At 32.8% G+C, this 71,499-nt stretch overlaps 7 protein-coding genes across 9 annotated transcripts; 1 reads left to right on the top strand and 6 right to left on the bottom strand.

Moving 5' to 3' along the window:
• Positions 1–1,639: 1,639 nt before the first annotated feature.
• On the bottom strand, positions 1,640–4,907 carry LOC114736205 (phosphatidylinositol 4-kinase gamma 4-like). Its single transcript, XM_028923979.1, has 2 exons — positions 2,856–4,907; positions 1,640–2,317 (listed from the first exon to the last, which is right to left on the bottom strand). Exons 1-2 carry the CDS (start codon positions 4,230–4,232, stop codon positions 1,931–1,933), a joined length of 1,764 nt encoding a protein of 587 aa, XP_028779812.1. The 5' UTR covers positions 4,233–4,907; the 3' UTR covers positions 1,640–1,930.
• Positions 4,908–6,457: 1,550 nt separating this feature from the next.
• LOC114736206 (calcineurin B-like protein 7) lies at positions 6,458–11,043 on the bottom strand. Of its 2 annotated transcripts, none has more exons than XM_028923981.1 (9): positions 10,903–11,043; positions 10,246–10,394; positions 9,699–9,781; positions 9,458–9,517; positions 8,557–8,665; positions 8,316–8,368; positions 7,410–7,490; positions 7,204–7,316; positions 6,458–6,887 (listed from the first exon to the last, which is right to left on the bottom strand). In XM_028923981.1, exons 2-9 carry the CDS (start codon positions 10,328–10,330, stop codon positions 6,824–6,826), a joined length of 648 nt encoding a protein of 215 aa, XP_028779814.1. In that variant the 5' UTR covers positions 10,331–10,394; positions 10,903–11,043; the 3' UTR covers positions 6,458–6,823. The 2 variants fall into 2 exon arrangements, with proteins under 2 accessions (XP_028779814.1, XP_028779813.1); XM_028923980.1 differs by having other exon boundaries at positions 10,928–11,043.
• A 15,144-nt stretch (positions 11,044–26,187) lies between these two features.
• On the top strand, positions 26,188–31,882 carry LOC114736204 (uncharacterized). The gene is made up of 7 exons (XM_028923978.1): positions 26,188–26,914; positions 27,359–27,573; positions 27,951–28,018; positions 28,161–29,772; positions 29,943–30,019; positions 30,297–30,477; positions 30,863–31,882. Exons 2-7 carry the CDS (start codon positions 27,414–27,416, stop codon positions 31,489–31,491), a joined length of 2,727 nt encoding a protein of 908 aa, XP_028779811.1. The 5' UTR covers positions 26,188–26,914; positions 27,359–27,413; the 3' UTR covers positions 31,492–31,882.
• Positions 31,883–32,443: 561 nt separating this feature from the next.
• Positions 32,444–34,181, bottom strand: LOC114736215 (uncharacterized). 2 transcript variants are annotated; one of them, XM_028923996.1, is made up of 4 exons: positions 34,146–34,181; positions 33,774–33,894; positions 33,013–33,092; positions 32,444–32,902 (listed from the first exon to the last, which is right to left on the bottom strand). In XM_028923996.1, exons 2-4 carry the CDS (start codon positions 33,846–33,848, stop codon positions 32,653–32,655), a joined length of 405 nt encoding a protein of 134 aa, XP_028779829.1. In that variant the 5' UTR covers positions 33,849–33,894; positions 34,146–34,181; the 3' UTR covers positions 32,444–32,652. The 2 variants fall into 2 exon arrangements, with proteins under 2 accessions (XP_028779829.1, XP_028779828.1); XM_028923995.1 differs by lacking the exon at positions 34,146–34,181 and having other exon boundaries at positions 33,774–33,962.
• Positions 34,182–36,387: 2,206 nt separating this feature from the next.
• Positions 36,388–41,720, bottom strand: LOC114736214 (lysine-specific demethylase JMJ25-like). Its single transcript, XM_028923994.1, has 10 exons — positions 41,603–41,720; positions 41,465–41,528; positions 40,266–41,034; positions 39,854–40,183; positions 38,135–38,929; positions 37,984–38,056; positions 37,802–37,887; positions 37,072–37,191; positions 36,804–36,874; positions 36,388–36,706 (listed from the first exon to the last, which is right to left on the bottom strand). Exons 1-10 carry the CDS (start codon positions 41,718–41,720, stop codon positions 36,703–36,705), a joined length of 2,430 nt encoding a protein of 809 aa, XP_028779827.1. The 3' UTR covers positions 36,388–36,702.
• A 40-nt stretch (positions 41,721–41,760) lies between these two features.
• LOC114736234 (uncharacterized) lies at positions 41,761–44,191 on the bottom strand. Its single transcript, XM_028924025.1, has 3 exons — positions 43,775–44,191; positions 42,117–42,247; positions 41,761–41,953 (listed from the first exon to the last, which is right to left on the bottom strand). The coding sequence occupies exons 1-3, from the start codon at positions 44,189–44,191 to the stop codon at positions 41,761–41,763; spliced, it is 741 nt and encodes a 246-aa protein (XP_028779858.1).
• A 9,782-nt stretch (positions 44,192–53,973) lies between these two features.
• Positions 53,974–56,716, bottom strand: LOC114736213 (transcription factor bHLH13-like). Its single transcript, XM_028923993.1, has 2 exons — positions 56,317–56,716; positions 53,974–56,242 (listed from the first exon to the last, which is right to left on the bottom strand). The coding sequence occupies exon 2, from the start codon at positions 56,240–56,242 to the stop codon at positions 54,386–54,388; it is 1,857 nt and encodes a 618-aa protein (XP_028779826.1). The 5' UTR covers positions 56,317–56,716; the 3' UTR covers positions 53,974–54,385.
• Positions 56,717–71,499: the final 14,783 nt, after the last annotated feature.

Genomic DNA, 71,499 nt, shown 5'->3' with positions numbered 1-71,499 from the left:
TCTTGAGGCTGTTTCCAGCACATACGTTGACCTGACAAATTGTCCCCGAATAATAAGTTTAATAATATTATAGTCTCAGTTTTGTTCAGAGTCCCAGGTGCATGCATGGTTTCTGGAAGGCGGAGAAGTCAAAACTGCAAAGGGGCTGGCAGCCAAGCAAGTTGCCTCGTTCTCCAGTCTCATTTAATGAAAAATAACAGTTAAAAGACCCATGGTTTATGTTAATTACAGTTAAAATTTTCAAAGATTGTAACTCTTTAAAAAAAAATTATAAAAATCAATTATAATAATGTCTTCAATTACTACTCATACTTTTCAAAATTTTTTGTTTTTTCTGGATGTTACAAAGATTTTTATTTAGAGGCAGCAATAAATTTAAAACACCTTTACGACATTGAAAAGATTATATGGTAACTTTTCAGAGCATGGAAGGTTACTCCGTAAAAATATTAGTCCTTAAAAAGTCTTGATTTTAGAGATTGACTTTTCTTATTTCGCCATAAGGGGTTGATTTCTTAGTAATAAGAGCTATGGGTCTTTTAACTTCCATTCTACCCATCGTTAGTAGCCTCTTGCCAATAGTGACATGTTACAAGCAATAGTCCTGCTTCTTGCACCCCCTTCTTTTTTTTTTAATAAGAAAGCAAAATGGTATCTATTAAAAGCAGTGAACAAAAAATCGATTCGGACCACCTAGTTCAACTGGTAAATTGGTGAACCAGTGAGTGGATCGGTTCGGTTTGGATACTAAACCAGGAGGAAGTTGAACTGGTAAAAAAACCGGTCAAACCGGTGTGAATCGGTAATAAACCGATTTGTATGATTAGGTTGTTATTAGTCCTATTTTTTCTTATGCATCTTCTAATATATCAACCCCTATAGATTTAAATGAATTTTAATGATAATTTTAGTATCAATGATTATTAATTTTAATTAATGATGAATCATAAAGATCAAAATTCTCAATGTTGTTATACTTTGTGATTGTTACAATCAAATTATTATTATATTTTTTTTATATTTTGTTATTAGTGATTGTTAATGTTGTTATACTTTATTATTTTTAAATTAAATTATATTATTTTAATATGATCAGTTGGACTGCGGATTGATACCGGTCCGACCAACTGACCCTTGAACCACTATTTCAGCTAGTTTAGTATCCAATCCGATTTTTGTTCCTTGATTAGAAGGAAAGAGTCTTACATTTTGCCAACCTTGTTCCCGCACTCTGAAAGAGCATTTTTGCATAAAAAATTTGTGCAGCCTTCGGCATTTGTTGTCGCTATGTTCTCAATTAAAAAACATTTCGTAAGAATTTGGTTAGAGTAAAATATTGCAATAGTAAACTACAAAAAAAATGTTCAGGGCTCGAGCAAAATTAAAAAGCTATAGAAAATGTTTACTTCCATATTTTCTTCAGAAAAACAATAACTTGGTGGTGAATGTATAATTAAAAACTCACTATTGTTACTTCTTTACTATTTTTTTAAGTTGCTACAGTGCATCCGTGGGCATTTTGGTACACAACAGAAAGAAATTTGCCGATTTTGTGATGTAATTGCCTCATCCATCTGTCAACACAACACTGCAACTTTTCTCCCAACCTTGGAGTTTCAAGTCCTAACACGAAGAGTCGCACGGGAATTTTTTTAACATAATCATATTGAACTACAAATATCAAACGTAAAGGATTCCTCAGGCATCTCTGGAATTCAAGGTTGGGAAAGAAATAAAAAACACACAAACTTGAAGATATATGTGAAATGTGGGAAATAAAAGATTCCAGACCTAGAAAGTCATTGCGATGAAAGAATGTTGTCATGACCTAAAAAAAATCAAATCATATGAGTAATACGTATGTACTAAACCACATGTACAGAATAAACTTGTGTACGAACCCTGTGCCTGATACATGATTTAACTACAATCAAGAGAGTGAACTGGAAATCTCATCAAGGCGCTGATCCATGATATGGGAAACAGTATCAAGCAGCGTTGCTTCGCTCATTCCAGGTAGAACCGAATCGTGCGCGGCTTGCACGATCTCCTCGATCACTGATTCCTTGTTCAAGGATTTTCTGCACATCAGACTTCCAATTTCAAAGGGTGTCAGCCCTCTCTCCACCCCTTTTTTCAGGAGCATGGTCGAGATTCGAAGAGTTCGAGCACATTCAATGGGGAGGTCCCATCCGTGAAACTTCAAAAGAGCGATATCTTCTTCAGCATCCAGTGACTTTATGTAGTCAATAGTCTCTGGGGAGTATGGCTGGCGAGCTTGGGGCCAATAAAGCCATTCAAAGGTGCAATCTTCAAACTGTAGAAATGGTAAACATGTCATATATGTTAGTTCAAACAGGACTTGGAAAAGCCAATGAATCATATGGGTTTGGTGGACCTTTCCAAAGTTCCAACTTTTGTCTAAAGAACATGGGAATATTAATGAAAAGGTTTAGAACATGCAAATGGGAATCTGGCTGTCATAAATGTTTTAGGAAAATAACAATAGAAATCAGACTAAGGTATCTATTTCTTGAGCAGAAAATGAAGTTTACATCGATCTAACCACCCCTCGTGTCCCCTCCAAGTTACGATAGAAATTGAACTAACATGTCATGTAAGGCTGGAAACAATAGGATTCTGGATTCTGGATTCTGGATTCTGGAAAGTAAAACTAGTCCATAATCCAGCATTTGGCCATAAAAACAAAGTCCATGACCCAGAATGGAAGAATGAAGAAGTTTCCACCTTACAGTGTTTTTTTTTTTTTGGCCCCCCGGGGGGGGGGTGGTTTCAGATAAATAAACACCACATGCATTAAAACCCAAAAATAAAGCATGAAATAATGTACTTACACTTGTAGGCAAGCAGTATCCGTGATCAATTGGAATCAATTCAGCCCCGTCATTTTCTCCTTCAGCACCAATCAAAATATTCCCAGCATGCCTGTCTGCATTTGCCAGCCTTATATCCAGCACGGAAATTTTGTGCACTTCTTTAACTGGGAAAGCACCCGGGCCCATATCCTCGCAACTTCCATTATTCTCCATGAACATCTGCAAGGAGCCAATCTTAGCAGTCAGGTCCCCATGATTGTTAAATCCATCATGGAGGCACTTAACTAGAACTGTGGGGGGAACCCCAGCAAAGCCCTTCTTATCACCAAAAAACAAGCGACGCCCACTAATTGGATGATCCAGGATGTAAGCTGCAACTTCCCGGAATGCTCCTTGACCAACCCTTGTACCCTTTTTTAAGCCTTCCCCATCCAATGACACAGGCAAACCCCGAGGGTTATTCACAGCCATAGGCTCTTCATCCCTAGGCTTAAAAACAGATACGTACTTCTGCCCCGTTGAATCCATCATAAAGTAAGCCCCTCCGGTACCCTCAGCAGATCTGACTGGATAATTTCCTTTTTCTATGCCATCATATGTTGAGTTTATCATATCACAAACCACTGAAGCTAATTCAACCTTAGGGTTAAGGATAACTGGATCCAAAAGAACATGTTTATCAGGAGTTTTTCTTAGCACAATATCCCTGGAAGCTTCTTCATCAACATCATATCTGTTACTGCTTCTAACAGTGTCATAATTTTTCCTATCACTCAACCCTGTTGCCACAACAGACAACTCAATATTCTTCTCAAGGGGCTTTGCCTGAAATTTGGCAGATTTTTTTATCACCAGGCGCAACACTGCATCATTATGTTTGAGAAAGATATCGTCAATAAGCCTCTCGTCCTCAAGCTGCTCCCCATTACACAGAACTTCTTGCTGTTCAGGATCAGAGAACTGTTTCTCCCTCTTGGCAATCAGTTGCTTCACATACCCGACATCCCTACCTCGTTCCACATGAAATGTAAATTCCTTGCCGCAAGAAGTTTTCACACTGATCGCCCGAAGATCCGACAAGTTGACGACCAAATGCAGAAAATTTCCATCTGTTACCCCATAGTCCCGGAGTAAAGAATCACTCCGGGCCAGTTCCCGGCCACCACAGACCAATTTTTGCTTCCTTTTTAAAAAGCCATTACAATTTTGGATTTTGAGTTTTACAGACTCAATAGTATCACACTCCAGAACACGCATGGGAGTCACTGATCCCGAGAAACAGAGAAAAATATAAATGGAATCATCCAGGGACAAGTGTGATGGGCAACGGAATACATTTGGAGCCAACAGCTCAATGCGAACCGGACTAAGAGCAGCCACACCAGTGGACGACATTTTCACAGGTGATGAACAAGAGGATTGAACAAACGAAGTTGAGGCTGTGATTTAAGCCTGAACCTCAAATTCACAATAAGTTACACAATAATACAGCCATGTTTGTAAGATTAGGGACGCTGGGTGATAATCACCACGACCCAGAAGAAACTTCCAACGATATAAATGAATTTTTTTTTTTTGGGGGGCCGGGGGGAATAGATATTCAGACTCCCAAGACCTAATTCCTCATTTCTTCCCCAAAAGAAACCCCAAAATAACTAGAGGGACTTCTTGCGCAATTAGATCAGGAATCGAACAACACACGGAAACGCAGAGAGGAGAAGAGAGCAGACTCTTACCCTCCACGGCCGAAGAAAGAAGAAATTTACCAGACGAAATTGATGCCAAGAAAATGGAAAGCTTCAGGCTAGGCTGATCACCAATTATAGCAAAACAAACAGAAATGGGTTTTGTATATTTGGTACAGATTGGAACGAAGCCAAAGGTTTTGAAGGTAGAATTCTCATTCAAAGATCGTGAAAGAAGGAAAAAAATCCCATTTGACTCTGACTGAGAAGCACAAATACGGAAGACGGTATAGACGCGTGTAGCCGCCTAGCTCTATATGCATACGTAGAACGCCAATCCCAAAACCGCTTCCCGAAAAATCAAATCTTTACAATTAAATTAATGGGTCACCTAATCCCGTTTTTGCGTTTGTGGCAATGACGAAGCAAGCAGCAACTTGTTCACAGAGGCGCGTCTTACAAGGAAGAAGTAACCCTTTCGAGGGTCGATATTCTTATTTTTTATTTTTTTTAAAAAAAAGGAAGCTTCGTGACATCTTCATTTCGTACGAAGATGCCGTTATGACTCACGAGCCGGAGTGGCCTCCAAGCTTCAGTTCACAGAGAGAAGTGGAAAATCTTATTAAAAAAAAGACTTGAAAATATCGGAAGTGATGGTCCAGTCAGCGAGTGACACGCAAATGGACCGTTGTCATCCAATCAATTTGCGTGGCCACCTCTCAGGGGGCCACCGAGGCACCGACGTTGTTACCTTGTCTCCTTTTTTTTTTTTTTTTGAAAAAGGATCACATAATATTAAGGGAAAATTACAAAAAAAGACCTTGGAATTGCAAAAACGCAGATAGAGACCTTGACAACTTCACTTTGGGTTTTGACAACTTCAGGGCATATTATTCTTGTCAAAACCCAAAGTGAAGTTGTCAAGGGTCCCTATCTACGTTTTTACAATTCCAATGTCTTTTTTTGCAATTTCCCCTAATATTAATAAGGGCGGGTGGGGGAAGCAACATTGTGAGGGGAGAAAACGTTGTTTGCCTCGTCATATGAAAAGGGCTTTTGTAAAAATTCGACTTTTAATTATTAGGTGGATTTAAGAAACTTCTAAAGTTTTTTGTCTTGCACATTATGAAATGGATCCAGATATTGACAATTCGTAGAATCTTTCAGCTTCCGTTGGGTTTGGTTCACAGAAAATATTTTGATAAAATAAAACAAAATATGGGAAGATGATGTTTAGTATTTATGCCAGAAAATATTTTACCGTACGATACCTGATATGATAGAAATTAGAAAATAGAGACAAAAAAAAAAACATAAATGCCTGTTCAGAGAGGATGAAAAATGATTTTTAGGAATTGGAACCAGTGAAACAATGAAATAACTCATCCCACCAAAATTCTGGTAAACACAACCCACCCCCAAAAAAAAAGGAAAAAAACCAAAATGGCTCCCCTTCTTTTCTTTTTCCTCTCTTTTCATTCCCCGCTACCAAATGAGCTTTAAACCTTTTATCGTTACATGAAAAGATGAAAATGCTGCCTGGTTGACATATGGCTATTGATCAAAATAAGGCTCATAATTTCAATGAACATTATTTTGAAAGGGTTTAAGATATCAACAGGTTTTGAATCTAATGGAAGAGGTTAACCCTTCACACCATAGCAAATCAAGATTCAAATACACATCAAAAGAGATGTTTATATTTCGCATCCAACAGTGGATTGTTTCTAATACATAACCAAAAAAATTAAACAATACTGTTTTAGGATGAAAAAAAACAATATTGTTAGGGCCCATTACTTTGTCCAAAAATAGGTTAAGGCCCATTACTCATACAACTAAGTTCTTTCCTCTACCATAATATAAATATATATATATATTTATATAGCCCATTTGTCATGGGGAACTGACCTTTCTTTTCTTTGCCTTCATCTCTTCCTCCAATTGATCAGCCCTAATGCTGACTTTTGATTATTATTTATTTATTATTGTATATTCTGTGAAACATAAGGACAATACAGAGTCCATCTAAGGATTGGGCCAACTTTTCACTTGAATTTGTCAATCCTTTTTAGCTCTCATGCTTCATATCATCTTTCAGAAATATTACATTCAAATACACTTTTTTGACCAGCAAATTACATTCAAATACACTAACACAGAGATTAAAAAGAGTCAAATATTTGCGAGCTGTCTACTTTTCTTGCCTCTGAGAAAGTTGCTGCGTTTTTGCCACCTTTTCATATCTCAGCAACTGAAGCCACAAGGAATGCCAATTCTGGTAAGCATTACATGTCGGAGCTACAACTGTGATTCTTCAGTTTCTGAGTTCATCAAAAAACTGGGAAATGCAACAGTCACGTCCCTGAAATTAACTAGTTAGTTAGATCAGTGCTATATCGGATCAAAATGGACATAAAATTTTTCCATCATAAAGAGCAACAAATAATTTGCTAATTAAGTTTTCACTTTCTCTGTATCATTATTGACCATATCTATGTTGTGTGATGAAGTTTTCGCATTCTCTTTATCATTAATAATAAAGTCTAACTCATGCCTATGTTAATAATACTGGCAACTCGTAGATATTGCAGGAAAACACTTTCACCGAAAGCAATTCAGAGCCGTATACAACAAAAGGGCAAAAAGGCATGTCTCTTCCCATAGATTCTCGAACATACATCAGATAAGGTAGAGTCATGTTCTTCAGTAATGATGGGTTGTCTTCCACATATTGTTTCCATTCTTCTGGATCAATTTTCCCATCGCCTTTTGTGTCTGCTGCTTCAAATGTCTGTCAATGACTCAAGTACCAGTACAACTGATGTGAGTACCTTATGCCAAGGATTTTTAGTCTAATAATTTGAGTTTGAAGGACAACACAAACCTTGTCCACGATTGTTTCAACCGCATCATTAGAGAGTTTCAGATCAGACTCAGTCAAGATTGCCAGCACCATCTCCTTCAACTGTAAGAGTATTCATGAGAACAAGTTTTCAAAGTTTATCAAATAAGACCAAATTGGTGTGTTCAGAGTATCACAAAATTTCACAACAAAATAAAACCAAAAAATTATATAGAAACAAGACATCTCTTCGATGTAGTTCTCCTAATGTTTTCCTTCACAACTGTGATAACAATCAGCCAAAAAAAAACAAACCCTAGATAATAATTTTGTCCATGTAAACCATTTTGTGGACACTATGTCCAAATGACATCAAAATCCAGAACATAAGCAACAGAACTACGGGGTTTAGCTAGCTTCCTACTCGTAAGTCACATATTCAACCTTATTAAGAGTTGGCTACCAGTTCTACTCATATCTCGCCAAGAAATCAGAACGAGCTAACATATCACCGGATTTTTAAGAAACAGAATCTAGACATGGGAAGGATCTTGTAAGAACCAACATATAAAACCTCTTTAGATGTTGGTAATCTGGCATAAGGCCGGAATAGTCATTTTTTATTTTGGCCAACAGAAGTAAAGCCATTTTGCCCTACACAACAATACAGAGACAAATTTTCAGGCAAGAAAAGCACGATGACCAACGCGTGTCTCATGAGATTTGTGCAAAAATAAAGCATATCTATCTACAAAGAAGCAAATGTGTAGGTCGCTTGGCTTATGGAGCAATCTGCCAAATGGTCAAGTTGCAATTTAATGTTATAACTATGTTCCTAGTTCTGTCCCCAGTATGTTTATCAGTACTTTCTTATATTTCATATAAGATTCCATATGCAAGACCTACATCAATTTGCAGTCAAACGGTAACTCCAAAAAAGAAAGGTACCTCTTCACGCTCAATGTAGCCAGTGCGCCTCAGATCATATAATTTAAATGCATCTGTGAAAAAAATTTTGCAAACTTGAGTAATGACATAGTCATAAATGTGGTTGGAACACCAATATGAATATGAATGATGCCTTCTGTCGTATTTTTCACTGAAATATGATTAAACATGGCACGGTCAATACCGCCCCAGCATCATGACTTTCTAGACACTTTACACCTTTTTTGTATTAACTACTTACAATTTATCTTGACTGCTGCCGGAGTTTTTGGGTGAAAGACACTCAAGGATCGAACAAATTCTGAAAATTCAATTTGACCATTGCGATCAACATCAAAAAGATCAAACATCTGCACAAAGTCAATATCTCATAAGAAAGAGTGAAGCTAATCATCGTACCAGCTGAGTTAGCGTTGCAATTGCACAACTTTGATTTATTGCTTCAACCTAAAAAAAGATTCTTCAATGAACATGCATGGCTTTTATCAAGATGGTTTTGCGGTTAGCCCAACCATATGGCTTCTGGCAGGGATATACGCTTATAAAGTCAATCCAATGTCCAGTGCAATGATGAGAGCACAGCACTATACTCAAGTTATATTTGTTGAAAATACAACCACAAACTTTGATGCATAACTGGTAGAAATAAAACGTGGAAAGTGACAAAATCTGAAAATCTAAACCTAAAGGTCAATTCAATATTTCAATAATCAACATATAACAACTTCCACTGACTTGATGCATATTAAGAGAAAATACATAAGCTGACCGAATTAAAGAATTAGACAGAGAATATGTGGACAAAAAAGTAAGGCAAGCACATTATCCCAGGGCCCACTAAGCAAACATAAGGTGAAGTCTAAAATGCTGTATTAAATCTGAAGTTACCTCCAATTTCCTCACGTTACAAACCTTAATTCCCAAATAACATTTATGCTGTTGCATTATAAAAGAAATAATAATTACATATTCTCATAAAGCATTTACTTCTCCTAGCAAGACAGAGAACACTTTATTTGTAACTTTTAACCTTATTTAAGTATTAGCAATGACTTTTGGAAACAAGATTGGCAATGCAGATTAACATCTATTTCTTCCAGGAGCCTATTTAAATATAACATGGTGGAAGTAAATTCACATACTCTGTCCACAAAAAGATTTCGCTTGTCGCTGCTTCTGAAAAGGGCGAAGTGAAGATCTTCCTGTATGCCCCCATAATGGAAATATGTCATTATTTTGAACTGTAAATCTAGTTGCTCAGGTCATTGTTATTTGCAACATTAACAGATAAGAAGCACGGATATATTGGCACTGCCCTGTTCCTGTCCAATGAAAAGTCAAAAGTCAAAATGAACATTGATGAGACTGAAATTCAAAAATTACCTTCCGAATATAACCGTCTTTGACAACAGAAGCGCTTAATTTTCTGTATAACTCATACAAGGATTCCACGTCACTTATAGTAACTGTCAAACATAAAATAATTTCAAATCAGCCTTTGTTTTACAGAGATGATTATCAGTTTTGATATGATATCACATATTAAGATTCTTGAACACCATAAACTATTTCCCATTATACCAAAACACTAATATGTGGGGGGAGGGGGAACACTAGCTAATACATAAAGGTGCTGGCATTTGTATCAATAAGCCATGAATCACTAACACTCTAAAGAAAGAGGACAACATTACGTGACATCATCAATTACACATGGACACTTCAAATATATCAGAGGGCTACAGTCCAAACAATCTAAGTGTTGCTCATGTTATTCCTCCTGAATTGTCGAACACAAACTACTGGTCCACAACATCAAGATCAGCCAACATACCAAAATATTTCCAATCATCATAAAGAATCATATTAATCCATAGAATGGTACAAGCAAAAATTAACAGTATAAAATATTAAAGTTTTCTTGACCCACATGGTGTTTCTGAAGCAAGGCGAGAAAATTCTTCTTGGCTAGGTCTAAGATTGTTTTTCGCTTCCTTCGAGGGTCTGCAACCCATTTTATCCCTAAGCCAATTCCGTCAACGTGAAATTTGAACTTCCCTTTAAGTGAATTTCTTCAATCTGCCATCACCCACCATAACAACGAAAAGTTAATCATTCATTGCATTATAAACTACTACAGGTTCTAGAATATATGACCAAGTTGGTCATGATCAGCCATCTCAACATGCTTATTGAAAAAAAGAAGAAGGTCAGACGTTTTCTCTTCAGTAAATTCTAAGATCTGAACAAGTGAAATGCAGAAAACTCATGAAAGGAAAGCAGTAGAAAGGAAATCCAAGAGAAAGACGGTGCTTGAATCTCCTCCAACAACGAAACCCGAAAAAAAGAAAAGGCCAACTTTACGATCACTCTTAGTTAATCTTTTTTCTTTTTAAAAAAAAAAAATCTCCATTTCCTGCATCTGTTTTGGTACTTAAGGTGGTTAAAGCACCGTCCTTATTTCTACTGCTTTGATTGTCTGCATTTCACAAGTGGGTTTACTGAAGAGAAAACACCAAACTTTATCCAAACCTCAGAACTCAGATTACGTGTCATCCATAAACTTGGTCAAGAGAAGATCAATTACCAATATTTGGGGTCACTGAATCTACCTGGACACGTTGAGCTCGAGTTCGGGAAGTCTGATTGAGCAACTTTTGCCACAGAAACAAAACCCGTGAAATGCAGAGATCAAAGACAGACATCAAAGCTCATCGGGACAAAGGCCTTCGAGTTTCAAAGAAGAAAAGCGAGGTTGAACATCCTTATATACAAGGGGAAGAGTTAATTAATAATTAAAAAAAGGGCAGAAAACGTTGACTGTGCGATCTGGCCTTTCTGGCCTCATCTTAATGTTTTTTTATTCTTCCTCGGGTGATTGGGAAGTATCAAAAATATTTCTAAAAAATAATTTTTTATAAATTGAGATAAATTTTTTACATATTTATTTTGTATACCGTAAAAATATTTTTAAAATCATAATTTTAATTTCATCCAAATACTCTCTTCATCATGCAGCAAAGACTAAATAAAATAAAATTTAGAGCGCATACACCAACCATTTTTGTGTTTTATTTACGTTACATAAACTCCCTCTATTTTAAAAATGTCTATAGATGTCGTTTGAAATCAAAATAGATATTTTACAAATATTTTTTTTATATATTTGAGGTTCTCTTTTTTTTGGTGAAATTATATATTTGAGGTTATACTTCTATTTATTGGTTTGGTGGCTGAGTTTTCCTCTGAAATTATTATTTTGAAAAAGATACTCCTACTTAATATAAGAATTATTTAAATATTTATATATTTAAAAAAATAATTTTTTATATAATCATAAATGGATAAAATCTTTATTTTTTGGGCAAAGATAAAATCATATTTCAAACTCATATTTCTACTGACCAACGATGTGAGATTTAGGGATTATGTAAATAATCTAAATTTAAAATCTAAAATTTTTTAACATATGTTTTTACCACAAACATTTATAAACAATTTAATCAAATACTTTACTAAAAACTAATTAAATTTTTAATCAAAAATTTTTATGTCTATATTAACCAAATTATTTGAGTTTCTGTCCTAAGATGATAAAAATGTTAAGATGAATTGTATATTAGCAAGTAAAATTTATCTAACATGGATCTTAATTTTTTAAAATATATTTTTTTAGAACCTTTTAACAGAATAAAATTTAGATTTGGATATATATATTTCAAATAAAGAAGAGCTTAATTATATAATTAAGATAAAAATATAAAGGAGATATTAGAATATTTTACTTTAAAACTTAATTTTCTAATTCGAATTGATCTACCTGCCCTGTATAACTTATTACCAAGAGGTTAACATCCTGCGCTACTAAATATCTATTAATACCACTAACATTCTTAGTACTGAACTCAAAACTTCCAATCAAATTAATACAACTTCATCCATTTGTGGTAAGGTGCCTAAATAAAATAAGAGAACAACCTGAGATGATAATAACAACTCTTTTAGTTTGGGATTACAAAAGGTAGCAGATGTGGGGGCTAGGCCAGCTCCTTACCTTTGTCATTCTGATAGTGAGACGTTTGATTAAACCATTTTGCAACTTATCCACCCTTGGCTGCATCTATTTTTTTAACACTAATCTCATTTTAATTTTGTTTTAATCCGTTCTTGCCCATTTGAAGAAATAACAATAATAACGATTACTCGGCAGGACACCCTTCTGCGAGAAGCACGTGTCCGGCAACGTGTTTGCATTGGGGCCACGCGAACCTAATAATAAGAGGATAAAATCACACCATCGAATTTCATCTCATTAAAAACGATCCATAAGTGATAAGAGAGAGGAGAAGCATTCTGAACGCAAAGTCTTGATTTGAGTTAACCAGTTTTTTTTTTTTTTGGACTCAAGAGTTAACCAATTACTTACCTTACTGCCCCCCAAATGAATATTGCATAAACTAAGATCCTATTTAGTACAAAACATTAAAAATGAGATATATAAATTAAAATTACAATTGAAAAAAATTATTAAAATAGTATTAAGTATGAATAATCGCTTGTTACATGGGTTTAGACAAACCCATAAAAGTCGGATTGGGAAATACCACTTTCTTCTATAGTATTCCCCAACCCACATGTATGGGTTTATATAACAAGTAATCTTTTATGTTAAACATTTTTTTAATGGATTTTTTCAGTCTCAATCTCTAATTTTTAATCTTTCCTATCAAACGAGACCTAAGCTCCCAGCATGGGATATCCGAGACCATATTAATATAATGAGAACCTAATAAACTCACTCCCAACAAAATATGAGGACACCACCTAATTAAATCCAATCCCCAACCTCCACAACCTAATAAACCGACAAAACAACACATCACTAACTTTATTTCCAACCGTGTGATTCATTAAGCATGGCAAATGCATCCTTATTGATTTCTATAATTATGCTGTTCCCTCGTCATCCTCGAAGTCACCCACCGTGCTTCTATCAATTTTTATGGGATACTTCATCCCCAATGTACATTTGCCTTCCAACCAATACATAATCTTATAATTCCTTTCATCTTATAATCGTATAGGTAATTATTTTGGTGTAGGGTTTTGTATACAAAATTAAATTGATTTTTGCGTTTAAGCAAGAGTATGGCTGAGGTCTTGGGGAAAGTGCAAAGCGGGAACGCGTAACGTTCCGGCAACAATTATAAGTAATTTTTTTTTCAAAATAATATTAGTTATACTATCATGGCTTTTAATATAAAACACAATTGATTAATTTAAAGAAATTAAAAAACTAAAAAATATTTTAAAATATTCATATTTATTATTTTCTCCAAATTAATTTTTTAAGTTATAATATTTCAGAAATATCGTGTAATATATATTATAATTAAATAATTTTTCAAATTTTTTAATCTCTCCAAATTGGTTAATTATGTGTTATATTAAAAATTAGGGATAATTAATCCACAGCTCCTTATAGTTTTAATTAATTTTCAATAAAGTCCTTATAGTTTTTTTTCTTTTTATCAGGTCCTTATACTTTCACCTGTTTTTAATTAGGTCCTTCTATTTATTTTTCTTTTTATCAAGTCCTTATAAGTTCACCTTATTTTTAATTAAGTCCCTGAATTTTTTATTCTTTATTTTATAAATTCTAATAGTACTATTATATAAACATAAAATAGTATATATTATTTAATATTAGTTTATAAACAATAATATTATAAAGATATTGAATTATTATAATGATTTTAATTTTTTCAGCAAAAAAATTAATTGTTCTAAAAAAATTTCCTGAATTAATTAATTCTATTACTTTTTTATTACATAGTTATTAATTTAATTTAATTATTAATATTTTATATTTCAGTATTAATCTATTTAATTAAACTTATCTTTAATTAATAAATAAAAATTAAAACTGCATGGACCTGATTAAAAATTTAGTGAAATTATAAGGACTTAATTAAAAGAAAAATAAATACAAGGATCTAATTAAAAAAAAGGTAAAAGTATAAGGACCTGATAAAAAGAAAAAAAACTATAGGGACCTGATTCAAAATTCGTTGAAACTATAAGGACTTGCAGATTAATTAACCCTAAAAATTAAAAGTGGTATTTATATTCACAAAGGACTGAGTTAAAGTTGTGAGCGATTTTAAATATAAATAAACAAAAAATTTAGAGATTATTAATGACATTTCCTATTATAAAAGTTGGACTGGGTAATTCTTAAAAGCAGATCTTGCCTCTTTTAATAAGATTTTTTTCATATCATTAGTATGCATGTCTGGCCCACTTTAATCCTTTCGTGGGCCTCCTTTGTGTGTCCCCCCCCTTTTTGTTCATTCATTCCGTTGAATACTTTTTGTCCATTCACTTTTTTTTTTTTTTTTTCGCTTCACTCGAAAGATATAATATTATTCGGCTTTTTTTACCGATATACGATAAATAATAAAATTATATTCTAAAATACTGCACTTTTAAAACTATTTACTAATATGTTACACTTAAAATCGTTCAATAACGATTTTAAAATTACATACAAGTCGTTCTTGGCGTGAACGATTTCTGCAAGAACGATTTTAAAATTACGCACAAGTCGTCCTTGGTATGAACGATTTTAGAAATCGTTCACGCTAAGAACGATTTTACTTTTTCCTGTTCACTCTCACATACGAATCTCTGCCAATTTTACATGCAAAAATAAGAATCCTTGATAATGCTCCAGGCTACAACGTTTATATTGGATTAAAATTTGAAAATCCCAATTTTTTTAATTTTTTAAATAGAGCTTGATGCAATTTTTTGTCATTTCCTCTCTTTTTTATTTTTCTCATACCAAATAATATGTAACAAAAAAAAATGCTTTTATTGTAAATTTTTAATTGTAGCAATTAAGTTGCAGGACTATATTATTATTATTATTATTATTATTATTATTATTATTATTATTATTATTTTGGTCACATGCATAAAAGATCTATGCCTAATACTTGATTTCTCGTTAAACCGAACAAATGCCACATGATAGGCTTTTTTACCAAAATACTACAAAAAGTAAAATTATATACTAATATGCTATACTTTTAAAAGTATTTACTAATATGCTACATTTAAAATCGTTCTTCAGGTGAATAATTTTTAAAGTCATTTATCTGCTGAACAATTTCTTCATAATCTATCCTTAATGTGCATGAAAGCTTGTGTGGCATTTATTTGCACTTAAAACCGTTCTTGGTAAGAACGACTTTCAAATTACACACAAGTCGTTCTTGGCGTGAACAATTTTAGAAATCGTTCTTGGCGTAAACATTTGTTAAATGAAGAAGTCGTTCAGCAGATAAATGACTTTAAAAATTATTCGCCTGAAGAACAATTTTAAGTGTAGCATATTAGTAAATACTTTTAAAAGTGCAACCTATTAGTATATAATTTTACTCTTTGTAGTATTTTGGTAAAAAAGCCAGTTGTGTGGCATTTGTTCGATTTGACGAGACATCAAGTATTAGGCATGAAACTTTTATGCCCGTGACCAAAATAATAATAATAATAATAATTTAGTCCTACAACTTAATTGTTACAATTAAAAATTTACAATCAAAGCATAATTTTTTTTGTTACATATTGTTTGGTATAAGAAAAATAAAAAGAAGAGGAAATGACAGAAAATTTTATCAAGCTCTATTTAAAAAATTAAAAAAATTAGGATTTTCAATTTTAATCCAATATAGACGTTGTAGCCTCATGGGAGCATTGTCAAGGATTCTTATTTTTGCATGTAAAATTAACAGAGATTTATATGTGAAAGAGTGAACAGGAAAAAGTAAAATTGTTCTTGGGGTGAACGATTTCTGAAATCGTTCACGCCAAGAACGATTTTAAGCGCAGTATATTAATAAATAGTTTCAAAAGTACAGCATTTTGATATATTGTTTTACTGTTTATCGTGTATTGGTAAAAAAGCCGGAAGACAATCAATGCCATCCTGTAAATTGCTTGTTTTGTCAGGTCATGGTTGGAAGGGAAGAAGGACAAAAACAATGTGCGTGTATTAGTGTATTAATTGGGTATTTGGGTTTATTTGCTGTGGTTAGTGGCCAACAATTTTTCCATTTTTAAATTAAAAAAGTAGAGTTTTATTGAGGCGAAGGGTCAATGATTATGGATTAATAATGCAATAATAGATTTCGCCAGGGAGCGCCACTATTCAAGGGTAGTTTTCCTGCCACTTGCCGTATATGCGGCTGTATTTTAAATATTGCCTTAAGTAATTATATAAGAATTAGTTGGGAGTTAAGTTTGAAAATATAATATTTCAATCCATTTTATCCTCCATACTCATCTTTATTTATTACCCCTAGTTCAAAACATAATACTCATCAGATACTTAATGTAGAACCTAATTAGCGAATTTAAATAAATTAAGAACGTTAGTTAAATTAGATAATATGATATGTTCTCTCTAAAATACTCTAAGCATTTTTATTAATTCTCTTTTTTCCTCTCCTACTTGATTATTATTGAGAAATACCAATAATATTAATTTAGAAAAAAATTGATAAACATATGAAATAGATCTTGTATACATGACCAATATCATCTCTCCAAATGAGCCCACATTAAGTACCAGAACAGTATCTACTTAACTATTTTTGAATAATATAATGTAATAATTATTATGAGTATGATATTAGACATGCTAAATTAAATTATTTTTTATATTTATTTTAATGAAAAAACCATAATTCCCCTTAAAATTTGAGTCTCTTTATTTGATTTTTTTTCATTTTTTATTATATTATATTATATTTATCCTGATACTAATTATAAGATCTCATTTGTAGATTATAAATGAAATCTTATAATTAATATCGGAGATACCACATAAAAGAGTGAGGAATAGGAAGACAACCAATGCCCCCTTGTAACTTGCTTTTTTGTTAGGTCAGGCCACGCTTGGAAGAAGGATATACAACAATATAAAATAAAGAGCGAAATGACTAATTTGACAGTTCAGTCACCCAATGTTTTTTCCCCCTTTTTTTCAAACCCTCACTACATTTTGGTTGGAAAAAAAATTGCACTACAAATGAACAGTATCTATATTATTCTTTCAACCGCCTTAGTCAATTTCAAATAATAGAAAATATAAAGCTCATCTTAGAAAAATATATTTTATTTGGCATGACATAATCTTTTGAAAATATTTATGTATTTATTTTTATAAACCATGCCGGTGTGAAATTTTCCAGGTGCAATGATCAATTTTGACAGCCTGAGGAAAGCATTGTTGATGATAACACTATCATTATCTAATGTAATGATGGAGATTGGAGACAGTAAAGACCGCCTAATTTGGGTAGATTGGGTCTGTGCAGTCAATAAACAAGGGCCCAAATATACTATGGGCTTAGCAAAGCCCACAGTTGACCACAACATCGTGACGAATATTTCTTTTTTTTTAAAAAAAAAAATTCTTCGTCTCTACATTTTTTTCCCTTTCTTGTCCGTGGAAAAAAGATTATGTCCATCATTGAAGAAGTTGATTTGACAGATAAGCTCATAAGACTTTGTAAGTTACAGATTTTTCAATTCAATTTTTATGACAAAATCTTGTTCATATAAACTCAGCACAGCTTGCGTTCATATGGAATAATTGATCAATTTCTTGGCTCTTAAGGGACAAAAAAAAATTTGTGCCTTTCAGAAACTAAAGTACGACGAAATACATGCTTATAAAGGAAATAATGAAAGCCCAGAAAAAAAATTTGTACTTTTCAAACTTTTCATGCTTAATTTTTTTTAACTATTGAATTTAAAAAAAGACAAATAGGTCTTTTTGATAATAATTTTAATAGATTAAAATACATTACAACTATCCCTTTATCATTTTGAAATTCGTATTTTTTTGTCATTTTTTCTATAAACTTCATTTTTTAAGAAAAATATGTGTTTAAAACCTTCTTTAAAAATTAAGTACATATATGATCTTGGAGGTATTTGAATAGAAATAAAACTATAATTTTAAAATAATTTTACAGCACATGAAGTAAACATAAAGAGTAGTTTATCTTGATTGGTGAAAAAATATTTTTTAAAAATATTTTTATAAAATTCCAAACACTCCCTTAATTTATTTTAATTGATTTTGTACTTTAAGAGGGACTATTAGAATCATTGGCAATAGTTGGTTTGGTTCCGCAAATCAAAAGACTAAAGACAGGAAATACCGAAATATTTATTTATTTTTTTATTTTTTTAAAAGGCTGACGACGAAGGCGCTTCGGTGAAGCATCAAGAACAGGAAAAGAAGACAAAACAAGAGCGTCGGCCGAATATTAAATCATTTTTAAAGAAAAGAGAGAGAAAATAATCCACCTAAAGCCTGATCACCAGTATCATGTACAGTATCCTTTAATCCTGATAACCTAATCATTGTTCTTTAGAAACTATAAAATAATTTAAAGTGAATTCTAAATTTTCTTCAGATTTTATTGCCATTGATCTGAATCTGATCCAGCCTCTTTTTATTGGCAAGACAAAATATGTTATATATACAAAACTCATGTGAATAAATAATAATAATAATAATAATTTATATGTTTTACTTCACTTAATTTTATATTACAATATCAAAATATATTTTATTTAGAGTGTGTTTGAGATACACCAAAATTAAAGTGATTTCACTCAGATTGAAATAGAACTCTTCTCATATACTTATTTCATATACTGTAAAATTATTTTTAAAATTATAATTTGCTTTCCACCCACATAAACCCTTAATATTCTAATTGAAAAGGCAATAATATCTTGATAATAAGATTTATTTTTAATAAAAGCATTTAAGTTTTTCAAACTTGTAGTTTCAATAAATAAACCAATAATCTGCGTAATTAATTTCAATGAATCCAAAAGAGAAAATATAATTTGACCATAAAATATACTTAAAACATTAAAAAAATTAAAATTTTAATTTGGTTCGGAGTGATTATTTTTGCAAAGGAGAGTAACGGGGAAATTTGTTTAATAAAGAGAGACTAATCACGAAAGAGTGGGCTTTTTGTGTATTAATTTTGGAAAGGCAGGGGCAGTGTCTTTATCAAAGTGCTTGGAAGGTGGGATTGGAATGGCATAGGATGCAAAGTCCAATTGGATAAGTCACATTGAATTAAAAAAAAGATTCTCTCACTTTTTCACCCAAAAAAAAAAAATTATAATGAACGATTAGTTGCTGGAACGGTATGCTTCATTTATTTATTTTTACTTATTCTCGGTTTCTTGCTTTTTCCGTTTGATGATGAGATGTATTTGTTCTTTATATACCCTGCTTTGGTATGTTAGAAAATAAATTTTAATATAAAATAAGATGTATTCAATACTACCTCTTATCTCAAGTATAAAAATTAGTTAAAGATTTAATTTATTCATAAAAATATTATCCTAATTCACTTTGCCTTTTATATTTGTATTCCCGTAAAAGATTTTTAATTCTAATACATATTATCAGTAATGATATTTTATAAAATATAATACTCATTTATTATAAATAACCAATATAATTATTTTTTTAATATTTACAAGTTAATTATCCAACTTCCAAAGGCACTATTTTTTAATAATCATTTCCCAGGCAGTCTATTATATGATGGGAGTATCTGTTATGAGGCTCAAATTGAAACGCATTGCAAGTAAAGTGTCGTAGTCTGCAGTTTTGAGCGACGAATCATTGTCATATGTTCCCCGTCGAGAAGTCTTAAAAGTAAAATACGCTCGTCTAACTTTTTTAATATAAAATATAATTAATTAATTTAAATAAATTAATAATGTTAATTAAATTAACTAATATGATATATTTTTTCCTAAAATATTTTAATGATGTTTCTTAATTCATTTTCTCTCTCTCCTATTTGATTATTGTTCAGAGAATATCAATAAGATTAATTTAAAAAAATAACGTCTTATATATATATTATTAACACTAATTCTCACATCAAATCAGGAACATCCAGGATAGAGGGAGTAGTTTATAAATTTGATAAGTTCTTCCTTTAATACGGTGCAATATCCTAGTACTCCTCCTGTCCTTATTATAAGACTCCATTTGACTTTTTATTTGATCCTAATTATAAGACCCCAATCCATTTTGTCTCTTATATTTATACATTTTTTTTCCAAGATAATCCTTCTAATAATAATAGTTTTAGCCAATATACTTAATTAGTAAAGATATTTTAGAAATGACAATACTTATTTATTATAAATAACCAATTTAACTTACTTCCTTAATCTCTTCAAATAAGTTAATTGGGTCTTATAATTAGGACCGGAGGAGTACTAAATTAATGTAATTATTACAAAGCGCAATTGAAAAAATGTCATGATTTGTGTGGATAAAGTCTGAAAAAGGGATGGAGACGGGGCAAGGAGGGCACAGATGGACTTTGTCAAAGAAGAACAAAAGACCTCATTGAATTTGTGATGTATTATGAGGCCATGGCCTTTAGGCATTGGTTAGGCCATCATATCACCGTTTTATCGGATGTCCCCGAAGGGACATATCACCGTTTTATCTTTGCCCCATCTTGCCCACCCGACCTATTGAATATTGATGTGACATTATCTCGCGTCACAATTTGAACCCTTCTTTGATTTAAGATTTTTTTTTTTTTACCAGCGATTTAAGATATTAATTTATATCTTCAAAAAGCTATTAAATTTAATGGAAAAGGCTGACCACGTGTCCCGTTTCAATTTCCAACTTGTTACTTTTTTTTTAAAGTTAATTATTTATATTAAATATATATTATATTTTTTAAAAATATCTTATCAAAAATTAGTAAAATAAAGTAAAGTTTTGACTACAATTTTTATAAAATTCCTGTGTGTAATATTTCTGCGGACTACAATTTTTATAAACCACTTTTCCAATATCTTAATTATTGTCTCCTTGATTAAAATCCCCTTTTGTACACACAATTAATAAGACTAATTTAAAAAATTTGTAAACTTAGAAGATAAAAATTAATTAAGATATTACATTTAAGATCAAAATAAAAACTCTAACTAATTCTAAATTTTTGAGATTAGGCTCAAATATGGTTGCACCACCAAATAATTACATATTTTCACTCCACTTTTTATTTAAGAAGAATCATAATGAGGCTTCAAAAAAAAAATATTATCAATGAGTCCTGATAATAAATAAATAATTGTCATTTATTATATTGAAACTTGTTATTACATGCTGTTCTATTGTTATTGTGACATTTTTAGTAATCACATTTCTTGTTTGGAACTTCATATTAATTTTCCTTTTTATATACATGTGTTTTGTTGACATTTATTATATATTCGTTATCTTATAAATCACACATGTTACTGGTGATGGATCATATCCAAGTTTAACTCAAAGCAAATATGTTTTTTTTTTTCATAAATATATCGGAGAAACTAAAACTAAAATCAATTAAGACTGAAAGGTCAAACTCTGCATATTTATGATTGATAGGAGTGGTCCCAAATGAAAGACATTGTTGCTGAAAACAAGAAGCAGCATAAAATATGTAACTGCCACGCCTACAACAAAACAAAATATGTATCACTCTATAATTTATTCCTTCTTGGCACCCTTATTATTATTATTTACTTCTAGGTTCTGACAAATATATATAATATGTATTCCCTACCACACGCACACAAGTACAATTACAAGCCAACAAAATAATACTACCCACTCCATATATTTTAATCCATATATACTCTCATCAAAGCAGTCTCCATCGCTAGTTAAAAAAAGAGAGAGAGAGAAATTAGTTCTTGCCAACCGAAAAGAAAACGCCTCTGATTCAGAATATAAGAACTTATTAAAAAAGTGGTTTGAATTATAAGCATCTTAGTCTATTTTATATATTATTATTTTTTCAACCCGATTTATTGAGCATATAAATTGATATATAATATAATATTACAATATATTTTAGGAAACTTAGGTGATACTTGTTAAAATTAAATAATTTGTTTAATTTTCTTAATCTGTTCAAATTTATTAAATAGTGCTTATAACGAGTATAAAAGGAATTATGGCTCATTTGAAATGACTTATAAATAATTTTTCAATTATGATTTTACAGAACATGAAATAAATATATGAGAAAAATTTTAATTGTAATGGCAAATGGGTACCAATTCCCTTCAAAAAGGAATATCATATACATATAATAAGACTTTATCCAAATCTTTCTACTGATAAGTGAATTCTTTCGGTTAAGAAATATGTAAGTTAGCTAACAATTCGAGGTTCTCTGATTTATTCAGCATGAAAAATAAATAGAACGCAGGGAAAAAAGGACAACTTTTGTCCTGCAGTGGACCACGTCCTAGGATTGGACAACAAATCGGCATCGACGCGGGGCCCATATGGGTGGGCCCACATGCTTTGACGCCGGGGGGGCCCAATTCACTGTTCTTTAAGGTCCAAATGGTCCTCACACACACACAGGCACACATTTTTCTTCTTTATTTTTATTTATATATTAGCATCGGAAAACGTTCTAGAAGTGTGTGCCCCACACCTTTCGTATTTGTCGGTAGAAAATGATGAATATAATTGCTCCAAAATTGAAAATCAGTATTCATTAACCTTTAAGAGGGTATTATAGTCTAGCTTGTTATAATTATTTATTTGTATTTACTTATACCATTCTATTTCATGCACCTTCCAGTTCCACCCACCTCCTGCCTTTGAGTAAAATTATCCAACTAATATTTACTCAGCGTTAACTTTTATGGGTAATTATTATGACATGCTTGTTACATGAGAAATATAGAAATAGAAATTTTTTTAATGATTTTAATTTAAAAAATAAAAATGATGTTAAGAGTTTTCATTAATTTTCCTTACCGTTCTTCTTACATCCTCTTCTATTAAAGTTTTATAATCCCATTTATTTATTTATCAAGTTAAACTCATTAAAATGTTTTCTTTCACTTCCCATATCCACCAACTAAACAGAAAATTGGTGTCCCAGTGCATTGGATGGGCTGCAAAATTTAGATTTTTGTATGCATAGTTTGTTTTTATAATTGCTAACTTGACTTTCACAACTACAATAAATTATTTTTCCGCCAACTAATAATTTTTTTAGTTCCTTAAGTTTGTTGTATACGTATGCCATTTTTATGAAGAGATTGCTTGAACTTGACATTAAAGTTCGTGATTATATTCTTGTTCTCTTGTTGAGTTTTCGTTTTGTATTTGTATGAGTTTGCCTAATTTAAAGTAACAACAATCACTTATATTTAATATTCTTTTGCTGAATTTTCTCAATCCCAATTATAATTCTTACATTTCATTTATGATAGTTCATACTAAAGAGGATCTAAGGTATTCCCAAATTCTTTTTTAGATGTAGAGATCAAAATAGCAAGAGAAATAAATAAGTTTAAAAACAGCAGAAGATTACACTCCCTTCCTGGGCCCTTCTATGAACAATTTAAAATTGGCTTTTTAATATATCACTCAAATAAATTTGTATTAAGTTGAATATATATTTTTTTAAATGATTCATCTGAACATAAATCGTATCATAATAATTAGCTTTTACCTCAACATCAGTCATCAATTCTCATGTTCATCGAGGGATTTTTTCCCCAAAGAATTTGAGGAGGGAAACACAAGGAAAAGTGGAAAACCCTTTATATTTTATCCTTTCAAAAGAAAAAGGACCAGGCATAATGAATATGGTCCATACAAGAAAATCACAGCATCAAACTTTTTTTTTTCTTTTTTCTTTTCACCTTTTCTTTGATCTTTAAAATTAAAAAAGAGATAATGAAATTGCTTCAAAATATGAAGGCGGCAATAATGAAAATTCAAAATCCCACTCATTACATTACCACCCACATCATAATAATACTGCCCACCTCACAAAGTTAATTGGGTCTAAACTTTAATTATGGTATATTGATTTACACTAAACTCCACTTACCTCTTTTCCCTTATTTTTTTTTTCAATTATGCCAACATGGTTTGAATATTAAGCAATATTCATATTTTATTTCATTTTTATTGTTGAGTATCCCAGATGATCTCCCTCCCTTTCTAAGCTGTGTTAACTTTAGTTTTTTATGGTAGAAAAATACATTTTTGGCATATATAATCTCACCTGATGTCTACTTATGTTCATTTTTTAAATTTATTTTTTCCCCAATATTTTGGATTAATAGAATAGAATACAAACATTTCAAACTACTATCTCCGATCCTAATTATAAGATCTTGTTTGTAGTCTACAAACGAGATTTTATAAATAAAATCGGAAGTAGTATATGCTTGTATACATAGCATAGATATGTTGTTAATTGATGATTGATGATATGAAATTGAAGTTCTCATAATTCACACACCTATTAATTTCATGTTTAAGAAAACCCAAAAAATGTGTTTAGACTCTCATTAATCATTAAATTTCTATTAATTCGCCTATCACGAATAGTATTAATATGGTTGACTTACCATTTATCACTAAGGACCATATTTATATGTTTTAGTTCGTTGTTGATTAAAAAAATATATATAATATTTGCATCAATTTACACTAATTATAATACCAGGTCTTATCTCCATTATAAAAGTCGGTAATATAAGTCAAAAATCGTGACAAGGCCACATTAAAATTGCATATACACCCCACGCGTGCGTACAAATATAATACTTTTATTAAAATTATTGACAATTAAGTTATAAAAATAACAAGGTTTCCTTAAGTTTAACATTATACAGTTTATTTGATCGCAAAAAAATTGTACAATTTATTCCGTTACGATATACTTACAAGTCTGTATATTATGATTTTATTAAATAATGTATTTTTCATCAAAATTGGCGTCCTTGTCTCTATCCTCTCTCTTTCGTTCAAGTGAAAAAAACGAATGAGGGTCAAAAGGTATTATCTTGTATAGGCATGACTTTTTTTTTAATTTAAAAAAAGGCATTTCTTCCAAATCATCATCATCAATATAAAATATGAAAAAAAATCACAATATTTTTCCTTATAAAAATCATATTAATTATTCACACATGGTAAGTTATAATATTTATTTTAAATTTGGTATGGATACGCATGATGTATTTTAGCTCATATACTGTACAATGTAATCCAAAAAAATGAATTAATATATCTTAGATTTTAAATTTTATTCCTTCTAGTTGGCAAAAAAGTTATTCCTTTTAATTTAATACTTTTATTTTATTTATAAAAATAAAATAAATTATAGGAATAAAATAACTTCTCAAGTATATCATCATTACAGCTCTCAGCCATGTATTCACCTCAAATTTCATGTAATATGCATGAAAATATATCTAATTATTCAACCGGAGGGCTATTCACCAATTATTATTAATATATAAATATAAATATATTGACATTCATTTTTGACACGGATATGTAATATGTACAATAATATTGTTCGGATCCCTGACATACCAAAAGATTGTTGAAGTAGTAGACATTCTGGTATTTTAGAATCATAAAATGGTGTAATTTTACATTTTTAATGACTTTTTAAAATTAAAACTATATTTTAAAAAAATTCAGAACCATCAAATTTTCCTGCCTATTCTTTGAAATGGGTTGGGTACAATTCCCCCACTAATAGCAGGGACGATGTTTTGTGGTGGGGGAGACTGGTGACTTCTCCGATGGTGGAGCACGTATGAATGAAATGAAAGGAAATTGCAAAAACGTCAAAAACAGAAAATGGTGACACCTCAAACTTTTTCGTATGCGCATGATGGGCCCACCAATCCATCGTTCCCCAACTGTCACGTATTCTTCTTCTTCTACTGTCTGTCACCCACAACGACATTCTAATGCCTCCCTCTTTCTCACCATCGCCAATTCTCTCTCTATCTTTCTCGTCATGTATACTCCTTCTCTTCTTTTTGCTTTGGTTTTATGAGTCTTCAATGGCTACCCGTATCAAAATCTTGCGTAAAGAAATCAGGGGTCGGTGCTAGATGAGCATTTCCATCTCTTTTTGGCTGTCAAAAGATACCCAAAAGCTAAAGTCTTAGTCTTTTTCTTTTAGGGGATAAACTTACTTGTATGGTACTGAATTTGCTGTTCTGGAAGAATGTGTTGTCATGAGGGTACTTCTCAAGGCATATTTCAACCCGGGTTTTTAAGTTTCAAGCGGGAGAGAGCTAATGTCAAGGATTAAAATGATGTTTTTTGGCCGTATGTGTTGGAATTTCTGAGGATGATGCAATAGTTGGAGTTTTCCGCTGCTCTATCCCCTGTTTGTTCAGTAGTTGAAGAAGTTGAATGCCCCATTCATCGGTCATCGAGAAGGTTGCACAGAAGAAAATCTGCTTTGGATTGCCGATTGTGGGAATCGTATATGATAGGAGCTTTCGATGTAATTATCGAACCTTGTTTTGGTTGGTTGATCAGAATTCTTGAGTGCTAATCATTTTTATGAACAAATTAAGCTTTGAAGACGATGTTGTGATCTTGCCCGGGCTTATCTTCAGATGGAATAGGGTTGATTGCTGACAGTTTCAATTCCAAAGGAAGCTACAACAAGGTGATTTCTTAGCAGATTCATCAGCATACGTCTTTTACTTCTTTACCATGTTGACTGTTGAGTCAAAGGTTCCCATTTCATATTTCTATTTTTCAACTTTCATATGATTTTTCCGTTCTCATCAAATCTAATGCCTAAAATTGGTAATCAGTTTCTACTTCTAGTTCCAGCTACAACCATTTTGTGTGCAAATCCATATCTTTGTTCCCCGTCAGCCGGGTGATCGAGTTTGAAAATTATCATAATGTTTCTGAGCAATCAATTGATGAATTTAAAAAACATGTTTATGCACCGAACTTACCTTGTCTGCGTCCATACGAGTGTCTTCTTCTTCTTCTTCCTCCCCTTCACGGACAATATGGCAGTTTTCCACAGTCCTATAGTTTTAGGGCGTTAGACAGATCAGTCATGTGTATTTACTTCATGATTTTGTCAATCAAACAGGTTTTGCAAGAGCAGGGTCCAAGTGATAAAGAAGAAAGTTGTGTTCGAGACCAAAATGGGAAAGAGGTCTCAAAAACGTCCTAAGAGGAATAAGAGGGATCATTCGGGATGCATGTGGGGCTTGATTAGTATATTTGATTTCCGCCATGGTCGCCCGGCTCAGAAGTTGATTACGGATGCTCGGTACAGCAGCAAGCATGCTGTTGGCGAGAAAAGTGAGAACTGTACTTAATTTATGTGTTTGTGTTCCAAAACGGACAGATATTCTAAATTACCTGAGAATTATTCCGCCAAGAATATATTATATATAGCAAGCAAGACTTGTATATATAAGATGGTGGATAATTTGGGCTGGATAAACGATTTGACAGACCTTGTCTTATATTTCACAAGTTTTCTAGAGTCACATTCGCCTTTAGAAGCAATTTTGTTTCTAGTCTCTGTATTCCAATTTATTTTAAGTGAACTGCTTCGTGGAGAATACTCTTTAAAATTGAAGCATGGTTGGTGAATAATTTTTGGTACATCCTCTTTAAACTCATGAAAAGGAGTTGAAATAATTGTTGAACCTCATTATTTCCTTACTACACAGGTATTGTGCATTCGAAGAATAAGTTTGAGATGTTAAGCAATTTGGATGAAGATTGTGAGAGCGACTTTGTAAGTCTTTACATCCATATTCTTATGCAAACCTGAAACTCACAGAAAATTGAAAATTTTCTAGGAAATTAATAAAATATTAAGTAATTTGGTTACAGGATGTCTATATATTCATTGACATTACGAATCATGAATCTGTCAGGATGGTAGAGAGAGCAAGAGAACAACGGTTACAACTGATGCTGTTAAGCCTTGCGTGAAGAAACTCATAGAAGAAGAGATGTTGATTAACCAGGATATGAAGAAGAATATACGTAGTGTTGAAGCAGAATCAAAAGAATCCAGATTAAGGCTTCCAAGTCCCCTGAAGACAGATTCCAAGAGAAAAAAGAAATCTCGCAAGAAAAGCCATGATATGGATGCAGAGAGTTTGAAGTCTGATGCAGCTTTTGAATCAGAGCTCTCACATAATCAGCATTCAAGGCATCAGTCCAAAAGTAGTCTTGATTTGGACAATATAATGGATGGTTTTTCTCGTTTTAAAGATGCTTGTTCTGTGATGGGTGACCATGATGGCGAAGTTCTTGCTCAACCGAATGAGAATGTTACGGCCGAAAACAATGCCAAAGACGCAATCTATGATTTTGTTAACCGGATCATATATGATGAAAAAAATCTGCCAGAAGATGAAAAACTCGTTTGCTCACAGGAACTCATGCAAGTACTTCAGGTTATAAGTTCAGATAAGGAATTATTTCTTAGGCTTTTACAAGATCCAAACTCACTTTTAAGGAAACATGTTCAAGAGCTGGGGAATGCTCAGGGGACAGATTTCAAAGAATACAACCCATTTACTGGCTTCAACATGTCCAAACAAGAACCTAGCAATCAGAGACAAACCACAGAGATTGTCAACAACAAGCAGCGTAACGTTTTTTGGAAAAAGGTAATGCCTCAAGAAAAAAGCCCAGCAAAAGGAAATGACAACACTGGGTCTTCCAAGAGAATTGTTATCTTCAAACCCAGTCACATGGACCTGCCATATTCAGAAACTGACAACAGTCTTGCCTCATCCTTAGATTCTCATGATATAAACGATCCCAAAGGTCACCATGTTAGAGTTAGTTCACATTTTTCTCTCGCAGAGATAAAAAGGAAATTGAAACATGCTATGGGAAAGGAGAGGCATGGATACCCTAGAGGGATCTCCCAAAAACACTCTATTGAGTGTCAAAATATGGAACAAGGCAGCAAAGTCTTTGGAAAAGACAACAATGGAATGAAATCTCCCAATAAGGACCATTTCTTCATTGAGAAAATAGCAAGACCCACATCTGATGCTAAGAAAGGAGACAAGGCTGGTAAGTTGAGAGACACTGAGGTGACCACGGAACTGAAAAATGACAGGTGTCTCAAGCAAAAGGATTCCAACTTGTACACTGAGGCCAAGAAACATCTGCATGAGATTCTGGGTAACGGAGATGAAAACATGGATTTTTCAAGTCGGCAGATCCCAGAAACCCTGGGGAGAATTCTAGCTCTTCCTGAGTACAACCTTTCTCCCATTGGAAGCCCTGGAAGGGAGCATGAACATCGCTTTGTGACTGCACAGACAAGATTTTCTACTACGGAAAACATTCAGGAGGCTAATGAGGATCTTCATGCCGTTGCTCTTGGTCATCCAGATCAAGCAACAAACAATCCAGAGAAGCCGTCGTGCATTATGAATCTAAATCCCCCAGCTATTCTTACTCATGATGATAAAGTGGAAGGAACCTGTTGTCATCCTGTTAGGAATGAGATAGTTCCTGAAGGTATGGTGTTCAAAGTACATATATTTAAGTGATAGATGGATGCTATGAAAAACTTCACTTTGCGCCTATTTTTAAAATGTTATATTATTTGTTCCTTCACAAAGTTAGGGCAGATATTGTTGGATCTACTAGGGAGGTTAATAATTTGGATTTTCCCTGTAAATCTGTAGATTTAATAACAAGAAAGGACCAAAAATGTGACTCTGAGATTTCTCATGGCTCAAGACCTTCTCTATGTTTGAATCAGGTAACGTCTTAACGTTTCTTTGCATAAAACTTACGTATATAAATATATATATATATATATATTCCTGCTATGCTAGTTACAAGAATTTGTGCTGAATCAAAATTTCATTTGAATCAAGGTTAATTTTATGCTCGTTCCAGAAGTGTAGTAAGGATAAGTGATGATAGGCTTCCTAGCAAGGGGGAAAAAAAATTCATGTCTTTTTCTTTGGCGGAACAATTCCATCACAGCAAGATGCCATTTTGACTGTCTCACTATCTTTTATTCAACTCTATAGGAAATCTCAGAAGAAAATCAACAGCTATTTTCTTCTCCATCATCATCTCCTTCTCACTCTTCAATCACAAGGAAAGTTGCAGGGATGGAAAGTGGTTCAGATGAATCTGAGCGACCGAGCCCTGTGTCCGTTCTTGAGACACCATTTGATATCAGCCCTGGGAATACCATATCTGAACCTGGTATGCGTTCACGCAAGAGCCACAAGGATAATATTAGAACACTTCTTTAAACAAGTTAGCAAAAACACAAAAAGCACTATTTTTCAATCTGTAAAACTGTGGCAATATGTTATTTCTAATTGTCTCATTGACTTCCATCTTAATACGAGATAGAAAATAGCAAGCTGGTTTCCAAGTGAAAACTCTATATCATATTTCATTTCATAATACTTCTAAGTATATTTTAGAAAATTGTTTGGTTGCATGAAGTCTTTTTTCCCCTGCAGGCAAACAAAACTTACAATTGCTTTAAGAAAATGGCCAATCAGCCCGTAAACTTCTCCGTTGCATATCTTCATTGTTATATTAAAATTAACCTAACGTTAGATTCACTATTGATTTTCAGATAAAGTACCAGTGCAGCCCTTACATATTCAGTTTGAAGATCATAACTCTTCACCTTTGGATCAAATTGAAGGAGGAAAACTTTGTACTGAAGAAAGCAAGTTGGTATTTGACTACGTTGAAGCAGTTCTGCACTCCTCTGGCTTAAATATAGATCAACTGAGAATCAAGGACCTTTCCTCAAACCAAATACTGGATCAATCCTTGTTTGATGAGGCAGGGTTTTTCCCTAAACACATTTGTCATGATCAGAAACTCCTATTTGATTGCATCAATGAAGTGCTTGTGGATGTTTGTCGGCATTACTTTGGGATACTCCCTTGGGCGTCATTCCTGAAACCTAGCATGAGGCCAAAACCAGATATGAAGAAGGTTGTTCTTATGGTCTGGCAAAGAGTGTGCTGGCATCTCCTTCCCTTTCCTCGGCCACATACTTTGGATCAGATCGTTCAAAAAGACGTGGCAAGAAGTGAAACATGGATGGACCTTCGGGGTGATGCTGCAACAGTTATTATTGAGATGGGTGATGCTATTTTTGCAGAACTGATGGAAGACACTGTATTCAGTTGTGTAAGTGAAAGCCTAGAAAGTGAATCCTCTCAACTTCAATCTAAATTGCAGGAAGATTAAATCCGCATCAACATGTAGAGGATAATCGATCACCACTTGTTCATCCCAACAGATAAATTCCCTGGTGAAGGTAAAGGAACGTAGGGAAGTTATACATTATGCTTCAAGGGAAAGAATTTGATAAGACTGCTAGAGAATTTTGGAGATTCCTAAGCAGTGTTTCTCTTGGCCATGTCTGACTTCTCTGATTAGTGGTTAGAATAGTGCGAAGGTGGATATTCAAATAAGCAAACAGAATTTTAGTTGGGAATGCTTGAAAAAAATACAGAATAACACTTTTATACTTCTGTCCATTGTGCTTCACTTAATCTAGCGTGAGTCGAATTGCTGGTGAAATTGTAGATTTTGTAGAGTTTCATATGTTGATAACATGATTTTGCATTTCTTAAAATTGGTGGGAATCCTCTTTGTTTTTGGCCCTATTTTCCCAACGCTTTAACAAGGTCGGAAATAATAAATAGCGAGTCCAATTTAGCTCGGGTTCTTGTTTTTAGACCAAAAGTTGAAGAGAAAAATCACAAAATGCCAATAATACCCAAACAACCTGAATGACTTGAAGACTTGCTTGAAACGAAGATTGGAGTTTTTAAAAGCAACTTTTTAATTGTAATTTACAAAATACGAGATAAATATATAACAAAAATTCTAATATTCATTTATATAAAACTCTTTATAAACACTTAAAACCCATTTAAAATGGCTTACAAATAATTTTTTTATTGTAATTCACAAAATACAAAATAAGTATGTAATTTACAAGTCACGTGCTTATAATCATGACACATGCTTATACACACTCACATCACTTACGCGGACGAATTTATCCAATGCGGGGCTCAAGGCTGCCACAAGGGATTAACTTGGCTTAGTTTCGAAGAAAAGAAATATGTACATACATATATTTAAATTAAGGAATTTGCAACATAAACGAACATAATGTATTGCTCATCAGTTAAATGGACGCAAAACTGCAATTAGATATTAATCTCATGAAGCATATAACCTAAATTACATGAAATATCATTACCTTACCCAAAAAATTACAGTAAATGCCTATACAGTTTCTAAATGCAAGGCGTTCAGTGGAAGCCATCAAGCCGAATGTAGTTAACAAGTTATATAGCCATCAAAGGTAGCAAGGAACAACTATGAAATGTTTCGTTATTTCCTCTTCTTATTTCCCAGAATCATTGAGGGCAAAGGACGTGGTGCTGCCTTTTTCATAAATGAACTACTTCTGCTATCTTCGTCCGCGTTGTCGTCTTCATCTTCAACATCTCTTTGAGATGATCTAGAATCCTCAGCAGCTTTTCTTTTTCTGGCATCCAACTTAGCATATAACTTCCGTTCAACAGGGTCATCTGAGGGCACCACTTTGGATTGGCGGACAACTTTTGCACCAAGGCCAAGCCTATACAGATTGCAACAACAGTTATAATGGTGAAAGAACGTTTATAATACAAACTTGCAAAAGTTGACATGGTGAACAATTTAAAGATGGAACTCATACTGAGCACAGACCTAGGAGGCCGACCCTCTTTGCCGGCATCTGTTGGTTCATCATCTTCAACTTTGCTCATGTTATTTACCCATACCTCGGCCTGCCAATTAGAATGATTAACAATTAATCACCAGCATTACCCAGCAAATTACAATATTTCACACAACATCTGACCATAATCAAACCCTCTGAACCTCAAATCTCAACCTTCACAAAAAGGAACTTAGGAAGCAAAAATGTTTGACCGCAGTTTGTGACATTATTAAAATGTTAGATATTTGAAATGTATTTTTGCTTGATTTCTTTTTCCCACAAGTCATAAGAATCCAAATATCATATACCAACAATGTCATTACCAATTCCATGCTTATCATTCAGCAAAACTCCTGGAAACCATTGCGAATCTTAAGCCCGTAATATCAAAAGCTTCAAGGTTTTGCAATGACTGTCAAAACAACTGTAGTGTACACTAGCAAGCAATATAAGTCCATTTTCAAGGCTAATATGTTACAGTTACAATTATGATGCTGAACCGCTACCTATACATAGTGAAATTTTAAATACATAAACATATGATCGATTGAACATGCCATCTCATTATTAACTTTTAAGGGTCAGAAATGCGCGATTCTACTCATGCCTAAATTATAGCTTCAATGAACATGCAATATAGATATGGAAAACATATCAATCAACAAGCATACAACACAAATATATAACAAATCATTATAGTTCATAAGGATGTTACGGTGAAATTTAAAAATGAAAAAAAAGCATTTACCAGTTTCAATGCCTTGTCCAACTTAACAATTCGGGGAAGAGAAGAACCCTTCTTCGAAGGCTCTGCAACACTCATCTCAGCTTCTTGGGGTCGTAACCAACAAAAGCATTTATTAACCGACCTGGAAAGGAAAACCAATTGCATATGAAATAGAGAAATCGAGAGGGAGCAATCAATCTTTAATTTAAAAAAAATAAAGTTCCAAGTTTCAACAGAACTTGAGACCAGGAAGCTCAATAGAGAAATCGTGAGAGGAGATCCGAAACGGAATCTGGAAGACTAGAATTAAACAACAAAAAAAAAGAAAGAGGGGCAGCAAGAAAAAACAGGAGAAGAAGAAAAGCAAGGCAATGGGGAAATATATAACAGAACCTGGGTGGTCGACGGCGGCTAACGGAGCTCCGCTGGCGTCTACTACTCCCGATGCGACGACGAAGATAAAAGCAGGTCTTCGAGGATATATGTTATGGTGAACTGACCGAACGAGAAACGACGTCATTTTGATCCTGTTTTGCCAAATAAATTAAAAAATAGGAAAAATCCCAATAATTAAAGCCTTTAACAAATTCTTAATGACGACATGAGGTCTAATTAGAAATTTTTTAATATTATTAAATTATTAGAATTTTTTTAATTAAAAATAAAAATTGATTATTTGATCCCTCTCAAGTGGTTTATTATCTCTTATTATTAATATTTAGATGAAAAATATGTAAATAACTTTTTGGTGTTTGAAATTTAATTCAAATTCAGGCCTACATTTTTAATAAATTCTTAATCAGGATTTGAGGCCTAATTAAAATTAATATTGTTGAATAATCAGAATACGGTTCTTCAATTAAAATTAAAAATTGACTATTTTGTTCATCCCTCCTAAATAGTTCATCATCTCTATTATTAATATTTAGATAAAAATATATAAATAATTTTTCAGTATTTGAAATTATGTATCTATAACTAACCCTTTAAAATATTTTAACAAACCATTTTTAGTATAATATATAGTTTTTAAAGAATTTTTTTTAGGTTGTATATATTTATCCTTAGATTTTAAAATATTTTAATTACATTTTCGGTTGGATCCAACATTAATCAAATAGATAAAACTAATATAAATTATAAGAACTGAAAACAAACAAATATTTATTTAAAGGCTATTTATATCTGTAATTTAAAATGTTTTATTAAAATGTTTTTAATTGTTTTAGTGTGTGTATAGAAATTTGAAATACTATAAAATTACTCATATGTTTTGTTGTTGATGAATAATCATAATAAATAAAAGGTCATTTGAAAGGGATAAAATAATCAATCTTTTTAATTAAAAAAATTCTCATTATTTAATAATATTAACAAATTCCTAATTAAAAATTTATTAAGAATGTAAGCCTAATTTGGATTTAGGTATTTTGGTTGGAGTTAATTGAGATTCTTCTTTAAAAAAACAAAGAAGGGAAGAACTGGAGAGGGAGGAGGGGGGAAACCGAAAAAGTACCCGGGAAAGAGAGGCGAGTGTCGCGACCTGTTAGCAATCGTCAAGGATTGATGAGGGAGATGCGAGAGTGCGCGTGAGTGGTAATTCAAGAAAGAGAAAAGCTTCAGAAAGAACGAAATTAGGGATTTAGAGCTTATTTCTAAAAATAAAATAATATATCTAAATATTTAAAAATGAATTAAAAAATAAATATCTTGCAGGTCCGTCCTGCATCACGTCCTAAATTATTTTTGTCCCGTCTCATTTTAAATGTGATTTGAATCGAGACGGGATGTGTTAAACACCTCTAATTTGTTGAGCTGGTTATAGTTTTATAAAATATTATATCATTTAATTATGACAAAATAACTCTCAAATATTTAGTTTATGTAAATAAATTTCAGTATACTTTTCAAAGACTTCTCATTTAAAAGAAAGTTTCTAAAAAGAGACTTGCCCTGATAAATTTTTTTTTTCCAAATTCAAGGGATTTAGAAAAATATTTGTTTGATTTTAAGAACTTTTCTTGCGCAATATTCTTATTAGGACCAACGCTTATAAATAGCAGCTGATAAGCTGTTCGATGAGAACTTTTGGGAAAGATACTTTCACAAAAGTTAAATACTAAATTGAACAAGTAATGTCTTGATTTTCAAAATTTGATCGCAAAATTTTAACTTCTTATATCTTTAGACATCTTTGTTTTATTATTATCAAATAATTTATTATTATTCTTATTGATCAAATTACCGTATTATTTCTTCAATTAATCATAACTATCCAACAATTTGCTGCACAATTTTTTTTTAAAGAAAAAGGGTCAACTACAAGAAAATTCTTTATCATTAACAGATCAAATCGAATTATTAAAATAACAACAAACTACAATTGCACAATAAGAAATTCCAGCTGTACCTAGCCTTATAAACTTCCATATCATTCAATACGTGCTATTCACTGCCAAGCAAGTTTCAAGATTAATATTTTAACAAAGAGAAAAATTGCAAGGACATCATTGTGCCATATTCATCAAGGGCTAGAATGTCCTGAAGTGCAGTTTATCCAAAGCACAGAATAAGATAGTGAAGAGTAGATCCCATTTTCGTGTCCATCTTTAACTACACAATCCGGGTAAAGTTCATCTATTTATTTACAAATTCACTCATCATTCACAATTCTTTTGGGCCATGCATGTGTTTAACTGCTTATTGTGGTCAGTTCCTATCTATTTGCCACCTGCAAATACTCCACGTGTTGATAAGGGACTTCAGCAAGTAAGAACATGCTCTGATGATTTGATTGACATTGCATAACAATTCTGTTGATAGAATACTTCTATACATGAAACAAATCCTTGCATGTGGCAATACTGTGGAAGATTCTAGATCACTTATTCACCTTATCTTAGCAGTGGATAACTTGGTAGTCTTGTATATCCATCACCAGACCACGAACTCAACTGTTAATAGGAGAGTAAAATTCATATAAACAGCCATCCGTAAACACACGAGATATTAGAAGTACAGCTGATGTTGAGGACATAGAACCAATCTTACTCGGCAGACTTCATCAGTCTTTTGATTTCTCTAACAGCCGAACTTACAGCATAAAGTGTCATCTTTTTAACCTGGAAACGAAGAAAAATGGGTAGGATGCAATGCAATTTCAAAGGCGCAAGATATTTTAGTAGGTGACTTCTTTTCACAGCGCAAGAGCTATAATAATACAAGCATTTTCGGTGAAAAAGCGGCAATATGAGAACATGCAAAACCAGACCACTTAAAAGCAAAGCTAAGAGATGAGACAGCGAATAAACAAGCAGACCTCCAATTTATCCTCCTTGGCTGTGTGTTTCTTTGGGAGCAAACGAAACTCCTCAGTTAGTCGTAAACATTCTTCAACATTTTCCGGGGAAACAAAATCAAGTGCCACTTTTATACAAGACTGGTTGATGAAAAAGAATGATGTTAAAAGCAGTGTAATTATGAGAAAATAACATTCAAATGCACAACGGATGAAAAAAAAATAATGCTATCATTTATTTTAGTAGAAGTTGCTCTTGTTTGCAATTCACTTCAACAGAAGCAAATTATTCATTTTGCCCACGAAGATATTCCTGCTGTTAGTTTTCCCCTAGATTTTGTGTTGAGGTATTTGATCACAAAAAGGATAGGAATCTCTCTTTTTTCCGGCTTTCTAATCTGATTCATGAAGAAATAAAAAAAATCAAAATACTTTGTCGCTCCACGTTAGTGAATACCAATTTTCTCTTGATTATTTTTTCCAATACTTCATTAAACTACAGTAACTATTGTATTTTTATAATTAATTAAATAAAAGAAATCACCGAAAGTTATTTAACTTCCCACCCTCTGACATGCATCTTAGCTTCTCTTAGTGACATTATATGCTTGCTTATGGTGTTGAGACCAACGATCAGAGGGTCCCAAAGCAGGTAGACCGAGAAATCAATTTTTACCCTCAAATGTGTAAGAGTGTGTATTATACTAGCACGAAATCCAAATATACGGCTTGTCACTAGAAGATCAATTACTTGTCTATTTCTCACTTGGTGGGGACATCCAGCGGGAATGAAAACGGCCTCACCAAGATGTTGCTCGAAAGTCCAGGGTTCAACACCTACATTGAGCACAGAGCATGGGACAATAACTATGATGCGGTAATGCTTTCCAATTTTCTGATTTTTCAACCGGGCAAATCAAATGGCCATCATACCAAACTCTTGTTTCAATTGTTTCTTATGCTTCTCATTAAAGAAAAATGTCTGATCATGAATGGGATGTATAACCTGAAACCAGCATCATAAAAGGATTTAGCTCTTCATATATGGTTAATAAAGTGAATACAGAGAGGCAATACTACTCACAGAACTTAAAGAATGATTGCTGATATGACGGAATTCCTTTTTATGCTTCCTCAAATACTCCATTACTTTTGGTACATCTTGACGACGGAAGATATCCCAAACAGCACCACCATAGACGACTGCAGCTTTATGATTAGTTTCTACAGAATCTTTCACCAGACCTTGTTTTGATTTTTGGGACTCTGGATCATCAGACAAAATGCCAAGAAAATCAGTCTTCGTTCTGTCATTAACATTGCTCTTACAATTAGAGGTTAAATTACACGCAGATTGAGTATGTTCATGTTTCCGTCCGAAAGTCTTGGTATGATCTGAAACTTCAGCAGATATTATATTAACATCATCTTCTCCAGAGAAACTTCTTTCGGCAACATTTCTGCAGGAGGCGGAGCAGTTTCTGCTCTCAACACATTGTTCTGTGTCTGTTGTTTCTAACTTCGCGGTTGAGCCATCTGATGCTGATGAAATGTTTATCTTCACAGTAAAGTCTTCCGATGCCGATGAACTTTCTAACTTCATAGTTGACTCTTTCACTGCTGATGAAATTTCTGGCTTCACAGTTGAGCCTTCCGATGCTGATGAAATATGTTCATCTACTTGGCGACCAGAAGAAAAACTGTTAACTCCATCTTCAGGCTTCCCATCATTTGCTTTGGGTTCTTCATCAATATCACTGCGTGCTTCACAGGATAGTTCCTGCATGTCTTCTTTTGCATATTTCTCCCGCAATTCTTTTATGCTTTCTTGTTGCCAAGCACCTATATTTACCTTGGTTGTGTGGGTCAGTATATTAACCTAAACCTCCATCACAAAATTATAATGCGATATCAGCTACAATTGTATACAGATGACCGCAGCTAGCTGAATGAGATAAGAACTCTGAATACAGACGGGCTCTTTAATAGATGTTATGTTTCTATGACGCGGAAGATTCGGGAAGTTACGATAACTAAACAGTCTTCAAATTGGTCAACTAGTAGATGAAGGTAGAAGTAGTGGACGCTTTGAGGCGCGCACGCGGTCGCACAGACAGAGAATGAGTGTGTGGGTGCTATGTTTCATCCATTTTAGTACAAGTATTAGAATAAGGCCTTCAAGGCCCCCATGGTTGCATGGCTAAAAAACAAACCTTGAAATCCAACATATGTCAATACCACCAATCAATAACCCAGTTATCCTTCTAAATAAAGAATTTAGGCTCCATCAATTAATTTACCATTAAAACACTACAACCAGTAAATTCAGCTTCCAACTTTCATTCAATTATTATTTGCCCCAGCGTAAAGTTTAGAAGATGCTCAACCCTATAAATTTTTCTTCACCCAAAGGAATTTCTTTAATTTCATTGACATTTCCGTCATCCGATGACAACATAATTCAGAAATTAATCTCAGGCTCATGTAAAAGCTAATCCATAAAACTTATAAAACCTATGCAATTAATATTTGAGGAATCCAAATGAAACCCTGATTATGTTGGCAACAAGCACATAAGAGACCGACAATTTCCAACCGAGGTGCTCAGTCAAAATACCAGCAAATAGAGTTATCAATGATTGGCAGAGGACAACTGACACGTGCAGACTTAATAGACAAGCAACACAACAATACATCCACTCTTGAATCTTTAAATACGTAAAAAGCATAAAGGAAAGGAAAAGAAACTATACAACATAGACACCTTGGCTTCCCTCTAGAAATTAAGATGTGCAGAGATTACCGCATCAGACACATCACAGTGGAGTTTTGTCACCGAATCACCTCTACCAAGCTCGTCAAGAAACCCATAAGCAATATACGTTTTGGGTCCCAAATCTGGTTTTAGTGAGCCATCAGGAAGTTTACTGGCAAGATTCAAGAGGCCTGATTTTGGGTCAGTGTAGTCCCTGTAGGGCAGAGCTCTGAGAAACTCAGCACCATGCCTGGGCAAACGCTCTTCAAACCAGGTTGATGAAGGCCAATCTTTCAATTTCAGAATTTCTGGCCATCTATCCTTATGCATTCGACCCTCTAGGTAGCCTACAAAAAATTGGTGAATATTGATTTCCACCTGCGTAACAGTGAGATGTTGATAAATCAAATTGTCAATATATAATAAGATTATTCAGATTGATTTTCATCCGTTGGCATACCTCACACCAATCAAAGCAATCGATGGCCTTTACACTTCGTGTTTCCTCTTTATACTTCATTCTAGAACCTGTTTCTCTGAAAGCCCTCCACATAACCATTGGTTCCCAACTAAGGCCAGATGTCCTGTCCAGAACATTTCTCACAATCACAGGTTCTCCCCTTAACCAGTGCCTCTGGAAATGCTCAACTTCGTCATCAGACGTGTCAAGGGCATTCGGGCTGTATAAGAAATTATCTTGAGCATCATCCCTTGATGCTGCCTGCCTGACCTCATAATTGGATTTCCCTTCAACCAAATTTGGCCAGCATAAAGAGCATTTCGCAGAAACATCAACGTCCATGTGTCTGTAGGCTCTTGTGAGGTCCTCTGCATTCTTTAACAGCTTCACCACCCAATCAGCTTTGAAAGTGCGTCTCAGTTCTAGCAACGCAGTGCCACAACCTCCATGCTGTTTTGGAGGACATGGAATGTTACCATCACTATTAGCTCGCCATTCAGGAGATGGAGAAGTTCCATCAGTTTGGACATCAAACACATTAGGTAAGAGTTGGCTTTCCCAACCATATCCTTCCGTACGAGTCTTGCTACTTATCGAATCTTGGTTTCCATCTTTCTCTGCAAACTGTTCACGCAATGTTTCAGCTTCTACGCCTCCAGGTTGGCAACCATTTCTAAGCTCTTGACAGCAGGCAAGACATAGGTCGTAAGAGCAACCGAGGTTGGGACAGCTTCTGTAAAATCCAACAATCGATGTGTTGCAATTGTCGCTGCCATTCATCATAGATCCACAACCAAGGCACAAGAACATTAAATTTGATATTGCAATTCAAAAATGTAATATATGGAATTCACCAAAGTTTTGAATGGACCCAAAAGCTTATAATACTTTTTTTTCTCTTTGAAATTGTTCACAGCTTCATTGATCGTGTATCAAGTTTTTACATGGATTGTATTACATCAACACCTTTTCTTATGCAAATGTAGTTGCTTAATGGAAAAAAAACACTGCATCAGTATCCACAAATCAGCTGAATGGGTGAGGCAAGTAAAGCATTCCATTGCACAAGAACCCAGATAAAACCAAAGGTGAAGAAAAAGATACAGGTACAAGTTCAAAGCAATAACAAAATTCTTTCCTCAAAGCGTCATTACTCCCCCCCCCCCCAAAAAAAAAAAAAAAAGCAGCAATGAACATACCAGTACATACGCTCACTTCCATCTAACTTAGTCCTTGTTATGTTAATTTCTTGCAGTTGATAACCTAACACCAGAAACAAGAACAAAAAATCAATAAAAAATTATATTTATATATGTCTGTATCCCCAAATAAGTTACCTCTCATTTTTGCTTCAGTGTCTAGCTCAGAGCTCTGCTCCTTATAAATATGCCTAAGAACGGGCAGAGCATTGTATAGCAAATAAAGTAGTCGTTCAATTTTGGCACTGTCATCCATTTCTGGATGCTGTCCAAGGAAGAAGCGAAGTTAGACAACATTAAGAGAGAGCATATAGATGATACATTTTCAACCTCACAATTTTGATTAAATCATATGGAAAGAAGCCACGATAAGAAAGGAAATCATCTACCCTTGGTACAGGAACCTCTCGCAGGCAAGCTTTGCAATTGCAATTGCCACAACAATATGGACATCTATTCTCAACTTCCTCTTTTGTTTTTCCTGGGTACCTATTTAATCTCATTGCAATGAGCACCTAGCTACATTAGAAGGCTTAAAGCTTTTAATGTACATTAATGCAAAAAACCAGTCAACTCCTTCATTACAGTTACATAATACTCATCAGTATGAACAAGAAATGTAAAAATTAAGATTAATACGAATAAATGCTACCACTTCTTGAGGCAATCAAAACAGTAGCGTTTTCTGCCACACATTAAGCAGATGACTACACCATTCTTGTCACTCCGCAGGCACTGATGACACATCAAACTTCCACCCTCCTTTGTTTTCCTGTGCAAATCCTGAGAAGCCAACATTACGGAGAAAGTCAAAATTAAATTCGTCACTATTGCAATTAATGACTCCCAGCATATGTATAACTCATCAATGTTTGCCATAAAATGATATTTATCATCCTACTTGAGCATGTAAAGCAATGATAAAATTTTACCAGGCAACAAGGAACGCTTATTCAAATAGGTCTTCATCCAACCAAATATCAACTGGACAACTCTCAATAGCACCTCTTCATCCCTCATGAAGATTTACAATTTGACACGGGAATTATTGTAACGGCAATTGGTTTCAGTTAGTCAATGAATTAGTTAGTAGTTAGTTAGAAAGATATCTAGTTAGGAGAATCAATAACTCAGTTGCATTCATTCCTAGGTTGGCATCACAACCAAGCATACTCCATGCTATGATGCATTCACATCTAACGGGAATATACCTTGAACATCTAGTTGACAAGGCAACACCATATTCTGAGACATAAGCATTAATTCCCAAATTGGCATCCAACCATTCAGATTTAACCAGATTTCATACTATACTACATTATTCCATGTTGCATTCACCTTTCAAGGAAAAGCACCTCACTTGTTTCATTGACAAAGCAACACCATATTTCCGAGACCCAAGCCTCCCTCGATCCTAGGTCTTCAACAGTACCTCCTAATCACTAGAGGAACTATGTTGCCCCTCATGCCCCTGAATAAAGAAAATTCCTCATAATCCTCCCAACTGAGAGACAGGATACAAGAAGTTCATACTTCCTATAGATTCTGAACTCTGTCTAAATTTGAACGGGGTCTTCTGATCTTGAATAGCTTTATTGATTCTACGTTGGGACGCGGGTCTGCAACTAACACGATTTTTAACAAGTATGTGTCTTCATAGATTGGACTCTTGCGAACCATTGGTATAGATGTAAACTAGGGATTAAACCCGATTTCAATCCTTGCCTTCGAACATCGTCCAGACAGCAAAGCAAGATATTTAGGTGATTTGGGAAGTATACCCGCCAAAGAAAAGATCTCAAATATAATGACCGTGTGGGCAGAAAAAAGCCAGATCATCTTATTCAAGAGCCTTGGGCCGTGTAGGGATTTATGCATGATCAGGATTTGAAAATGATAGACTGAACTTTATTGACAAGTTGATCACTTCAGTCTTATAAAGAGGCTTCAGTCCGGCCTGTGATCTCTTCGATGACCAGAGTCTCTCACCTTAGGGTGAATATACCTCTTCAAATTTGAACAAACCTCCGCTCTAAAAAGTTTTTCAATACAACTAAAGAGTTCGTGCTTTCAAGACGGAATAAGCAATGATCACATGCTTTGTTGGCGAAGCATGTGGTCGCATCTTACTACACCTAAAGGTCTAAAAGCACTCTTTCAAAAAGGAATTTTGCGTCAGAAAATCCCCTCTCCTATTTTGTAGGAGCATTATGCTGCTATAGAATATAACCCGTAAAAATGCGAACAAAATAGCTCATATTTTCAATCCCGTACCGGAACCGAAATTAGCAGCATTTCTTTAAGACCTACCGTAACCATGGAATGTTTCTCCAGCGAGGAATAATTCCGCCCCCGCTCTTCATCGGAATTTACCTTCAACGCTGCCTTCATGGTGTTATTTACTCTTCTACCATCACTCATTTTGTTATGCTTCGAACTAGCCGAGAGCTTCAACTCTCGAACTCGGACCGATTTTCGTTTCAACTCGGAATCTGACACTTCCACCTCCGATTCCCTGCAGACTACAGCATTCTTCCTTTTCCTGGAGCTGGAATCATGGTATATCTCCACCTCCTCTCCTCCTTTTTCCTTGGTTCTATGTTTCAGGTCGTAACTCTCCCTCTGCGCCAGGTGCTTCTTGCAGTACGACTTTCCCCGCGACGCCACCTCGGAGCACCGCCAAGAACCTGCGCATCGCTTGCACCGCCGAACGGCCGACGACTCCATGGGGACGTGAGAAAACAGCGATTGACGAAAGACATAAATCGTCGGACCTAATGCATGAAACTGTCATGGGCAGTGTTACTATATTAGCGCCAAAAGAAACAAGTGCGACGGACAAATAGCGCCAAAAGGTGGGATTCTCGGGCTAAAAGAGAGCGCTATTTATTATGCTTTTACATTTATGTTAGTTTATATTCAATATAGAAAATAAGTTTTTAACTTATTATAAAATTTTATTGTGCATAAATGTGTTTTTTTCAAAATAATTTAAAAATTAAGTCATACAATAAAATTTGCCATAAGTTCTATTGTATATCTTGAATGGATTGCATATAATTTTCCTTTAATTTTGGTATTAATATGAAATTCTGAAAAGTAGAAGTTAATAAAAAAATTATTTAAATATGTGAGCTTTGAAATTTTATAAAAATTAATCACTAATCAGATTTTAAGTAAAACGATACATAGCATGATAGCGTCGTGAGCTTCTTATCAAATTATGAAACCAGTACAAAACATTAAACCCCATTACATTTTTCAAGTTCTGTAATGGCACTTAATTTTATATGTATTGTTTTTTTTAAATACTACTGTTTTATTTTATTTTGAATAAAATTGTTCTTGCCTTTAAATAAAAATAAATAAAAAAGAAGGAGGAGGGGGAATTTTTCTCCTTTTGATTTTTTTTTTTTGGTTGCCTAACCAGTTCACCGGAGTTTTGTGAGTCTCACAACAGGGATTTCTGCATACATTGAGACTCAAACTCGAGATCTCACTTAAGCAGTATCAAGCCACTTACCACTTGACCAACTCCTATTAGTTGTCCTTTTTTTTTTTGGTCAAATTAGTTGTCCTTTTGATTTGTGAATAGTATGCAGCTTCTTACTCAAAAAAAAAAGAAGAAGAAATGCATTGATGATTTAAGGCCATCAAATCTAATTGAAGCCCAGCCCAAATCCATGACAACAATTATTTTACTGCCTAAACACATGGGCTCGACCCATTTTTAATTTTAGTCTAAATGACACGGGCAATAAATTCTTTCATTCTGTAAGCATTTTCCTTTCGCGTGCTAAAAAATTACATTTGTATATTCTCCTTTCTAAGAAAATTTAATCTATATAGGTTTTATGATGTCTTGTTATGACGTGGTCGTGGCATCTCTAATTTAACAGCAACCAGATCATAAAACAATTACTGTAGCTGCATTTTCTTTCTTACAATCTAGTTATTATTTTACTTTAGTTTGAGAAGTATTATTGTTAAAACTCATAAATTTCTAATTCAAATTATAGAATCATAAGTAATATAACCATAAAAATACTCTCTTATCAAATTATTTAGTTTAAAAATATCAACACATATAATATAAATCAAATCATTATTAAAGTCCAAATTAACTCATTTTTTAAAATTTAATTGGACAAATTATTGTCTAAAACCAAATAAATCAAATCATTTTGTAAAATTTAATTTTAAATGATAATAATAATTAAATATTCAAAATATCATTAACAATATTAAAAAATTAATAATATTAAAATTACACCAAAAATTTTTTAAAAAAACAAACAAAAATAAATGACCTAAACAGGCCTGCCCGTTTAGACCCTCGATCCTATAGGGTTAGCCCTTTAAACCCGTTTCCCATTTAAGCTCAGTCATCACAATTTTTGGGCCTAAATGAGCTTGACCCATTTTCCCAACTCTAATCTCAACGGCAGTGATACTTGTTATGTTTGGATCAGATTTCAGACTTAAGTTTGACAAATATCTTTGTGCGCATGTGAATTTAAAATGTGTATAAAAAAAATGCAAGATTCATTAATTTACACACTTCAAGCCATAATGCTCACTTTCAAACCACATACAATGTATAGGAGGGCCTAAGTACTTTTAATGCAAACTCACCTAAAAGTAGCTCTCACACAAACAGACATATATATATATATATATAAATTAATACATAATATGATTGAGATGCATGTATGAGTAATATTTTCTAAGCGCATGGACTTTGAAAAGCGCGTGATATTTCTGAAAACATATGACAGATTATAAGAGTGGAAAAACATGCGGTGTTGTGGAAGTAGTGAAACATGTTGTTCGTATATATCAGATTTGTTTTTAAAATCAGAGGGGTTAGGTGAAATATCCAATCACGGACTATTTGGTGGGAGAGGGAGGAGAGCATATGCTTAGAGCATCATTTTGTGATTTAGAAAAGAGAAAATGAGAAACACATGCTTTGAAATCAACACATTGTTGGTTTCAAAACCAACACCTATCGGATTCAAAACCATAGGTGTCGTCTTCAAGAATTGGCCCTCTTTTTATCCCACCATTTCAATCCCTTCTATTGCTCATCATCAATTCACTCATATCTCTTTCTTCTTCATCACTTCATACTTGTTGGGAAATTCCTTCCTTTTGCTTATGATGTTTGTTCATATCTAATATTTTTGTATCATGTTTCTTAATTAGCCAGTTTCATATGACATTTCTTTATTTTCCAAGGGTTTATCTTCAAGGAATTCTCTTAGTACACTTGTATTTGGAACATTTTACTCCTCCGGTCCTTATTATAAGACCCAGTTTGAATTTTTATTTGGTCCTAATTATAAGACCCAATCCATTTTGTCTCTTATATTTATGCATTTTTTCCAAGATAATCCTTCTAATAATGATAGTTTTAGCCAATATACTTAATTAGCAATGATATTTTAGGAATGACAACACTTATTTATTATAAATAACCAACTTAACTTACTTCCTTAATCTCCTCAAATAAGTCAATTGGGTCTTATAATTAGGACCGGAGGAGTATCTTATATTTTATAATATAATTGCTTCTATTCGATAATTCCTTGCTGACCCTGACCCGGCTCACAATACAGGAAAAACAGGTCTGGGAATATCATGAAATTAAAGGACAGGGAAGAAATCTTCAAGGACCAAAATATTATGAAATATCCCACAAAATTGAAATTAATTAAATTATATTGACCGGTCATTAAGGTCTGCTCCTCTTGTCGTTAACGTAGAATTTAATTAAAAAGTTAATGTTGATCCTGTATATAAGATTTATTTCACATATTTATCAATTTATTGCAAATTAACTCTTTTGATATTCCCTCAACAATAATCAGGTAGGAGAGGAAGGAAACAAAATTAAAAATTACTATGCTTAGAGTGTTTAAGAAAAAACATATCATATTAACTAATTTAACATCTTTAATTGACTCAAATTAATTAATCATGTCTTATATTAAGGACCAGAAGAGTATTAGTAAACTCCTTTTTTTTGTTATCCATATTTTAAAAAAGATTAGGCTTTTTAAACTGATCGATAGTATTAGTAAACTTCTATATTTTTTTTTGTTATCCATATCTTAAAAAAGATTAGGCTTTTTTAACTGAAACCTTTTTTTAAGTGTGAATGTGTGATGTTGCAAGTTTAAATTCTCAATAGGAGGTAGAGGATAAGATGGATAATTGTGAATGATTAGGAGAAGAATCTATGTTTCATTCTGCATATTGGAATGTTCGTCCTTTTACTATCAGGAGCATGGTAAAATATTTTTGGAGCAATTGAGGCTTGAAAGATAAAGCTGACATCAATTTATTGCTCATAAAAGAGCAATTAACGTCGGTCTGTGTTGTGAAAAAGAGAGGAGGGAAAAGAATTGAGTGGAGATAGACGACGAGACAAAATGGTGGGGACAAGGGTGTCGTTTTTAGCATTAACGACAAAAAAGACCCCACACCCCTTACTGAGGCAGTGATCCTTCACAGCCTCCAAAGGGCAAAAGACACAAGAAGGAAAGCCCTTCAAATAAGAGAGCCTGTGAATTGTGAAAGAAATAAGCACCAAATGAAACCCCACCAAAAACACTTGATTATTATTAGGGAAAATTACACTCAAGTCCCACAGAGTATAATTAATATCAAAAAGGTCCCACGAAATCGCGAAATGATTCTGAAGTCCCCAGGGACCTGTGTGTAATTAATTCTAATTGTGAAATTACCTACTTACCCCTGTTAATTTTATTGCAACAATTCGTTTACAATCTCAACAGTGGCTGTTAACAACCCGAGAAGACGTGATTGACAACCTCGGCAGTGCTTATGACAACTCACTCTGTGGAATGCCAGGGGCGTTGTTGAGGTTGTTAATCACTTCTTCTCGGGTTGTTAACAGCCACTGTTGATGTTGTAAATAGGTTCTAATTTTATTTACAATCTCAACAATGCTGTTAACAACCCGAGAAGACGTGATTGACAACCCCGACAGTGCTCATGACAACTCACTGTGTGGAATACCAAGGGCGTTGTTGAGGTTGTTAACCACCTCTTCTCGGGTTGTTAACAGCCACTGTTGAGGTTGTAAATAGGTTCAAATTAACAAGGGTAACTACGTAATTTCACAATTAGAATTAATTACACACAGGTCTCTGGGGACTTCAGAATCATTTCGCGATTTCGAGGGACCTTTTTGATATTAATTGTGTTCTATGGGACTTGAGTGTAATTTTCCCTTATTATTATTATTATTACTCATCTTATGATTGATTACTATTGAGCAGACATCACACAAAGTTTTTTTTTTTGAAAGGGTATATAAAAAAAGTGGGATGAAGATATTATGGCCAAGAAAAAAAAAGCCCACACAAGTGTGTTTGACCTTTTTCTCCCATGTTCAGTGTACTATGGCTTGTGTTCCCTCTTTAATCCGTGGCCCCTAAAAATTTTGGTTCTTATGCCTTGTGTGTATTTTGGTTAGCTGCCTCACATTCAACATGATTCCCACGTTCCCCTCATTCTCCTCAACTTTTTGTGAGTTATTTCGATTCTTAATATATGGACTAGCTAAGAAGTTAAATCATTTAATTTTAAATATAAGACATCAATCTACCCGGCATATTACATTTATCATTTTTTTTTCTCAAATTAAATTATCTACTCACTTATTAGTTGATGTGTAATGTAATCTTATCCAGACGTGGTGGACCTTTTAGCTTGTACAAATTCAACAGTGATACGATTCAACTTGACATCAGCGATCTACTGAACTTGTACGTGCTCTACTATATTGTGAGCAATATTACTTTTTATTTTAGGCTGGCTAACTCTGTATTTTTCTCTCTTCTCCAGTTCTTAATTACCTTGTAAACTCATCATCATGTCTTTTACCGAATTCAGAGAAATTAAATCATATGTCGCATTTGTTGTAATTAATTGACTTATTTGACTTTTTTAATCTCTCTAAATTAATCAACAACTCTGATGGGAAGGACCGGATAGAGTTTTTTTTTTAAATATATAAATTGAATTGGCATATGTGTGTGTGTGTGTGTGTGATGGGACCAAGTGTTTCGGTTTTTTGAGTAATTACAGTTCATTGTAGATAAGTTTGTGCAGATAATTGTGCAACGTGTTTGCTTGACTTGATCGTTAAGAGGTGGGACGTGGCCAACTTTTGGATCTAATAATGCTTAAATCTGGATTAGTGGAGGTATTTATGCTACATAACTACTCCCTCTGTCCCTTATTATAAGATCGTTTTAATTAAATTATGTGATTTAAGAAACTGTTAAAATTAGTTAAAAACAATTAATACATAGCAAATACAATTTTTTTCCAAATATACCCCTCTATATAAATAAGTAAATGTGAGAAAGTAACAGTGAGATAAATAAAGAAAGAGCACGTGTTAAATGCATTAAATTAGGGGTAAAATAAGTAATAATATATTAAATACTCAGACAAACTTAAAGAGAATCTTATAAAAAGGGACAAACCCATTCAAAAAAAATAGATCTTATAATAAGGGACGAAGGAAGTCCAATTAAGCAAGACAGCCGTGGAATAAGAAAGATTACGAAATGTGTACCACTTGGACAGTATTTATACACATGAGCACTAACCGGGAATGTATTTATATTCGGGAGTTTAAAAAATAATTAAAAATACATCAATTATGATAAATTGTTAGAACTGAACACTTTTTATCAAATCTAAAAAGCTCGATTACTATGAATATCGTCCAGTATTAATTCCATAGGCGTGCAGTGTTATTCAGCCAAAAAAAAAACATTATTCTTGTATTATAAATTCAACACCAAATGTTGTCAAACATGTTCGCTTCATATATATCTCGTGGCCTGTAAGCCACGATTCTTTGAGACTTTTTTTTTTAAATAAAATAAAATAAAATCCAAGTCAACCATGAATAGGAAAATGGTTTAATTTCTGCCACATTCATTTTTATTTTCAACAATTTCTGCTACATGCACACACCTACTTATATATATAATTGGGTGTTTCTTATATCTTTATCAATTATATATTGCTTTTGCTGGATGGCGAGAAGACGAGAATTTAGTTATGACGAGTGTTGAAATAATTGATTATGATACCAATTTTGCCCAAGTCTTTGGAAGGAGAAGAGAGGGGGGAAAAAAGGCACACGCATATATACAACAGCCGTGTAACATTATTATATTGTCTGAATGTACAGTTCTGCCCTTAATTTAGCATTCTGCGGTTTATTATTTTTATTTAAAAAGTGTATATATTAAATAGGAATAAAATTGAAGAGTTGTTAGATTTTAAAACAAAACCAACAACATTTAAGTTTTTTCTTACTTTGATGACAAAACATGTTAAAAGCGTTTTATAAATATGATTAAAAAGGTACTAAGGTTTGAGAATGGAATATATCTCGAAAAGAAAACATGGCGAGAAAAAAAAAACAATAATAGAAGAGAGAAAGAAGATTGGGATGTGAAGTTGAAGGAAATAATAAGGGTGAGAAAATGCGGAAAAGAAAGAAGCAGAGACCTGAAAATGGAAGGAGAGGAAGAGAAAAAGACGGGAGCGTGTGGGTGTTGGGATTCCCAGGGCAAATAACAAAGGGCATGCAAGATGGGCTTTTGTCATCAAATGTTTATTCTTATTATATATATTATTTTTTATTTTAATTATAAGATTCGTTTATAATCTATAAATATTAAATAATAATAATAATAATAATAAGAAAAAGAAAATAAGGAGATATAAATGGGAACACATGCACCACATGATTGTTTGGGATGACAAGATTGATTGGATGAAAGGTGCCAGCACGTGAACGTTTTTGCATTTCATTATGCCTATGACCGCGACCTCACGCCTTCCCACCCCCCTCTTGGACCACCCCTTTCACTATTCGTTGCAAAAATGAAAAGTCTCACTCGTTTCTTGAATCAATTCTTGATTTCCTTTTATATAATCATATTTTTCATGATAATTCTACTTTTACGCGTGATTGCGATCCAACTAAATAGAGTCAACTACATGAATCGCACGAGATCATTAAAAATTTGACTTCTAGGCATACGATGATTACCACGAATCTTATCCCACTAAATATGACGGGCTATATGAATTATATGATGATGTCGTTACACTCTATTAATAATTAAAATTTTAAATTGATTGTTAACCAAAATATCTTATTCAATGGTTTCACTGAGTATTATCTTAGATGGTTATCTACTTCTTTTCCAAGGACATGTATTGTTTAATCTGCCATTCTCACTGGTACATTCAATAAGCTTTTCTGAATATATCTTAAATGTCTTAAATGATTTTTTATCATTTTCTCTTCAATAGATGCCATGCCAATTCTCCTATGAATTTGCTCGTTACCAATTTTTTTTTTTTTTTACATGATCACACGTTCATTTTAATATTCTCATCCAAGCTATCTTTACTTTATGCTCATGTCATCCCTTTATATACAAAACTGATGTTTCCACGGATTATGGTTTGTATACTTAAATTATGATAAAATGTGATTATTATAATATGACTTGTGTTTTGATACAAAAGCCTCAAGCCACGAGTGGTTTAAAAACTAATCCAAACAACAGCAACAAAAAATATATTAAAACCAACTGCTTAATTAAGCCTCTAACCTAACAGGTTTGGAGCATTAAAACCATAAATTATTGCTTGTTAATGTGTAACACAGGAAGGATAGGCCAACTTTTTGGCTTTATCTGGTGCTCTGATGGCATAAGCTTCTTTACTGAAGAAGAAGGAGATGCCTCAGACATCAAATTAAAGCAACGGCCTACAATTTGAGATGAGTTTTAGTATTTATGCTTTTCCCCTTCCTTAATCCCCATTCTCTTTTCACGCGCATCATCAAAGTAAAGGTCTCTCTCCCGATTGCTTAAGATGTTGGGAACAATCCTAAACCAATCAAAAAAATACTACTATATGTTAGAAGTATATTATATCTTTTTATTTTATACTCCTCCGGTCCTTAATATAAGATCCAATTGTTGAGTTGATTTTAGTCCTAAATATAAGACCCATTTATCATATTTATCAATTTTCTCTAAATTACCCCTATGGATACTCCCTCAACCATAATCAAGTAGAAAAAAGAAAGATGGTATTAAGAAAGTTGATTATGGTGTTTTAGAAAAAATGTGTCACATTTCTTATAATTAACTAATTTATCTAATTTTCTTAATCTAATCAAATTAGTTAAATGGGTCTTATATTAAGGACCAGAGGAGTATTAGGATAACATGTAGAAATTCTAGACATTACGATATGCTGATTTACATAAAATGCTAGGTTCAGGTTTAGGATTTTTACTTGGTTCGATTAGTTATTACCATCTTTTTTTTTTTTTACCAGAGAATCTTTCTTAATTGGCACCTTATCTTAAATGGAAAAAAAAAAACTAAAAACGTTTGTTGTTTATGAGTTTTTTTTTTTTTTGCCTGAATTTGTTGTTTGTGAGTGGGCGGGCCATAAAAAATCTCGCTAAAAATATATTTCTCTCGATAGAAAATATAAAATACAATCTGAGACACATTTTCCTAGATTATGGATGGCTCATGTCCCGCACTAATCATGGCTACAAATAATTCTTCATGCACATATTTTGTCATCAGTAGTCAATTGTTGATTTGAACGGTGAGCTAAATAAATGACAGAGAAGGAAAGAGAGGTTAAAAAGGCTGCCCACAGGACTGACACTTCCATTGCAGGAAACCTCACTTTTGAGCAGATGATAGCCTTTCCTAGAATTTGAAGACACCAAGGTTGTACTTATAAAAGCTCACAAAAGCAAAGCCTGGCTCATCTCAAAATTACCATATCTCTCGTTTCTAATTAAAAAAATCCACTTTTATTCCCCTCAACGGGTTAGAGCAGGTTACCATAAGCTACGCTAAGAACAATGGCATCCTTATGAGTTATATATACCCACGATGACCATTAAAGTGGGTAGATATGCGCGTAATGTGGAGTCTGTCCTCTATGAAAGGAGCGAGTTTAAATTGTTAAAGTATATATATTAAAAAAAAAAAGACATATCTGAATTTACACGCAAATAGATAAAATAATTTTCCTTGGTTTTTTCAATCACTAGGGTTAGTGCACGTGCTGGTTTTCATATGTGATCGCAGAGACAGGCTCAGGGAAGCAAGAGAGCAATCTGGTACAAGACAAAACATGACATGGCACCTCCATCCATGAAACTGCGTATACCATTAATAAATAAAAACACGATTTTTACAATTAATTTCTTGTCCCCTCCTTCAAGGAAACCAAACCAGCGGTGAACCGGTAAAAGGGCAACATATAAATATAAATAAATAAATAAATATATATATATATATATATATATATATATCAAGGATGACCAGAATAAAGATCTCTGTGAAGTGATTCAAGTGTACTTCAGATCTAGCTAATTCTATCTAAGGTGACACAAGCAGTTGAAGAATTTACCAATACTTTTATGCACAGATCTTGGATGAATACAAGAACTTAAGCATCTAGAACTGAAAAGGGAAAACGAAGCTTTTAACCATGTAGAGCTGAACTGGGAAAGAAGGAAGAAAATAGAAAGAACTTGCAGGAATACTGCTTACAATATTTAATAACCCTGTGTATGAAAACTATAGACAGACTTAAATTTGCTGCTCTGCTTGGTTAAAATTTTGAGAGGGATCATTCTAATTAATTAACTGCTACTTACTTCCCCCCCGCTGTAACAAAATTTCTGAGGAAGCTTTCCAGGAGACTGCTTCTTCTTGTTCTTGTTCTTGTTCTTCTTCTCTATGTATCATCATGCCTATACGGGGACCTACGTTAATGGCGATTTTTTCTTACTTTTTGGGCTCTCCCTTAACCGGTCAATGATAATGGCTGCGGCGATGAAGAATTGGATTGGCGGGAAAATGCAGCAACCAGCTTCTCCTTTGTCAGCTGCTGATCAGGTCCTTGAGGTTTGATCACGAAGGTATGAAACACAGCTTCATTTGCAGCGGCCAGTTTTGAATCAACGACGTTCACTTGTGCTTCTTTCAAAGCTTTGATCACTGACGAAACTGGGTGGGAATTCACTGGGGAGATTGCTCTCACAACCACCTCGTCCTGACAAGCTTGGATTTCCACCTGAGGAGGAGGAGATTGCTGATTGTTGGACTCCATTGATGGATCCCTTGAACTTGAACAGCTTCCCATTCTGATCTCTTTCTCAGATTCCATTGCTTTGAGTTTTGCCTGAAGCTCGTTGATGTAAGCAATGGCGTCTCCGAGCAAAGAGGCTTTGTCCATTTTGGAGATATTAGGCACCACAGCTCTTAAAGCATAGAACCGTTGGTTCAGCTTCTCACGCCTTTGCCTCTCAGCTTCCACATGGTTCAGAGGTTCTTCCCTGCCGTTTGCCGGCTTTCTTCCTCGCTTCCTCGGCCGCCTTTCGTCGGTGGTGGCTCCGCCTGGCAGGTCCTCCCTGAATGAAGCATCGGCATCAGATTGCTCTGATTCACCGCCGTTTGGTCTCACGGCAGTCACGGCAGACCTGGAAGTGGCTCCTGAGAAATCAATCTGCATTATTGGTGCTTTCCTTTGCGGCTGATTAACAAGGTCCAGAACGGGCGCATTGCTCGTCGACGATCTAGAAGGAAAAGTTTCAACAGGACTGGTTTGCCTTACGCCATTGTTAGATGTCGTTGTCCAGGTTGAAGGATGAACACCATTACGAGGATGAAGATGAACCCCATTGGAGTGATGATGACCTGATGCTCCTAACCATGGCCTATCCTCCATTTTCCTAATAGCAAGTTTCTCTCTAAATTGGGTGCTTCGAACTGGGTTCGTCTTGTTCAAATCCTGCCCGAAAATCTTCGGTACTACTTCGGCTTTGTCAGAAACTGTTAAGACCGGGAAGATGGTGAGTTCATCTCTTTTCTCCGCCGTCACGGGAGCCGGAGGAGGAGGAAGAAGAGGTGGTGCAATGGACGACTTGGCGGATTCAACGGAAAACTCCGATTTGATTGCCTGCAACAATTCTAAGTTCTCTTTCACCAACTTGGCAGAACCCAGTTCCACCACTCCCATATCAGTGGGGATCAAAACGACGGTCTGGATTCCGGCTGATTTAACCAGGAATGATCTGACGCAATAATCAACTGCAGATTTCTGTGCATCTGTGAGCCATAAATGTTTACCGGACGCGAGACACTTACCTGGACCTCCATGGCCACGAGGGAAAGAGAAGTACATAGAAGCGAGAAAGAACAACTCAGTATCAGTCACACGGTCTAATCCATATACGTAACTGTCTTCTTCGGAACCACCGAAGGTTGTGTGAAGCTTCTGTAACACTCTCTTCCTCATCCTTTGCTGAACTTCATCCTCCATGCGAAGGCTCAGAATTCCTTTCAATCCGTCTTCTTCTCCTTCATCCGGTTCTCTGCAACACCCATCGCCCCAACCTAAGACCCATTCGCCGGATTTCGACTGAGAAATTTGCCAGAAAATGGCGTAGTTCCAGGTGAAATTCGATACGTTCGGACGCTCCACGAGATCCGACAGCTTCTTCTGGAGATTCTCGTCGGTGACGACGGCCATTAACAGATTATCATTCGAAACCGAGTGGTTCACCAGGTAATCGAAAGCTCGAGCGCCCAGAACCGCCGCGACCATGTCTCGTTCGTCTTCGCTCCACAACATACCTCCTAATCCCACCTCAATCTTCATCTGTTCCATCAGAAATAAAATCACCCCCTAGAAAACAAAATCTCCAGATACTCAACCCCTTGATTGATTCTCACCTCTCAGAGTAAGAACCCAGCCAGCCAGAGAAAATCTTCCCGGTTTCCATGTCAGTTCAAATCGAACAACCCACATGAAGCTTATGACGACGCCTCAATTAGATCTCCAACATTTGAACTCTGCGTTCAGAACTGGGATTCACACCGACAAGTTCAGAACAAGGAAGCAAGGCGAGGCAATGACAGGAAAAGAGACAGCAGTGAGAGCAACAGTCTCAAGGGAACCAAAAACTTAAAAAAGAGACATTTCGCGAAGGAGGAAAAACAGCAGGTGTTTCAGGAATCAAAAATGAAAAGGAAAACGATTTTTCTTTTTATATATTATTAATTTCGCTCCTTCCTTTGGATGTCCAAAGAGAAAAAGGAAGAAGGAAGAGAAGACTGTGAGGGAAATGAAATGAAACGAAACGCAATGAGTGAGAACAGAACGCGAAGAGAACCTGCGGCTAGTGCGCTCCCTAATCTGACTTGTAACTGCAAGACACTAAACCATGGTCAGGTCAAACGAGGTTAAGAATTAACCATAGTTACTAGGTTGGATGTTGAGAGGGCAAGTCGGCAACGAGTACGTTGATTTCAGTTTTTTTTTTTTTTGGGTGGTTTCCTGGTTTCCTCTTTATCATCTAAACTCAACGTTTCCAGATCTTTTAGAAGAAACCGGACAAAATTAATTAATCCGTGTCAAAGACTCCTATAATCTTATGTACCAGAATTTAAAAATAAATAATGGGACCAAATTTACTTGTGTCTGTTTTTCTTTGACTGGAGATTTTTGGGTTTGAGTTGTTGAATTTTTTTACTATTTCTTTTTTTTTTTTTTGGTTAATGAAACAATTACTTTACTAGCACTTCAATGTGCGTGAGATTTGGCAAGACAATAAATGGGTGACATATTATTATTATATAGGTTCATGATCCTCGTGTGTAATAGTTGCACGCAATAACTTGTACACCAAGTACTGCATGTGACTTGCAGGTAGGTGAAATAAATTATCTTACCAACAAAATATATATTTTAATATAAGATTTTGTTTAATTTTTATTTTGATTCTAAATATAAAATCTCAATTCATTTTATCTATCATATTTATGTATTTTTTTCAAGATAGTCTTTTTAACAACAATAATAGTTCTAACTAATACACTCGATTAGTATGGATATTTTAGAAAAAAACAATATATATTTATTACAAATAACTAACTTAACTTTTTTTTAATCTCCTCAAATCAATCAACTAATTCTTATAAATAATAGGACTAGGATAGTATTTTTGTAATAAGAACATGAACATTCTTTGTTATTTTCATCTCCTTTCTCTTACCATTTTCATGCATCCCTCTATGGTGAATTCCCATTGTAACTAACTTTATTCCAACACGAGTAAGTAATTAATTATATACTACTCCTCCGGTCCTTAATATAGGACTCAATTCTTGAGTTGGTTTTGATCCTAAATATAAGACCAATTTCTCATATTTATCAATTTTCTCTAAATTACCCTTATAGATACTCTCTCAACCATAATCAAGTAAAAAAGGGAGAGGGGGTATTAAAAAAGATAATTATAGTGTTTTAGGAAAAATGTGCCACTTTTCTTATTATTAACTAATTTACCTAACTTTCTTAATCTAATCAAATTAGTTAAATAGGTCTTATATTAAGAACCGGAGGAGTAAATAACTACTGCATAGGTTATAAAGATAATAATTTATTTTATTTTGTCTTCAATATTTATTTATTTTGCTTTTAAGTAATTCTTGAGGTAATTATACATATTTAATGAGTTGCAATCAATGAGCAGCTCCAATGCCCATAATTAATAAAAATATTTTATGAAAAACATCATATATTTATTGCTTTCTCCGTTCTTTTTTATAAGCAATAACTACCGTCTCCTTCTTGTCCCTAAATATAGACAACATTTGCAAGTTGTCTTAAATTTTTATAGTAAATTTCCTATTTTGCCCCCACTTATTACTTATTTTAATACTCATTATATTTATTATCTCATTTCACAAACTATCATCTCTCCATCACACATTCTCTCTTCCATGATTCTCTTTATTATAATAATTTTCTTATTCTTTTTTTTATACCCTCTCCCCCCCAACAAATAAAGGCATTTTAGAGAGGAAAAAAACTTCTAATTTCTATACATTTATTATCTTTAACCAATTTTAATTAATATTTTGATTTACGTGATGAAATCTGGTATTACTTATAAAAAGGAATGAATGGAGTACAAATAACTACTTTAACTAATTTTTTTAATAGTCATAAGTTAATTGTCTAGCAATTATATTAGTTATGAGAAATAATATATAGTAATGAACGGATTTGCTCAAAAATAAAACTTTCGAAAAATATCATGTTTTTAGCAGCAAAACGCGAAGAAATGGGAAAAATCACACCAGGGAGTGATATGGATTTTTCACCTGTCTGGCTGTCTCCCTCCTTTGTGGATAAACCTATAAATTGGATGTCAGGCCAGTTAAGGGAAAGTAATTTACTTCCGTTCAACTCTCCCCAACTCTGAGACCATGTGAATCATTAATTGAGCAATATTAAAAATCAGCACTGCTTTTAGATTTCACTGAGAAAAATACTCGCCCTTTTAGTGAAAAATGGGTGGCACCGACGAAAAATTGAAAATTAAAAACACATTTGCAGAATATATAAATATATACATTAATCGTTAATTGGGGAAAAAAATACTTTCCCTTTCGTCTTGTGAACTATCTAACTCATGCTTAAATTAGGGTTAATTAATCTACCAGTCCTTATAGTTTCAACGAATTTTGAATCAGGTCCCTATAGTTTTTTTTCTTTTTATTAGGTCCTTATACTTTTACCTTTTTTTAATTAGGTCCTTGTATTTATTTATTTTTAATTAAGTCCTTATAATTTCACTAAATTTTTAATCAGGTCCATGTAGTTTTAATTTTTATTTATTAATTAAATATAAGTTTAATTAAATAGATTAATGCTGAATATAAAATAGTAATAATTAAATTAAATTAATAATTATGTAATAAAAAAGTAATAGAATTAATTAATTCAAGAAAATTTTTTAGAACAATTAATTTTTTTCTGAAAAAATTAAAATCATTATAATAATTCAATATATTTAGAATATTATTTTTTATAAACTAATATTAAATAATATATACTATTTTATGTTTATATAATAGTATTATTAGAATTTATAAAATAAAGAATAAAAAATTCAGGGACTTAATTAAAAATAAGGTGAACTTATAAAGACTTGATAAGAAGAAAAATAAATACAAGAATCTAATTAAAAACAGGTGAAAGTATAAGGACCTGATAAAAAGAAAAAAGACTATAAGGACCTGATTCAAAATTAGTTAAAATTATAAGGAGCTGTGAATTAATTATCCCCTTAAATTATGCATGCGTTCCTAAAATTAATTTGTGTATAAATAACCTTTTTCTAATTTTTAATCATTTAAAAGAATTTACAATTTTTTTAAGACTTCAAATTATTATATATATATTCAGGTAACATTCTTGTAAGTTGTTAATTTATCTATTATCTTACAAAATAATTTAACATAATAAGAGACTTATTTACCTGTAACTTGAAGTGTAGATACTTATCTACACATGACAAAAGATTCGAGAGGATGATTTGGGGAAAAAAAAAGTTTAAGAAAGTATTAATTAGATAACATACAAAACTTCGTTAAGAAAATGATGGAATAATTGATGGCAGAAGATTATAGGCATGAATTTAAAAGTCCACGAGGGTTATGTTTTTTTTTTTTAAATCAATTTCGGTGGTCCAGGAAAATATTTGAAAGCTCTGTATCATTCAACCTAAACTTATTGAGTCAATAATAGTTTTTGTTTTTGCCAACTATTGAATCAAGTAATGATAAAATAAATTGCACAAACTTTAATTTTAACTGCCAAGTATATTGGGGAAAATAAAGTTAACAAAATAGTCGACATTATTCGTAAAACTCAAAATGTAAGCTGTATACTTTTATTTCTCTTAATGAATAATTCTCTGAACATTATTGCTATTAATTAAGCAATAAAAATTTTAACTCGTTGTACGATGAATTGATCACTGATCATTAACGACCAGAATGAACCCATTTAAAAATGTCAAACGATTAATATTATCCTTAATTTTACTTATCATAACGAAAGGTTAATTTATTAACTACTGTTAATAGTAACCAACCAGTACTAGTAGTACTAAAATACAATCGTATAGCCACGCGCAAGAGACAATTATTATCGTGGGAACCCCAAATATTAATATTCAAGAAAATTTGGAGCAATATATATAAACAATATCGTTTAATTTTGTCAAAATAATGTCTTCATTGGGAGCCTTGTTTCATTATACTACCTCCGCTTCTAAATATAAAAACTAATTAGCTAATTTCAGTATATTAAGAAAATAAATGAATTTAGTTATTTGTAATAAATATGTGTTGTTTTTTCTAAAATATCTTTGATAATTAAATTTATTAGTTATAACTACTATTATTAGAAGGACTATCTTAAAAAAAATAAATATGAGAGATAAGGTAAATTATAATCTTATATTTAATATCAAAATAAAAATCAAAAGGGGTTTTATATTAAGCATTCCTGAACTACCATGCAGTTTTTTTTTTTTTTTCAGTTAGTTTTCTTTATTGTTATTATTAGTTGTGGCTCAAGTTGAAGGTGCAAGGACGATAATATGGAAAGTAAAAGGGGTGACATGACAGGGTGGGGTTAATTGGCTAGCAACTTGTTTGATTAATGTTAACATGATCACACCTTTGTTAGCAAAAAGAAAACACAATCACAGTTCCTTAATCATTAATTAATGAAATCATGATTATGTTGAAAGGTGGAGAGAAAGTATTCCTGGGAAACCAAGCAGGCCGGTTTGGTTTGTTTGAGGTTTAACTTACAAAGCGTTGTGATTACTTATTAGTTAATTAGAGATTTAATGGATAAAGCAGAGATCCTTGTACTAATAAAAGTGGCCCTAGTTGTAGTTGGAGTGCATCATAAGACAGATAGAAATATAATTGAAGGAGACTTGTTTCATTTTGTAGTTTAAAGCTTTTTTGCTCAAGAGAATAATCATGAGTTAGGATTAGCTTTTAAACTTGCATTTTTAGAAATTTGTAGGCTGTCTTTTGATGAAACATGTGTGTGTGTGTGTTTTTTTTAAATACTTAAATACGATAACAACGTTGAATATCCTAGAAATGAAGGGTACGTGTGCTATGAGGGAAAATGAGGAGAGAAAATTTTTTAAAGAGCTTGTTTTAAAAAATTGAAGAAGTGGAGCTGAAATTTTTTGATTAATTTTAATTACTCTTTTGTTTGACATTTTCTTTTTATCAAAATTTTATAATCACACCTTTTCAATTTTTTAAAACAAACTTATTAAATTTTTTCTTCTCTTTCCTTTTCTTCCATTTTCCTTATACCAAATAAACCCAAAATCTTGAGTTCGATTTGTGGATTAAATTTTTTTTTACCTTAACAGAACTACTTTTATTTGGATGATTGAAGAATAAAAGTATTTTTTTTAATACTAATAAGCAATACTCCAATAAATCAACGTGAAATATAGCTTTTGTAATAAAATTGAATTATTTATAGGCCCTAAATAGAATGATTTATCATAATGTCTTGTGTGTGACACGAAGATCCTTTTAGTTAAAAATAAATCAGAATTTTTAATACTAAAAGTTAGACCGCTGATGAAATTTAGAGAGTGAATTGTGCAAATCTATCTGCAAATGTTCAGAAACTAAAAAGCACGACATTTTTACAACAATTCAGAAAATAATTGGATAACATAAATTACATTAGAATTTAGATGAAGTGATTATTAGATCCCAAAAATCAATTTAATTACAATTAGTTATCAAATTTAAGGCAATTATTTGCAAATAATATCAGTAAACAATAAGAGTAAAAATTTAAGCTTGACTTGAAATTCAAAAATTCTAAAAATTCTGAAAATTCTAAATAGGATTAAATAACATCCATCCTCTCAAAACATTTTTCAGTAACATTTAATATATTTAACTAAGTTTTGGTACATTCAGTATCAGAAATAATTTTTTGTAGTCTAATTTTTAGTAGCACTTAGTATTCAAAGTTTAGGGTGCTCGTTACTTTACTAGATTGAGTGCTAATGAAAAAAACTCTTCAAAGTACCCAACGCACAATTTAAGATACTATATGGTTAAAAGAATATTTTAAAGTGCTAGATCCAGTTTAATTCTTTTAAAAATCATAAATAAAAATCCAAAGGTTATAGCTTTATTTTAACCCTAAAAGAAGAAGGATCAATTTCACTGTTTTTTTCTACCCCTATCTACTTTATGCGGGTAAAATCAAGAGGAAAAAAAGTAATCTTTCTTTTTATACATATAAAAATCACAGCCGGCTGATATTAGTCTGTGACACAAGTTGCTCCTAGAATACAAAAGGAGCACTGAAAATAGTCCTTGCTGGAGAAACAAACGAGGATACGAAAGGAACGTATGAAACTACGAGTATGATACCACGCACTCCACAAAAGCCAGAAACGACATTCAAACCAAGATTAACGTAATACCAAGATTCACCGCTTTTCTTTTAATAAAAAGCACGCTCCTTCCGCTGCTTCCGGATAAGAAAGAAAGCTAAGGAAACCGTACTTCTGCCACGCGCTCCCCTGAGCGTGCAATAAATCCCTCTCATTCTTCACTCATCATGGGCGGCATCCCCCCATCATTGCCCTCTCCGAAAATCCAACACGTTTAGCAGAGCCTCACACTTCCCACGTGCCGCGTGTCCGCTCAATGTTCTCCACGTGTCCCCATCTGAGCCCATCGGAAGAGGCGAGCGGGACGAGACTCGTGAGGATCACATGATATGCACGTGAATCCAGCGGGGGACCATGCCTGTGTGGGGCCCGCGCGAGGGAGCACGTGAACTGCATTTAGTGGGGAGGTTGACCTTATTTTAATGCGATTAACTGAGAAATTTGGGATTAATTAAAGGAGGGTGGAAAGGAAAAGGGCAGAGGGGTCTTGGTAACGTGTTTGGCGTGTGCATTTAGATCCGCGTTTTTTTGGGGAAGCGAAAGAGCCACGCAGTGGGATATTAAGCTCTGAGGGTTCCGGTGGATGACGTGGTGGGCACTCCCTTTGTGTCAGTCACGTTGTCGTTTTAGGAGATGCTCCTGCTCCGTGAAAGCATTCAATGCTCACCGTTGGATCATCGTCTGCCCGAGATGAAGCGGTGGACATGAAGCAATCGTTATTTCTGCAACGCTACCTTTACTTCTTAATATAAAGACTAATTTAATTTTTAACTTGATTTCTAATTTTTTATTTATTTATTATTATTTTAAAAATAGTTTTTATAATAATTATATATGTTAAGTATTCCATCAAATAATAATTTTAGATAATATACAAAATTAATAAGAGTATTCTAGAAAAGATAATACATATTTATTACAAATAATCAATTTAACCAATTTTTTTAATCTCTCAAAATTAGTCAACTAAGTCTTATATCAAAGACATGAGGTAGTACGAGATTAATATGTGAGAAAATATTTGTCTCAACTTATGTGAAACAAACTTATAAATAATTTTGAAACTGATGACAAACGGGGCCGAAGTCCATGGTAAAGGTGAATCGGCAGCTAGTCTTATCTTTCAAGCGTATTCGCTATTTTAATCTTATTATGATCCAATATTTTGATTTTATTTTTTTACATACATCCAACTCATTTATATTATTTTTTAGTTACATCCGGTATTTACATGCATTATAGATAAAATTAAGGTGCTTGCTACAAGAAAAGTAAATGGTGCTAATACGTCACATGCTAAATGCATCTAAAAAATAACATCATAATATTGGGTATATTTTCCCACACAATATATTTCCTGCCATGCTTATTTTCGTTGTCAAAGATTTCCTCCTGTTTTTGTCATTGCCAACCAAAAATATGAGAATTTTTTTAATAAAAGTTTAGTTAAATTAGTTGTTAATTATAAATAAATCCCTTAATATATGTAATAATTAAAAACATTTTTTAAAAAAATTATAAATTTAGGATATAAAATAGACTGGGCTCGTATATTTAATCAACAACAAAGTAAATCTTTTTGTCTGCCTTCACTCTTGGAAAATTGTGTCCCTAGTAAGTCCTCATCGCACTACATATTTTTTAAATCCTATTTAAAGTTTTAAACTTAAAGTTGCAAATTTAACACGGAATAGGTAACAAAAATGAAAAAAAGAAGAAGCTGCAATTAGAAACTAAGGATTAAGCGCGGGGTGTTAGTAGTAGTTGCTTCCCTGTCTTGTCTTCTTTGAGGGGTTGGGCTTCTTTTGCGAAAAACAAAAATCAATGAGAAGGGATTATGCACACCTTAATTAATTATTAATTCACGAAATAATGTGCATGTTTCTTTCTTTCTTAAAGTCTTTTTTTTTAAGTGTGAGATTGTAAGACCGAAAAAAAAATAAACGAAAAGAATATGCTGTGTCTTATAAAAAAAATAAATTCTTTAGAGTCATATTTAATTTCTTAATTAGTTAGGAGCTATAAATAATTTCCTAGACAGAAACCAAAAAAAACACGCACACCCATTGTACGAAAGCTCCGTAGATACGGCGACTTCTCGTTTGACATTTATAATGTAATGTTTGTTTGTTTGTTTTCTTATTATTATTGTTTCTTGAATTTGAATGTCACAGTAAGAGCGCACAGATCTCGCAATACTATTTTGGCCTCACATGCGCATGCACTCCCAACAGGTATTGGAACTTTGAGTTTTTTTTTTTTTAAATATAAGTATCCTCTTTTTGGAAGTAATCCTATTCAAGGTACTACCAGACATTAAATGTGGACACTTCTCCTAACAAGAGATTCGAACCTTGGTTCATCACATTATGAGAGACTGGTCATTCCACTAGACCCAACCCTGTTGGTGGAACATTGAGTTTTAAAACTTCAGCACTTTTTCTTTCTTTTCTTTTTGGGAAAAATAAAAAAATAAGCTCCACAATGTTAAGGCTTCACAGCCCATGTCAAAAGAAATACACTTTGAATTATATGTCAACCAATTTCATTTATAATACTCCTCCAAACTCTACATGTGAGTTTATTTTATAGCGTAAATTACGTAATAAAATAGTTTTTTTTTTTTGGCCAGTGGAAACCATACCGTAGAAAGACCAACTTATTACATTGGTATGTCATATGGGTGCTTATTGCTTATGATTACAGATACTGCCCTTTTAGGATATGGGAACTTTTTTGCCTGGTTTCATGTTATGATGGCCTTTGCCATTTGCCTTTGTGCTTAAAAAATAATAATTATACTACCTCCGGTCTGAACTCTTAATTATAAATACTAGTTGACTAATTTGAGAAGATTTAGAAAATAAGTTAAGTTAGTTATTTGTGATAAATAAGTGTTGTTTTTCATAAAATATCCTTATTAATCAAACGTGTTGGTTAGAACTACTATTGTTAGAAGAACTATCTTAGAAAAAAAATGCATAAATATGAGAAATAAAGTGGATTAAGGTTTTATATTTATGACTAAAATAAAAGTCAAACAAGATCTTATATTAAAGATTGGTGGTAGTAACTTTCAATTCCATAATAACACCTGAAAGTTATCCAAGTGGGGAAAGCGAGACCAAGTGTGGTTTTTGGTTTGTTGATACAAATACAAAAAAACTCACAAATGCTGAGCATTTATTACGTAGGATCATAAATTCCGCTTCTTAATATAAATAACCTGTAACATGCTTTAACATGTCAAAAAATTAAATTAAATTAACAAAATTTTACGATGTCAACCCGCTTAATGATTTCTTCATCTTTCCATATTTATAATCATTCTCGTGTCTTTCACTCTTTCCTTTGTTTTTAATCAGGATTCTCGTGTCTTTCCTTTCTTTCTCTTTTTTTAATGAGGATTAATGAGGATCAAGCATTAAATATACTACAATAACTTATATTAATTTAGGATAAAAAATTTTTCTGTGCATGCCATCAAGGTTGTCAAATTCACGAGTTTTAAACAAACTCGTGAGAATGAGATAAACTCGAATTACGAGTTTACTTGTATTAATGAACTGATATTAAAAGTATATAATTAAATAATTAATATATAAAAAATGAGAACAATTTCATTTAAATATATTTTAAATTTAAATAATTAAAATTATATCTATCAATTATCATAATTTATCATATTGAACAAAGAAATTTCTATAAAATTCATATATAAAGTCACTAAACATAATCAAATCAAAAAATTTAGCACAAATTTAAGAGCGAGCTGATACGATTTTATAAGTTTAAAACGTAAAAACAATAAACTCGGTAAATGAATTCGTAAGTTTAACTGAGTTTACAATTATTACGAGTTTAAGAGTGAATCGATACAATTTTATTAGCTAAAAACGAAAATGTCAAACTCGAAGTCAACTCGTAAGTTTGACAACATGCGACTTACACTTGGAAAAGCCCAGGCAACAGCACATTTTCAACAAGATGACACGTGTTAGCTGGTTTTATCTAGTCGCTGTGATTGATAAGGTTTAAAAAAATCACTATGATTAATCGGAAGAATTCTAAACTATACGTCGCAAATAATGGATTCAGCAAATCTATATGCTGCAACTCTAAAGTCGTTTTATCTTGTCGTTGTATTAGCTATATGCCACCAATTGACCTTAATTCAAGCCTTTTTCTTCGCCTGAGTTGTCAACTATGTTGACTATTTTGTGGCATGTTATGTACTCCTATTATTGATGATATAACCTGTTTGGGACAGGTTTAGTTAAAAAGCACAAAGACAACCGTTTTAGGGTTTAAATAAAACTCATTAGAAATACTACCTCCAGTCTCTAATATAAGAGCTAGTTGATTAATTTGAGTAGATTAAAAAAACTAGTTAAGTTAGTTATTTGTAATAAATATGTGTTGTCTTCTCTAAAATATTTTTTACTAATCAGGTGTATTAACTAGAACTACTATTATTACAATGACTACATTGGGAAAAAATAGATAAATATGAGAGATAAAGTCGATTAGCGTCTATATTAAAAACTAAAATAAAAGTCAAAAAATTCTTATATTAAGGGCCGAAGTAATAACATGTGAATTAAAACAGCAGGCGTAATAATATTTTACATTTGGAGTAAGATGTAATATCAATAGCACTCATTATTCACGTTCAAAGTTAATTGAATAAATATATAATGAGATATGGTGGCATAAAACTTTCTGTAAATAAGGGTTGATCAGATTTGTTAGTGCCTGTTATGTTAAGTTTACAACATTATCCTCTCTCTTTATGACAATGCATGATTGATTTGAGTGAAAATTTCAGTCCCCCCCCCCCCCTCTTTCTCAGGTTTGACAAAGAACCTAATTTTGTGAGATGAGAGGACATAATTGACTAAATTAGGTGCAAAAAGAGACTGTTTCACATTTAATAATTAAGTTAATATAGTAGACCAAAGGAAGAAGTTCGTGTCAAAGTTGAATGCAATATCCTTTTTTAAAAAAAAATTATAACCATTTGTCAAGTGCTTCCCTTAGATTCTATGAAAACTCTATTAAATTTATTAATTTACTTTTTATTTGATTTAACGGAATTATTTGACCTTGGCCAAAAACATTATTTTAACGGAATGTATTTATAAATAGTACTACATCCGGTCCTTAATATAAAATTTTGTCTTGACTTTTATTTTGATCATTAATATAAGATCCCCATCCACTTTATTTCTCATTTTTTTTAAAATAATCATTCTAATAATGGTAATTCTAACCAATATATTTGATTAGCAAAGATATTTTAGAAAATACAATAGCTATATATTACAAATAACTAATTTAACTTATTTTTTTAATCTACTCAAACTAGTCATCTAGTTATTATATTTAGGATCGGAGGTTTACTATGATCTTGATGGCATGGAAACAACATTAAGTCCCCCCCCCCCAACAAAAAAAAAAAGAAAGGAATGATAAATACATGCTTTTTTATAAGAACAGGAATTTTTGACTTGCCTCTGTGAAATTAGTTGTTCACGTGTTCATGTGCCTCTTTGAACCCCCGAAATTGTATCAGGTCGCTCACGTGAAAACTCTTCTAAATAATATAAAATGCTAATTTTTTTTTTTGGGCCTAGCAGCAAAAGAATTATCCAGATATTATGAGAAAGAGCCCAGTTGAGTATACAATTGGGCCGGAACTTATCTCAAATACCAAAACTGAAATTGGGGTAATCCACAGTTGAGCATACAAGTGTTTCAATCCATATCTAGATGGATTTGGTCCAGGTGGCTGAGAGTGATAATCAAATACTATTGAGTAGGTTGGCCGCCCAAAAAAAAAAACCCATGAAGAAGAAAACTATTACTACCTCCTATCCTTAATATTATTTCCAATTTTTAATATAAGAGCTCATTTAAATTTTATTTTGATTCTAAATATAAGATCTCAATTTATTTTATCTCTCATATTTATTTATTTTTCTAAAATAGTCCCTGTAATAATTGTAATTCTAGTTAATACACTTTATTACCAATAATATTTTAGGAAAGCCAACATTTAACATGACTAATTTTGTTAATATACTTAAATTAGTTAACTAGCTTTTATATCAAAGACCAGATGTAGTATAAGAGTTAGTTTGCTATTTAATTTGGTTTTAAATATAAAACACCAATCCATTTTGTCTTATATATTTATTTATTATTCTCAAAGTAATTCTTACAGTAGTACACATGTTAAAAATTCCATCAATAGTAATTTTAGCTAATACACATGATTAAACAAGGTATTCTAAGAAGGATAATACTTTTTTTTATTACAAATAACTAATTTAACAAACTTTTTTAATTTACTCAAATTAGTCAATTAGCTCTTATATTAAGAATATGACATAACTTTTTTTTCAACCAGGAAAGAAGAATATTTATTGAGGTATGTCAAAACCCAACCTTCTTAAATTTGACTGCTCTCGCAATAAATATATGTTCATAATGTCAAGAAGATACAGAAAAAATTTAAATATAAAACACCAATCCATTTTGTCTTATATATTTATTTATTATTCTCAAAGTAATTCTTACAATAGTTACACATGTTAAAAATTCCATTAAATATATTTTAGCTAATACACATGATTAAACAAGGTATTCTAAGAAGGATAATACTTTTTTTTTTTACAAATAACTAATTTAACAAACTTTTTTAATTTACTCAAATTAGTCAATTAGCTCTTATATTAAGAATATGACATAACTTTTTTTTTCCAACCAGGAAGAAGAATATATTATTGAGGTATGTCAAAACCCAACCTTCTTAAATTTGACTGCTCTCACAATAAATATAATGTTCATAATGTCAAGAAGATACAGAAAAAAGGTTCATAATTTATTTTTTAAATTTATATAACACGTAAAATGTCTATAATGTTTAAATATTTATGTCCTGTGGTTAATTTTTTAAATAAAACCTTAATATAAGAACTCGTTTGACTTTTATTTTGGTCTTAAATATAAGACCCCAATCCACTTTATATCTAATATTTGTGTATTTTTTTCAAAGTATTCCTTTTAATAGTGGTAGTTCTAATCAACACACCTAATTAGTAAGGATATTTTAGGAAAATAAATATATTTATTACAAATAACTAACTTAATTTATTTTTTAATCTCCTCAAATTAGTCAACTACTTTTTATAATTAAGATCGGAGGTAGTAATTGAATTGGATCATCAAACATGTCCTTAGGATCGATTTTGAGATTGCCACTAAAGGTTACTTGAATAAACAAATTTGACCAATTCTGGTTCCTCCTATCCTCAATCCACTTTATTTATATCTTTGTAGTTTTCTTGAGTTTTGAATCAGGTCAGCTGTATTTATTTTCTTTTTCTTTAATCAAATCTTATTGCTTAACGGATTTTTTTAAAACGTTGTTAGCTCTAATTGAATAGTTTTTAACATTAGGGACTATAGCAGTTGGCCCAACAAACTTTGAAGGGCTAATAAAGGGTACTTCTAATTTGTATAATTAAAGAAGGTAATTTAAAGAACTCAATACATGTTTGTTATAAATAGCTAATTTAACTAACTTTTTAATCTTTTTAAATCAATTATATGGGATATGAGGTAGTTTACATTCTCTGAATTATTCAGTAAAAAGAATTGCTTTGAAAGGCAGTAGACTCTCAATACGTTTGTGGAAGACTTCGGAATTGATAATCCAGCTTAGAATAGTGCGAAGGCTTTAAAACAAAAACGATTAGTGTACGAAAAGAAGGTATTATTAGTGTATTAGCAATTAGTTAAGATTTTAGAGAAAGACTGCTAAAGGTGTAGATTATTTTTGGGAGTTTTCACTCTGATAGTGCTGAGCATTAAAAGTTTTTTTGAGTATACGTTTACTCTAAAATTTAAAATATTAATAATATACCTTTTATTGTTAAAAATTAAGGTTAATCATTAAAAAATATGTATTAATATTAATATTTTTCAATAATGTAGATAATTAGTGTATTAGCATTAGTTAAGATTTTAGAGAAAGACTGCTAAAGGTGTAGATTTTTTTGGGAGTTTTCACCTGATAGTGCTGAGCATTTAAAAGTTTTTTTTGAGTATACATTTACTCTAAAAATTTAAAATAGTAATAATATTACCTTTTATTGTAAAAAATTAAGGTTAATCATTAAAATAATGTATTAATTATTAATATTTTCAATAATGTAGATAATTTTATTATGATTTTAAATTTTTAGAACAAATTTGTCCTAAAAAAATTCGATTTAGTGAAAATTTTGGGAATAAATTTGATCCTTGATCCACAAAAAAGAAGAAGACAAAAGGCAAATAATGGTAATAATTGTACGGTACAATCATATAATTCAATTTCAGTGGTTAAAAAGCTTGTGTAAGGAGGGTCAGAAGTGGGCCTAGATATAGGTGGAGTACATCCTAAGTCAGGTTGGAGAAAAAAAACAGTCGAAGGTTAATCAATCAAGGGTTTACTTAATTACCATCAATTAATTAATAATCTGTCAAGTTGCCTTATGATAGATTTGGATCAGTTCATGATAAGTGATCCGATATGGTTTGATAGTCTGGTCAC

The sequence above is a fragment of the Neltuma alba genome, unplaced genomic scaffold (assembly GCF_004799145.2).
Source record: "Neltuma alba isolate B1F8T4 unplaced genomic scaffold, ASM479914v2 tig00013319_pilon, whole genome shotgun sequence".
NCBI classification, from domain to species: Eukaryota; Viridiplantae; Streptophyta; class Magnoliopsida; order Fabales; family Fabaceae; genus Neltuma; species Neltuma alba.
The sequence above is the reverse complement of the archived record's forward strand: the minus strand, read 5'-3'. Positions and strand labels throughout refer to the sequence as shown.

Excerpts from the sequence above, each read along its gene's own strand:
- LOC114736205 (XM_028923979.1), bottom strand. The coding sequence starts at position 4,232 with ATGTCGTCCACTGGTGTGGCTGCTCTTAGTCCGGTTCGCATTGAGCTG. Across the intron at positions 2,318-2,855 it reads GATACTGCTTGCCTACAAGT|TTTGAAGATTGCACCTTTGA; the intron begins GTAAGTACATTA and ends CCATTTCTACAG.
- LOC114736206 (XM_028923981.1), bottom strand. The coding sequence starts at position 10,330 with ATGGGTTGCAGACCCTCGAAGGAAGCGAAAAACAATCTTAGACCTAGC. Across the intron at positions 9,782-10,245 it reads CCTTGCTTCAGAAACACCAT|TTACTATAAGTGACGTGGAA; the intron begins GTGGGTCAAGAA and ends TATGTTTGACAG. Across the intron at positions 7,491-8,315 it reads GCTACATTGAGCGTGAAGAG|TTGAAGGAGATGGTGCTGGC; the intron begins GTACCTTTCTTT and ends ATACTCTTACAG.
- LOC114736204 (XM_028923978.1), top strand. The coding sequence starts at position 27,414 with ATGGGAAAGAGGTCTCAAAAACGTCCTAAGAGGAATAAGAGGGATCAT. Across the intron at positions 28,019-28,160 it reads AAGATTGTGAGAGCGACTTT|GATGGTAGAGAGAGCAAGAG; the intron begins GTAAGTCTTTAC and ends TGAATCTGTCAG. Across the intron at positions 30,478-30,862 it reads GAATACCATATCTGAACCTG|ATAAAGTACCAGTGCAGCCC; the intron begins GTATGCGTTCAC and ends ATTGATTTTCAG.
- LOC114736215 (XM_028923995.1), bottom strand. The coding sequence starts at position 33,917 with ATGCAATTGGTTTTCCTTTCCAGGTCGGTTAATAAATGCTTTTGTTGG. Across the intron at positions 33,093-33,773 it reads TGGACAAGGCATTGAAACTG|GCCGAGGTATGGGTAAATAA; the intron begins GTAAATGCTTTT and ends TCTAATTGGCAG. Across the intron at positions 32,903-33,012 it reads AAAGAGGGTCGGCCTCCTAG|GCTTGGCCTTGGTGCAAAAG; the intron begins GTCTGTGCTCAG and ends CAATCTGTATAG.
- LOC114736214 (XM_028923994.1), bottom strand. The coding sequence starts at position 41,720 with ATGGATGACAGTGCCAAAATTGAACGACTACTTTATTTGCTATACAAT. Across the intron at positions 40,184-40,265 it reads ATTGCTTTGATTGGTGTGAG|GTGGAAATCAATATTCACCA; the intron begins GTATGCCAACGG and ends ACTGTTACGCAG. Across the intron at positions 37,192-37,801 it reads ACCAAGTGAGAAATAGACAA|TCTTGTATAAAAGTGGCACT; the intron begins GTAATTGATCTT and ends TTCATCAACCAG.
- LOC114736234 (XM_028924025.1), bottom strand. The coding sequence starts at position 44,191 with ATGGAGTCGTCGGCCGTTCGGCGGTGCAAGCGATGCGCAGGTTCTTGG. Across the intron at positions 42,248-43,774 it reads AGAAACATTCCATGGTTACG|GATTTGCACAGGAAAACAAA; the intron begins GTAGGTCTTAAA and ends TTGGCTTCTCAG. Across the intron at positions 41,954-42,116 it reads TTTGATTGCCTCAAGAAGTG|GTACCCAGGAAAAACAAAAG; the intron begins GTAGCATTTATT and ends GAGATTAAATAG.
- LOC114736213 (XM_028923993.1), bottom strand. The coding sequence starts at position 56,242 with ATGAAGATTGAGGTGGGATTAGGAGGTATGTTGTGGAGCGAAGACGAA.